General features: G+C 47.7%; 1 protein-coding gene and 1 long non-coding RNA gene across 2 annotated transcripts; both read left to right on the top strand.

Annotated features, from left to right (window-relative positions):
• Window positions 1-17,418: 17,418 nt before the first annotated feature.
• Window positions 17,419-19,701, top strand: LOC115309782. Its single transcript, XM_040219958.2, has one exon. It carries the CDS (start codon window positions 17,419-17,421, stop codon window positions 19,699-19,701), a length of 2,283 nt encoding a protein of 760 aa, XP_040075892.2.
• A 25,991-nt stretch (window positions 19,702-45,692) lies between these two features.
• Window positions 45,693-70,812, top strand: LOC121836832. Its single transcript, XR_006078022.1, has 3 exons — window positions 45,693-45,878; window positions 49,890-49,981; window positions 70,386-70,812. It is a non-coding gene; the product is annotated as an uncharacterized LOC121836832 (long non-coding RNA).
• Window positions 70,813-72,089: the final 1,277 nt, after the last annotated feature.

Genomic DNA, 72,089 nt, shown 5'->3' with positions numbered 1-72,089 from the left:
GTCGGAGCAGAATGTAACTATATACTTTCTTGTTTGCACTACTTTGTTCTGTTCATCTCTCCCAATATTGCCCTAAAATTGTAATTTTTCAGCACAAGTATGTTTTTAATGAAATGCGCTAGGGCAATGAAATTAGCTACGAGAGTACTTATAATTGCATGGTAATATGAAGAGAAAGATCTAACGCTGTGTAATTTTTTTTCGTTTAGATATTTTATATCAAACAGCAATTTTTTTTTTGTGCCTCGAGTCACGGTGCTTCAAATGCCGCTGAGGAAATAGTTAAGCTATGATAAAATATTTTATAACATTTAGAATTACAATGGTTGACCAAGAAGTGGACACGATGGCTTTTTTTTTTTTTATTTTCGAAGTCATAACGCTCCAGAAACCCTCCAAACGTACCAGTTTTTGACGCATTTCTTTTATGGACATCAAACAGATTTATTGGCATCTGATAATATTTATTGTATGGAATCGATATACATTGCGATGTATTAGATTTTCAAAATGATTTTGCTTTGGTTTCTTGATAGGTGTAGAGCTTAGCTAATTTTAAGAACAATAAAAACTTTTTGGGTGTTTTGTTGCACTACCTGCCGGATGGCAGACAAAACTCCTGATTTATAATGTTCAGAAAATCGTCGAGGGGGGCGTTGGCGTCTGTATCATCATCAATGTCCGTGTCTTTTTACCTGCACATTTGGAAAATATATTGCACGATTTACTATCGATAAATGAATGGTTTAAATACTGGGACAGGTTAACAAATCTAAGATCAATAAGTACACAAGCGTAGTGTGATATAATGTGTTCGTTATGCGATATGATTGAAATCAATAAACAATAAAGACTAAAATGAAAAAAATACACACGAGTTCACTTCATGCAGCCTCTAAATGAGCTGCGCTTAGAGTTTCGGCATTCCGTTTCCTGACATTGTGTGGGCGCCACTATTTTGGGTCTTGTGCAGAGCACACGCAACTGCCGATCGTCATGATTCAAAAGTGCGACTTCCTCAGCATTAGATCCGGTGTTAGGAAGCTGATGCAATATTGCTTTGCTCTCTAGCGGACTGTTTAAACATTTGTGGAGGACGGAAAAGCGTTTCCTGTGATTTCAGATAAAGCTTCAGATAAGTGGCAACCATGATTTTAGGCCCCAATATGGCCAAGTGTCGTTACTCTGAAGCGTAGCTTATTTAATGACACTACTCATGCCCTTGCTTAAGGAGCTTGTAATACCTGGAGGGGCCATGACGTAAGCCCCGTGCGTTCCACAAGCCACTGCCTTTTGACGCCTGCCTCTTCCTCATTGTTCTCGCTAGTGCCACTAAATTAGCTGCGCTTCAGAGTAACGACGCTTGGCCATATTGCGGCTTAAAAGCATGGTTGCCAGTTATCTGAAGCTTTATCTGAAATCACAGGAAACGCCTTTCCGTCCTCCACAAATGTTTAAACAGTTCGCGACAAAGCGAAGTAAAATTACATGAGCTTCCTAACACTAAATCTAACCCTGAGGAAGTCACACTTTTGAATCATAGCAATCGGCCGTTGCGTCTGCTCTGTACGGGCACCAACATGGCGGCGCCCACAACAATGTCGGGGAACGGAGTGCCGATACTCTAAGCGCAGCTCATTTAGTGGCTCTAGTTCCCGCGAAGCTCCTTTCCCCTGACTGAAAATAACTATAAATATTACACCATTATTATAGCTTAATTAATTATAACCAACTACACATAATGAGAGGAGGAAGCGGCCGGGTAGGAGAAACGCGGGTTTTATGCGCGACCGTTCTAACCTAACCGTCTCAGAAGAGAGAACGCCCGAGCTTGAGCTGGTTTCAAAAAGACAATCTAAAGAAAAGAGGCGGCACGTCGTGTTCTTTGTGATTTTGTGTCTGATTTATATAATAATAATAATAATAATCTTTATTTGCACAAGCAGGTGTTTTCCTGGGGGCGTGCGAGGCGAAACAGAAGGCGGAAGCCCGTACGCTGGTGCGCCTGTTGGCCCAACCCCCAGGAAACGAAAACAAAGCTAAACGTTACAAAACAAGAAGCACGTAATTTACAAAAAAGGCTACGCAATCTGTGGCGTTCGCGAGGCCCTAGCACGGCCCGAGTGTCCCCAAAGGGCGTCCAAACCGAAATCACGAAGCGCGCGCGAATCCCACCGCCGCGACGGGAGGCTCCGCCAGCAGGGAGAGACCGAGGAATGCCCAGCATCCTGGGAGGGCGAGTCAGGTGCTTTACAAGTCAGGTCCCGAACCCGATCCCTCCCCCGCGACAGAGCCCCCCATCACCGCAAAAGTCGAGGGCCACGCGCGCACCGCAATCCCGACCCGAACGCAACTCCCCCACACAATTAATTCCGCGCTCGCGAAAACGCCCGGCACAGAAGCGCGGATCCCGCCCGGTCTTCTGGGATGGGGAAGCGCACGTCCAGGGGCGCTGAGGGGAAGGCCTCGATCGCAGCTGGGAGAAACGTGCGGCAATGCAAACTGTGCGAGCCCGTAGCCGCTCGGGTTGTCCGGACCGCTTACTGATACGGAGGACCGAGTTGAGATAAGTGTTCTCTAGCGAACCGCCCAGGAGGCGGCACAACAGTCTTACACGTGCAACGGCCCGTCGATGGTCTAATGTCTGCCAGCTGAGGCGCCTCAGTCGATCCTCATAGATCTGGGAGGTGACCAGTGTACAGTCCGTCCGCGACAGGAGAGTTCGTGTTGCGCGACGCTGGGTCCCCTCCAGACGCTGAGAGAGGTGGGCTTGGTGGGGGCTCCAGATGGAAGCGCAGTATTCTAAGCGCGGGAGCACCAGAGCGGTGTACAGGCCGCGAAAGGCCTCCGGACCGCAGGAACGCAACACCCTAGTAACAAACCCGAGGGTTCGACGTGCCTTTGCCACGATGCTGGAAATATGTAGGGCAAAATCCAAGGTAGGTGCAAAGGTCACCTCCAGAATCTGAAGGTGTGTGGCGACCGACACGGGAGTGCCAGAAAAAGAATAGCAAGGGGGGTCCACACTCTTTTGCTTACCGAAGCGCATAGCAGCACTTTTGGTGAGGAATTAGTCGTTGGTGTTTGGCAGCAGACCAGTCTGCAATCAGGGAGAGGTGGTCTTGAAGGCGGGAGCCAGAAGAATGCTGGTTCAAACGGGTCAAAATGGTTGTGTCGTCAGCGTATTGGATAAGCAGGGTGTTCTCTGTCTTCGGCATGTCATTAAAATACACTGAAAAGAGAGTGGGTCCCAGCACGGAGCCTTGCGGCACACCCGAGGAAATGGTGAAGTCCTCAGACGAAGACCCATGGAACACCACCTTATGAGAGCGACCAATAAGGAAGCGAGCTATCCAACGTAGCAGGGAGCCGTGTACACCAACACCTACGAGCTTCTGGAGAAGAAGGTGATGGTCCAGCGTATCAAACGCATTGCTGTAGTCTAGTTGGATGAGGTCCGTGGAAGTGTGGTCGTCCAGCGCATCGCTTATGTAGTGCGTGATGGTGGCCAGGGCAGTTTCACAACTTCTTCCTGGCCTAAACCCGTGCTGCGACGAGGAGAGTATGTTGTTGACGGACAGGTAATCTAGAAGGGTCCGATTTAGCATCCGCTCGAAAGTTCGGCACAGGATCGACGTGACTGAGACTGGCCGATACGATGAGACGTCATTCACAGGCTTGCCTTTCCCCTTGTGGATGGGCGTCACCAGGGCCCGTTTCCAGAGGTCTGGAACAGCAGCAGTGTCCAGGAAAGACTGGAATATTGATAATAAAGATGGGGATACCTGCGGACAGAGCAGCCTGAGGAATGCCGGTGGGAAGTTGTCAGGGCCTGGTGAGAGCGAGGGCTTAATTTGTCGAAAAACTTCGTGGAGGTGCTCGAGTGACGGAGTTATGTCAGGCATCAGGAGGCTAGGGCAGGGCGTGTTCTCCTCAATGTTTTGCACGAGGTGGTCAATGTCTGGTGTAAGCGTACCAACGTTGAAAACACTGGCGAAGTGCGGGGTTAAAGACTGTGCAATATCGCGTGGGGATGTGAGAGGGACGTTGTTGTTCACGAAGGTTAGCTTGTTGCTACTGGTCTGTAGCTTGCTCATGTACGACCAGAACAGCTTCGGATCCTCCCTGGCCTTGAGTGCAACGTTACGGGCATAGCTGATGTGAGAAGTGTGGATGGCAGCTTTCAACGTTCTCTGAAGGTCCTTTGCTGCCCGGAGAGTCTCCGCACACTGCAGCCGCGCTGTCTTCTTGAAATGCGCTCTTTTCTGATTGGCCGCTTTTATAATCTCGCACGTAATCCAGGGGGCCCTCTTCCGCCGGGTAGAACGAAGTGAATGAGGAATGGACTCGCGCTGGATGGCACTCGCAAAATCGCACCCTAAGTCAAAGTTTGAGAGACAGTCCCTTCCTGCGGTAGTCATGCACCAAGGCGCAAGATGAGCTAGATTAGCGAGGTGAGAGTGGTCGGTTTCATAAAATCTCCAAGTAGTACGAGCAAAGTGGCCCTTTCTGGGCAAGGAGGTTGCAAAAGACACCTCCACGGCCATATGGTCGCTACCACTGAGGCCGGGATAAACATCGCAGGAGAGGACCTTTGTGATGTCCGTAGTGAAGACCAAGTTGAGGAAACTGCTCCGAGGCAGGTAAGTGGGGCTGTGGCAGACTTGCAGAAGCCCAGCTGAAGAAGTTGAGTCCAGGAGAAAATCGTCAAGAGCATCACCAGGAAACGGTTCGTCGTGACTCCACCAGTCGATATGCGAGTTAAAATCACCAATGATCAGGACGTCACGGTACGGTTTCAGCAATGCACAGGTGAGGGAGGCGTCGAGTAGCTTATAGGCGGCGTCCCGCGTGCAGGGGGGGGGGGGGGGGGGGGGCAGTACACGCACCCGAGGAGGACAATACCTTGTGGCGTGTAAAGATCGAGGAAGATCGCCTCCAGGTCGGGGTGCTCAAGGTCGTGCCTCCGGTCGGCTGTGATGCCGTTAGGGACGGCAACGAGTACTCCTCCCCATCTGCCACCTCTGTCTCGGCGGTATATGGCGTGTGAAGTGCCCAAAAGCTCGCCGCCGTGCACACTGGCGTCGAGCCAGGTCTCCGTGAGCATGAAGATCGTGTTGCTGGTAGTGAGCTTACAATAGTCTGAAAATCCTGGACCTTATTCTTCATGCTACGACAGTTCGTGTACCACAGGTTGAGAGACTTGCGCAGCGTGCCACCGGCGCTAGGCCGGCTGCCGACGCGTCCAACTCTGCGCGCGCGCACCGCTGACGCCGCCGCCCGCCAGAGAATTGTATATTTGAAGATCGACGATGGATGTCGATCGTCTTGAGGTAATGTAACGTAATAACGTATAAATAATAACCATAATGGAGGACTGAACGACTCAATTTTGCAATTTTTGGATTGTAACATGGCGGTAGCCTATTGTACTTAAAGTTGATGAAGAGCAATATGAGATGACGAGGTGATGATTAGATGATAAGGCTCTATATAAGGACGACGACATGAGTGGGCGTCGATCCACAACTTACAGTGCCGGACTTGTTTCAAGTATCGTGTACCCAAATACTTCACCCGCAACAGAATATGGTAAAATCAATAAGGATGCTGCTTTACAACTGTACGTAGAACAGCAAAACTGCGCTGTGCAAAAGTGCAGTTTATTCGTTAATATGATGCACGGATTTCTAGCAGCATCCCCTGATGGATTGCTTGGAACAAATGGCCTCGTTGAGGTAAAGTGTCGACTGAAACCGCAAAAAAGTATGAGGTAAAGCTAAGAAAAAGGAGCCTGGTGTGAATGGTCTAAGTCACCACCATAGCTTTTACTACCAAATACAAGGACATTTACACAATACGCAAAAAGAGTTTTGTGATTTCTGTTTACTTACACTGAAGGGCATTGATATCCAACGCATTCAAAGGGATGACACCTTCTGGTCAACCAACATGGAGCCTTTTCTACTCGAGTTTTACTTGGAAGGCCGGACTTCCGCTGAAATTCCTCCCGTAGACGAGTTGTCCGATCGAATAAACTGCCATTACTCCGCATCTTTGAATCTCCCGATCGTCGTTCGTAGGCCATAGTGTCATAAGATCGAGGGGTGTGACCTTTCGTCCGCCAAACATTGCTTCGGCGGGTGTTCTCCGCGTGGAAGATGAGACCGTCGCATGCTGCCGGAACAAGAACCTGGCGATCCTTCACGGAACTGCTTCTTCCGTAATCTTCAAGAGGGCTTTCTTCATTTCGCACACCATCTGTTCTGCTTGCCCGTTAGATGCAGGATAGTATGGCGCACTCATGTGGTGCCTGATGCTGTTTTTTTTGTTTTTTTTTCAAAAGACTTTTTTTATTTTGCTTGAAACAAGATTCAGCGCGTTCTCAGAGAAAAGTATTTTCGGTAAGGCCGAAGTAACGAAAACAGAGCGTAGAACTTCATTGACATGTTTGGACGTCGTGGCATGCATCTTGTAAACTTCCAACCACTTAGAGTACGCATCGACCTTGACTCCGCAGATGCGGATACGTTTCGCGCCACCTACCGGCTGAATAGTGGATCGTTTTCAGCACTGTTTTCAGCTACTATTCATGATGGCGCTGGACTCGAGGAAGACTTTGAGTCTTTCCGCAAAGTTAGCCGAGGTGCCAACACTTTTGTCGAAAGCGGTAAGTGTTCGAAACGTCGACAACGTCGGTAGCGATGTGCTGTGCTTGACACTGGACGCTTACCATTCGCTGAATAGAAACTTGCTTGTTCGTCTGCCACGAGTCGTCCGATATCAGGTCATCACCGCACCTCCATCTCCCGACAAAACAGGCCTTCATTGTCCGCATGTCCACAGTTAGCAATCATGTGAACGCTCATCGCTTGCCGTCGCTTGCCCGAACACTCATCGCTTGCCGTCGCTAAACGCCGCCCATTCATAGCGTCTTTATTGCAAATAAACGTCTTCCTATTTATTCTGATGCTTTTCATCATATTCCTTCTAAGCTGTACTTACAACATTATATCTGTCGGTACTTCCGAAAATATTGCGACGTCCATTCGTTTTCTGGGAACCTATAACGTAACAACCTTTACAACATCTTCCGGATCCCGTAAAACACAACATTTCGTGACGTCACTTTGCAGTCGTCATTATAATGGTGAGGTAAGTACCGTAAATCGCGAAGCATTTTACTAGACGTCCGCTTCCACAAGAAGAAGAGATCACCGAGAGTAATCGTCTTTCTGATTGCTCTCCCATTTGTCACTAGAATTCACCCTAGTTAAAGCCCAAATACACCCAGCAAGCAGTCCGAAGCGTAAGTTCAAATCACAAAATCGGTCCTCGATCAAGACGGGACCACTGTGCACCGTCTTCAATAGCCTCGGTTCCCGGATAGGGTTCCCCATTCCTTCCTTTCTACATTCTTTGTGGTGAGCTAAACATCTCGCGACGCCCGACGAGCGAGACCATTGACGAATAACCCCAACCCAGGTGGTATTTTTAGCCTCGCCAACTAACAAGATGTCGCCATTCCAACGCTTCGTAGTGGGGCTCGCAGTAATTTCAGCTATTCACTCCCGTTTCCTCGGTGCTGTCGCTTCACGTAAGCAAAGTGCGAGCACACGCGCCGGCTCCCTTGCACATTTCAACGAAGATATTATTTGGATCTGCGCTCTTCTGTGCCGGACCTCCACTGGACCAATGTCGACTGGTGTGCCGGCGAAGCTCTGTGCCCAGATACATCATGAACGCCGTCTCCCGACTATCTCATTACTCTCCTGCCGCAGTACCCGGAATCTTGCCATCTGGTGTCTTGTCCTCTCTGGTGATATCGCGTCCAACCCTGGTCCCAGGCGCACCTGCTGCCGATGTGAAAGAATGGTATCTGCCAACGTGGCGGCTCTTCAATGTGACGGCTGTGGACGATGGGCACACCGGAAATGCGAGCTCATGCCCCTTCCTGTGTACCGACGACTGTCAGCCTCAACAGAGTCCTGGTTTTGTGGTTCGTGCCAACTGCCCCCTTTTCACGACTCGTTTTTTGAGCTATCAGAATGCACGAGCCCCTCTAGCATCGACACGAGTGCCACAACCGGTGTGCCCGATGCATCTGTGCACTCAAAGCCAACGGGCATTAACAGATCTTCCACTTTCTGGTATAATAACTGCCGCAGTGTAAAAAACAAGATTTTAGACCTTCAGTCACTTGCTTCCTCCCTCCCACCGTATTCGACCATCTTGCTAACCGAGACGTGGCTTGACGCAAGTGTCGCTGACAGTGAGTTACTTCCTCTCGACTCATACACCGTGTTTCGCAAGGACAGAGGTGGCAGAGGTGGAGGTGTGCTGATGGCGATTCCATCAAAAATCCATGTTAATCGCCGCTGTGACCTCGAAAACAAGGAGCTCGAAGCGCTTTTCGTTGAGTTTCTTTTTTTTCCTCGTGGAACCATCCTTGTGGGCTGCATTTACTGCCCGCCCGCTTCACGAGAGGAAGCCTATAGACTACTAGAAGCACCCCTGGAATCTGCCGCCTCTAAACCTTATGCAAACATACTTCTTTTCGGCGACTTCAACGCGCACATTGACTGGCTTTCTTACGGGGACCCAGTCCCTCGCGACCGTTCCGACGACGTCCTTCTTGAGACTATGAGCGCCACTGGCCTGGCCCAAGCATGCCAACAGCCAACGTATACGACCCACGACAGTACACCAAACTTTCTTGACTTGGTGCTCGTTTCCAACCAGACGAGCATCGAAGCTGTTGACGTATCGTAAGGCCTCCACGGCAGTGACCACAAAGCCGTGGAACTTCGCTACGCAGTCTCCCTGCCACTCACACGGCATTACGCTCGTATGTTGTGGGGGTTCCGGCAACTTGACTTTGATCACATGGTACAATAGGCCCACCTGGCACCGTAGTGTATGACCTCTGCAGGATCAGACTGGTTATCCAACTATGACCTGTGGTGTGACTTCATGGTCGCCATTCAGAAGGAATGTGTTCCTTGCTCCGTCCGCTCATCAAAGCGAAAACACTCGCCGTGGATCACAGCCGACATCATCAAGGCCGCGCGAATCAAGCGATCACTGTTTCGGCGGGCACGCCGATCCCAGTGTCCTGCCACTCTACAACTGGCAAAACATCACCAACGGACACTTAAGGCTACGATCTACATCTCCCACCAAAACTACGTTAGCGATATTGCTGAAAGGGCTAAGAAAGATCCGAAAGTCTTCTGGATCTACACTAGATCCCTACGCCATTCATCCCAGCGACCATGTTTCGTCGTCCACGGCAAGATGGCTGACTCCCCACAAGAGATCGCTAATCTTTTCGCCGACCACTTTTCCTCTATAAACAACAATGGCCCACCCCCGAATTGCCCTGGACTGATTTTGCTCAACGAACATTACGCTGATGCCCCCGACATCCCCGAAGCGCGACCCTCGACAACAAGGGCGGGAAGCCTCGCCCAGTCGAAACTTGACACTGTGTCCTTCACCACCGAGTCATTACAGGAGGAGCTCTCCAAAATCAAGCCCTTTCACAGCTGCGGTCCAGACGGTATAGCGCCGACGTGGTTCCAAAGGCTCTGTCCGCTAATGCTGCCGACCACCTGCCAGATTCTGCAAGGGCTGTTTGACAGCGGTACTGTGCTAGGAACGTGGCAACGAGCTTTGGTCACTCCGCTACACAAGGGAAAAGGGAAGCCGACGAATGAACCAAAACATTACCGTCCTGTCTCAATCACATCGATTGTCTGTCGAACATTTGAAAGGATAGTTAGCGGCCAGCTTCTCAACCATTTTGAAGAATCCGGCTATCCCTCTGACAGTCAGCACGGCTTTCGAAGAAGTCGCAGCTGCGAATCAGCACTGGCAACTATTACCCATTTTATCAGTGATCACATGGATAATCGAACCATGACAGATCTAACCCAACTTGACCTAAGCAATGCGTTTGATACGCTCGACATTAATCTCCTGCTTGAGAAGCTCACACACGCAGGCCATACACGGTTTCCTATTCACCTGGATATCAAGGTTTCTGCGGAATCGCAGGCAACAAGTTGTGTACTGTGGGGCACGCTCTACAGAAAGGGTCATCTCATCAGGAGTGCCACAGGGCTCTGTCCTCGCTCCGACGCTCTTTCTCATGTACGTGAACGACATGCCACGCAACGACAAGTGTATTCTAGTGGAATACGCAGACGATACATCGATCACGACGACAATTTCGTCCCAGTCTGACGCACGTCACTTGCAAAGCTATCTAGAAGATATAGAGAGATTGATCTCGAGACAACGCCTAAGCCTGAGCGCATCAAAGAGTTCCGTGATACGTTTCTCAAACTGCAAAAAACGACAAGCCCTGTATATACTGTAGAAGGCGCTCCATTACCCGCATCAGACCACCTGTCCATCTTGGGTGTCACGTTTTCCCAAAACTTCGATTTTTCCGCACATATTGCGGGCGTTATCGCGAAGTCCCGCACGACGCTTGGCTTCATCACCCGCGTCGCAAATCCAGGTGGGCCGGCGGTCCTGCAGGCACTATATACATCCTTATTCCTGCCTTCATTAGAATACTGCTCTGCAGTTTGGTCTCCCCCTCAACGACACATAATCGAGAGACTGGAGAGTGTGCAGCGCCGCGCAACCCGCAAAATCTGCGCCTCGTCCCCTGGCACGACCGACATGCCGCACCACACACGGCTCGGAACCCTTGGCTGGCGGCCCCTCGATCAGAGACGGCGGATTTCTCGAGTTCGCGTGCTGTGCCGATTGCTCGACGGATCTCTTTCGGGGACTCGCCTATCGGCAGCCGTACGTCTCGGTAGAAGATCAGGTCAGCCCGAACTTCTTCGAGGCAGGACTGTTCGTCACAGCGAATCCCTGCTGCCTGCCGCCATTAGAGACTTTTTGACCATACCATTAGCTTCTCGTAGCCCTCTGCCCACATCACACGATGAATCCCGGGAACTTTGCAAGGTATTTGCTCGACGAATGCCTTCGCGTCTGCTGCCATCATGATCTTCACTCGCTCACTCCCTCTTCCTCTTGAATCATAATCATCATCATCGCCATCGTCATCAGCAACATCATCGTCATCACCACCACCTCCATCATCACTTCCATCATAATTTTAACGCTTCTAAAGCTGGGTAGTACTATAACTCCCAACGCACGCGGCGGCAGGCTGGCAGACGCACACGCGTAAGGGTTTTTGCCTATCTGCTTTGCCTGGCACGCCGCCGTGTGCGCACCAATTTAAGTGCAAATAAATCACTTACTCACCCACTTACTTACTTACTTGTCTTGGAAGATGGAGTCTACTGAGCGTGCATTCCTGCAGAATAATTTTTCATTGACAGAATATTGACAAGTCAATTAACAATTGATTCCTTCTTGGTAAGATTTATTGCGAAAGCCCGTGGCAACCGCCGAACCGCATGTCCCTATATCGGAGAACAATTATTACCCAGCCTGACATTCTCGCATCAGAGGTCGGCATTTTAGGTCGCCCTCACTCACCCTCACCCTCACAGTCACACTCACCTAAGCCCCTCACTCACCCTCACCCTCACAGCTACACTCACCTTCAGCCCCTCACTCACCCTCACCCTCACAGTCACACTCACCTACAGCCCTTCACTCACCCTCACTGAACCTCACGGCTTTCACGCACTCACCGCCCTCACGGCCCTCACGCCCCTCACGGCCCTCACGGCCCTCACCGCCCTCACGGCCCTCACGCCCCTCACTCACTCATGGCCCTCACGCCACTCCCCGCCCTTGCGGCCCTCACCGCCCTCACGGCCCTCACCGCCCTCACCGCCCTCACCGCCCTCACGGCCCTCACGCCACTCACCGCCCTCACCGCCCTCACGGCCCTCACCGCCCTCACGGCCCTCACGGCCCTCACGCCACTCACCGCCTTCACGCCACTCACCGCCCTCACGCCACTCACCACCCTTGCGGCCCTCACACCCCTCACGCCCCGCACGCACTGATGGCCCTCACGCCACTCAGGCCAGCTTCAGATGGGGTAATTTCGCCCAGAAACTTTACGTCGCAACACCAGCAACACGGGCCGCCCGCGATCACACGCAGCAACCCATTGCTGCAATTTGCCATCGTCATCATAAAGTTTTATTTTTCCTGCTCTATTTAGACACAATTACGCGTTATAAACGTGTTTTTGTGCATTTAAATCTCGTTAAGAATACTAATGCACATTTCTGAAACAGTTTATTTCCAAAAAAACGATCGATTTCAAACCAGAACCAGGTCTTTCGGTGTCATCATCCCCGGCACGAGGTATCACGTGAAAATTTTGCGTCCCTGATTCAATGCAGCCGCTTCAAACGCATTTGGATTGCTCCGAGTTGCTTGCTTATTTCGAGCCGGACCCGATCTCAGCAATTCGTGTCGATCTAGGGAAAGCTAGAAAACAACCCGCCATTACCACCAAAATTGCTGAGAAAGATGCTCGATCTGAAGGGGGCCTCACGCACTCACCGCCCTCACGCACTCATGGCCCTCACACCACCTCATGTACTCACCGCCCTCACGGCCCTCACGGCCCTCACGCCTCTCATGCCACTCACTGCCCTCACGCACTCATGGCCCTCACACCCCATCACGCACTCACCGCCCTCACACCACTCACGCACTCATGGCCATCACGCCACTCACCGCCCTCACGCCCCTCACGGCCCTCATACCCCTCACCGCCCTCATGGCCCTCACGGCCCTCACGGCCCTCACCGCCCTCACAGCCCTCACGGCCCTCACTCACCCTCACACTCATGAATTTTCCTGGTTCAGAAACTCACTCACCCTCACCTCACCTGTGAAGATGAGGGGAGTGAGGGTGAGTGAGGGCCCTCATGAGTGAGGTTTGCCGAGGTATGTCTCGCATACATGAGTTTGCTGGGCCACGCTATAGACCTTTCCAATGTTTACAAATCCACAGCTCAGCGTGCGATCTCCACAGCTCAGCACGCGCGTGTGCGTCGCTTCGGAAAGCGAGCAAATCACGCGCGATACGCACGAACACTGAAAATGAAACCGGCCAGCAGCCCTTTTCTGGAAAGGTCTATTGAGCCAGCTAGTGCCACTAAATAAGCTACGCTTCAGAGTAACGACACTTGGCCATATTGTGGCTTAAAATCATGGTTGCCAGTTATCTGAAGCTTTATCTGAAATCACAGGAAATGCTTTTCCGCCCTCCACAAATGTTCAAACCGTTCGCGACAGGGCAAAGCAATATTACATTACCTTCCTAACGCCGAATCTAATGCTGAGGAAGTCGCACTTTTGAATCATGACGATCGGCCGTTGCGTCCGTTCTGCATACGAGCCAAAATGGCGGCGCCCACAACAATGTCGGGGAACGGAGTGCCGATACTCTAAGCGCAGCTTATTTAGCGGCTCTAGAGCCAGCTGGCAGCGGCGCGAGCAAGGCCACGATGGGTACGTGATGGCGCTCGAGCCATCCCACCAAGGACGTTTAAACAGACAGGACCCGGCATGACGTCAGCCTGAGTGAAGCCGGAAGATGCGTTTAATCCCAGACTGCCTTGCGCACCCGTTCCGAGGCCGTGGGGTAGCGCACCCCAGGCGAAAATTTCTAACTGGGACCAGTTGGCACCTCAACTGGTTTCAACTGGGACTAACTGGTCCCAACTGGGAATCAACTGGGACTAACTGGTCCCAACTGGGAATCAACTGGGACCAATAGGAGTCCAACTGGGGCCAGCTGAGGGGTCAACTGGTTTGAACCATTCCCAGTTGGGAGTCGACTGGTTTGAACCATTCCCAGTTGGGAGTCAACTGGTTTGACTCCCAGTTGGGAATGGAGTGCACTGGAACCAGTTAGGAAAGTAACTGGTTGGAGCGATTCCCAGTCGGACTTCAAATGCCTTTCCCGTTCCCAGTTCACACTGGGCAACAATTTGGACAAGTTGGGGGTGTATTGACCTTTGCTAATGAAGAAAACTAAAAACACTAACATTTTTAGATTTATACAAATAGGGAATTTTAATTACTGGGGTACATTTATATATTTATAAAAATAATATAAAAATTTTAATTAACTAAATAATTTTTAATTGGAAAATATAATTAATGACAAAATGTGTTCACCTACATTTACACTTTTAGTGCATTATTAAAATTATTAAAACATTTATTTAAATACCTACAGTATTTTTTTTTTCTTTTAATAAATAAATTTATCTTTTGACTAATCAGAGCTAGCCGGCCGCCGTGGCACGCGGGTGCGGATTAGTGGTACGTGCTGTCGACAGATGGCGCTGCCTATGCTGACGCCGGAGTCGGACGGACGCGGTAGAGAAGGGTTGCCATCGCCCAAGTTGGCGTCGTTATGAAAATGTCAAAACTACAGCTGCGCTTCTTTGGACCTAACTGTACACACACCACGGTGGCGGCGGTGAACTTCGAGGATGGAAAGATGCAGTTCAGCGATCGGAGGGCACCCAGGAAAGACCGGACGCACATAGACCGGACGGAAGAGAACACGCCGCGGAGAGCGCAATGGCGAAAATGGCGGGAGGTCTACCTCGAAAATGTTCGACTGTTGTGACAGAGATTGCAAGGTGGGAGCGCTACCGCATCTAATCAGGACTTCACCTGCGCAACGCAGGATCACGGGTGAGCACCTTTCTTCACGAGATGGGAAGAGAAGCTGAGGACGTCTTCACTAACAGACGCCAGCGGCTGATCTTCCTTCATCTCATGAATACCACCTCTGAAAAAGCGATTCAACCGTCGGAAGCAAGTGACTAAACCCGGAGCGTATACGTCACCGAACCTATTTAGTTTCATTCTCCAAGTTTTTGACAATAAAGTACTGTCAACCTTCCATTTTGTGCCGTGTTTCATTGTTGCTGGAGTTGGTACCAACTGCAACTGGGACCAGTTGTAACTGGGACCAATTCCAGCTGGGACCAACTCCAACTGGGACCAGTTGCAACTGGGAATTGTACCATAAACCAGTTGCAACTGGGATTAACTGGTCCCAGATGGACGACTCCAACTGGGACCAGTTGCAACTGGGAATTGTTCCATAAACCAGTTGCAACTGGGACCAGTTGCAACTGGTTTATGGAACAATTCCCAGTTGCAACTGGTCCCAGTTGGAGTCGTTCAACTGGGACCAGTTGGTCCCAGTCGCAACTGGTTTATGGAACAATTCCCAGTTGGAGTTGGTCCCAGCTGGAATTGGTCCCAGTTACAACTGGTCCCAGTTGGAGTTGGTACCAACTCCAGCAACAATGAAACACGGCACAAAATGGAAGGTTGACAATACTGGAGAATGAAACTAAATAGGTTTGGTGACGTACACGCTCCGGGTTTAGCCACTTGCTTGCGACGGTTGAATCGCTTTTTCAGAGGTGGTATTCATGAGATGAAGGAAGATCGGCCGCTGGCGTCTGTTAGTGAAGACGTCCTCAGCTTCTCTTCCCATCGCGTGAAGAAAGGTGCTCACCCGTGATCCTGCGTTGCGCAGGTGAAATCCAGATAAGATGCGGTAGCGCTCCCACCTTGCAATCTCTGTCACAACAGTCGAACATTTTCGAGGTAGACCTCCCGCCATTTTCGCCATTGTGCTCTCCGCGGCGTGTTCTCTTCCGTCCGGTCTATGTGCGTCCGGTCTTTCCTGGGTGCCCTCCGATCGCTGAACTGCATCTTTCCATCCTCAAAGTTCACCGCCGCCACCGTGGTGTGTACAGTTAGGTCCAAAGAAGCGCAGCTGTAGTTTTGACATTTTCATAACGACGCCAACTTGGGCGATGGCGACCCTTCTCGACCGCGTCCGTCCGACTCCGGCGTCAGCATAGGCAGCGCCATCTGTCGACAGCGCGTACCACTAATCCGCACCCGCGTGCCACGGCGGCCGGCTAGCTCAGATTAGTCAAAAGATAAATTTATTTATTAAAAGAAAAAAAAATACTGTAGGTATTTAAATAAATGTTTTAATATATTTTAATAATGCACTAAATGTTCATTTAGGTGAACACATTTTGTCACTAATTATATTTTCCAATTAAAAAATTATTTAGTTAATTAAAATTTTTATATTATTTTTATAAATATATAAATGTACCCCAGTAATTAAAATTCCCTATTTGTATAAATCTAAAAATTTAAGTGTTTTTAGTTTTCTTCATTAGCATAGGTCAATACACCCCCAATTTGTCCAAATTGTTGCCCAGTGTGAACTGGGAACGGGAAAGGCATTTGGAGTCCGACTGGGAATCGCTCCAACCAGTTACTTTCCTAACTGGTTCCAGTGCACTCCATTCCCAACTGGGAGTCAAACCAGTTGACTCCCAACTGGGAATGGTTCAAACCAGTCGACTCCCAACTGGGAATGGTTCAAACCAGTTGACCCCTCAGCTGGCCCTAGTTGGGCTCCTATTGGTCCCAGTTGATTTCCAGTTGGGACCAGTTAGTCCCAGTTGATTCCCAGTTGGGACCAGTTAGTCCCAGTTGAAACCAGTTGAGGTGCCAACTGGTCCCAGTTAGAAATTTTCGCCTGGGCTGGGACCGGCGGTTCGTCTGCTTTCTAATCTGTTCCGGCGTGTGCTTCACGAGGCTAGCTTTCGATGCGGTCGGCGCCCGCCGTGGGCGTCCACGATGCAAATGCTTTGCAGCGTGAGTGTTTATACTTAGTTCCACATTATGTGCGAGCGAAGTCAGAACTGGAAGCGCGAGCCCGTTCTGTGCGCTCCTGGCTTGCATGCGCGCTCGTGCGAACTGCTGCTGCTGTTGATTAAAAAATGCGTTGCGCACCGCCAAGTCCTTCACGGTGCGTCGTCTAGAGCGTCTCAATTCTAGTCACTTACTTTCTGCTGGGCAACCAGGCGTTCGTTTATAATAATCTCTACCGGTTTAAAAGTCTCCCGTTAAGCGCTGTTTCAAATAACAGTGGGTGCCGCCATTAATTTTGGTGCACACAGTCGCGTTGCCACGGAAATGTCATGGCAACGCGGTTGTTTGCACCGAAATTAATGGCGGCGCCCACTCACTAGGCTTCCCATTGGTCAAGAAATGCTCGTTGCGGCTCGTGGCCACGCCTACTTCCGTTACACTTCGCTCCATGCATTGGAGATAGGGACGCCACCTCCTGCCCATTATAACCTCCTTGCATCCCACCGTGAACCCATATTTCAGCCATCCCATGGGCGCGTGTCGCCATCTATTGGTTTAACTAACGAAAAAATTGTAAGGGTGCAGGCGAGGTGGTGGAAGTTAACCATAGTTTTGTTTAACCCGAGACTGGGGTTTTCGTATGGACCCACGTTTTCCCCACCACCGACTACGCTACTGGTACAAGCGTACACGATTTTGGACATTTTGGGACGCCGCCTTGCCGTCCTACAGGCAGACATGGCGTTCTTTGGGATCTCTCTGAGAAAGCGTCACGTGGACCCTGGGCTCTTCGGGCATCTTTCGGCGACCCGGATTCGCTGGAGCTGCAAAAAGAAGATCATCAAGGCGTACAGGGATGCCACAAGTGCCAGGGTGCTTGAGCTGAACAGGGCATCGGTTCGGCTTTGGACGATTCTACTCGGAGAGGGCTACAGGAACCACCAGAGGTTTCGACTGTGGGACACAGGAAGAAGACAGCATTTTGAACGAAACTGGTATGTGCGACGAAGATTAGTGTTGGACGCTGTAAAAAGGTCGAATGTTGGGTTTGGAAATAGTTGTAGTTTTGTGAATGGTGACCAATCCGCTGGGGCTCGGAGGTGCGGTATTGTGAATCCTTGTAAAGTCGCATTTACAGAGAGGACGGAGGAATTGTTGAGAGGAGGACCGAAGTTTTGTGTAAATGTAAAACCGTCGAGAGTAGATGTTTTTTCCGCGATCCAGACAATTGCTAGAAAGGTAGGGTTAGACGAAAGGGTTGCTTTTGTGGACTACGCGGTCAGTAGAATGGAAAGAGTTCTGGATGATTCGTATAAAAAAGACAGGAGGAATTTTCAGGCTATCACGGAAGTAAGAAAGGACTTTAAATCTAGATCACTGGAATTGTTACAGACCGATAAGAGCGGTATGTTTGCCGCCCTTCCATTGGCGGTTTTTGAAAAAAAGTCAACAGAGGCATTGGACTCGGTATTCATGGCATGGCAAGGCAAGTTGGGAAAATTAAGGAAGGACATCTCAGCTACACTTAAAGACGAGGGTTTAGAGACCTTAGCCAGGAAAGTCCTGAATCAGCCGAGAAGCACTTTAAGTTTAAAATTCTCCTTAAAGGACCACAAGCCGGAAATGCCGTTCCGCACGGTTATTAATGAGAACGGAACGTGGCAAAGCATGGTTTCGAAGTTTCTTCAAAAAGGTTTAGACTTCGCTAAATTGGAAAACAGTCTTTCGTTAAGGAACTCAGACGATTTTGTTCAGATTTTAGATGCTCACCATGGGAGGCAATGCTCGTTGATCTCGATGGACATTAAAGATCTGTACTATTCTCTTGAAAAACAGCTGTTGATGAGTAGGGTTAGAGAGGCTTTGGAGCGTAATTTGGTAAAATTTCAATCAGGTACGGGGATTCCGGTAGATAGTTTTTTAGCGATCCTGGATCTTTATCTTAAAGCCACGGTAGTGGAGTTCAAGGAACGCATGTGGATTCAAAAGAAGGGTGTGTGTATTGGGTCTGCGGTGGCACCTATTTTGGCAGAAATTTATTTAAACTCTTTGGATAACGCGATCTCGGAAAGGCTGGCAGTTTGGGGGTCGGGTGAAGTTTTAGTGAGAAGGTATGTTGATGACATTGTGGTCATGAGCTTTCATGGGAAGGATACGGGAGCAATAGAGAGTCTGGTGAGAGCCTCAGCACCGGAACTTACCTTTACTGTTGAAGGGCCAGACAGAGGAGTTTTACAGTTTTTAGATTTACGTATTCACGTGCAAGAAGGAGTGTGCTGGGAGTACGGAAAAGAATCGGCAAAGCCAGTTTTAAGTAGAAGACGCTGCCATTCAAAGACTGTGAAGCCTTGGGTGGTCAAATCAATAATCGGAAACGCTCTAAAGAAGTCATGTCTTCATCATGTAGGCCAAGCCCTCAAAAGGCAGTGGGTGAGGTTAGAGGATGCGGGTTATGATAAAGTTTTCATCACGAGGCAGCTCTCCCCAAGTTTCGGCGAGAGAAATGGAACAACGAGAGAAAGAAGTAAAAAGATTGCCGTAGTCCCGTACTACCACAGTGTTTCGCATAACCTTAAAGCGAGTGCTCACAGATTTGGAGTTGACGTAGTGTTTTCATCAGATTACAAATTAAACAGGATGACTCCGTTCTTTGCACCTCCAAAGGAATGCAGAAGGCAACATCAGGACAGGTCAGTGGCTTGCAAAGGAGGTGTAGTCTATGAGATACCCTTAGCATGTGGTTTTAGATATGTGGGGCAAACTTCGCGGTGCGTGAATGACAGACTGACCGAGCATAAAAGAAATGTAAAAAACGGGGCACCGAACTCGGAGATCGCCAAGCACGTGTCTGAGTGCAACAATTGTAAGGTGTTTTGGTCGGAAACGGAGGTAATACATCGAGAGGAAAATGAGATAAAAAGGGTAGTGAAAGAAACAGTCCGAATTAAGTCGATGGGAAATTGTATTAGCCAGCCATCAATGCATCTAGGAGAAAGGTCAAGAAAATTCCTCAAGATGTAAACCCCCCGGTTCCTTTTTTTTTTTTTTTTTTTGTAAGCTATTTAGCACTTTGTGCGCTGCCTACAAAGATGCAGTACAGGTGCAGGACATATTGTTTGTTCTGGTATTCCTTGTTACTTCTTTCAAGTGTGTAGTTGAGGTTGGAACTTTTGCATTCTCCCCTTTGTGTATTTTGGTTCATGGTTACCCTCTTCCGCTTTCCTTCAATGTGTAGTGCGGGTTAGAATGATCGGTTGCCGTTTTTTCCTTTTTTTTTTTTTTTTGCTTTATGGTGATTAAGTACCGGTGTCCCTTTGGTTCCGTGTGTTTGCGGGTTTGAAAAAACCTTTTAACGGTTCTTTGTTGACTTTGTGTAGTCGGAGGCTTATCTTGTCCTTTTGTCTGGCTGAAAGATTTTTCTTTTTGTAATGTTTTGGGCCTATGTTTGGCTTAGTGTATTCCGGGTGTTATGTTGTCATTGGTCGACTTGGTTGGTGGTGTGTGGACGTGGTGTGTATAAAAGTGCATACGATGGAATAAAATCCTTAGCTGTGTTTGAGACGTCGCCTCCTTGTGGCCTCTTTTCTTCTCGTCCCTTTTCCGAAATACCCCAGTCTCGGGTTAAACAAAACTATGGTTAACTAACGCCTTGTTCAAGATGGCTGCGATGTTTTTTTCTGCCCAAATAAAATAGAATCAACACAGTTGGCAAAAGTTAGTAGAATAATTAGTATGTACAGTAGGCTCGCGACAATTCAAACTGAAATATTTCTTACTTTGAATTATTCATGTTCAAACACATTTAAAAAAAATTTGGTTGTCCCGCTATGTATTAAAAAAAAAGTTGCTTAAAGGGCTTCTGACACGCCAATTTTTTTTTTTTTTCATGCTAGGTGGTGAAATGGCATATTAGGACATTACAAAAAAATTATTTCACTATAGAGTTGCGTAGTTTCTTTTATAAAAAATAGAAATACGAGGCCCATTTCAAAATTCCCGCCAGAGCACTGTGATGTAACAGTGTACCGCAAGGTGTCGGGGCGGTCAGAAGGGAGGCATCGCCGGAAGTCACGTGAGTTGTATCCCTCCTCGTGCTTACCGCGAGCGTGTGTAATATTTTTTTAATATTTTTGTTATTCTCCGCACGTCCACGAGCGATCCAACCAGACAAGGTTTCTTTTATTTGCTTTTCATCGCTTAAAGGGGCCCTGCAATCATATTTAAGCGTCTACCTTTTTTGCGGTTTCCACGTCTCTTGGGGTTGGGGCAAGCCAGCGGGCACGGACAGAGTAACTAAATATCAGTGCGTCATATTTTAACCGGACGACGCGGAAACCTCCTCCACCGACGAGGGCGACCCGCGGTACCGAAAGCGCGCAAAATGTGACGTCTTTGGTCCTGGGCTTGCCACTGGTCAAAGCCGCTAAGAGCTTTTTTTTAGTCGAGATACAAAATATAAGTGTCGTGAACCGTTTCAATTATGTATGAAAGTAGTTTTTGTTCACTATTTTAGGTCAGAAAAGAAACAAATCCAGTTTAGAAAGTACGGAAACGAGAAATGACCCGTCGACATACCCGCCACCAAGCAGCGGAAAAAAACGGCGCATACTAGAAAAGGCTAGTGGGATGAGGCTACGACAAACGAGGAGCGTAGAAAGGTCCCGGATGTACGCGGCGGCGCTGTGGTCGTATACCGGCTCAAGAATCCGACCGGTTCCGAGCGTTCCGAAGGCCTTCGGCGCGGGCCCTGCTGGCGATTCGGCCATTTGGCGGTCCGTCAGCGCGAAGTGGCTCTTGTTCTGAACTGATCTTTACCCCGTGTTTGCTGTCGTTTGTGGCCAATGAAATGTTAGGCCGAACTAGTGTTTAGTCGCGCTGCAAATGCAATACGAGCTGCCCTGGCCGTCCGCTTCATACAGCCTATCCAACACGTGCTTTAGTGGCGCCCTCTCGAGCCGTCGACACGGAGTGCGGCAGCCGTGTGCGCTCGATGAGCTCACTACTCCTCCTCTAGTTCAAGGCTACTCAAGGCAGGACCTACGACGTCATGAAGGAGGTTATTTTTTGCTTGTTTTTGTAATTCTAATTTGCCTATAACTTTTAAAATAAAGCGAAATTTGAGAAAAGAAAAGTTGGATTAAATTACTACGTTCAGTACGCTCATGTTCAGTGCAAATTAAAAACCAGTCAAAAAGTCATTGCAGGGCCCCTTTAATGTTTCTGTAAAGGTAGAAGAGGAGTCAGTGAATTGACGTGATCAACTACAATGCCTAGAAGGTGCTGCGTGAGGTACTGTCCCGGTAGTTCAGAAACTGAACAAGAGATTACACTGCATACATTTCCGAGAGACATACAAGAGATGGACCGGTGGCTGACTGCGATTCCCGCAGGACAGCTATAAGAATCCGTGGGTAGGCGATCGATATGCTCGATGCACTTTAGTGATGAAGATTACAACCCTAGGCGAAGTTTACTGAAACTCACAGGTCTCGATGTGAGACCTCAACTGCAGGTCTGTAAGTTTCCTGCTCATCTCCTTGCAGCAGCGGCACTCAAGAGGCTTGAATTCAGGCATCACGACGCATCGGCTGCATGTGCACCTAGCAAACAAGTTCTACTCATGTTCTAGGCAAAACACGTACTTTATGCTTGACGTTTACTTGTACTTGGTACACTCACCAGTTCGTATTCTTTAAACGGCAGGCATCTTCAGCCTGGAGAGTATCCGATGATTCAACGACCTCGGTGTCTGAACCTTCAGCAATGCGATCGGGCGTGTCGTATGCTAGCAATCCTAATTTCTGCAAAAGTTCTAAATTTTTTTCCCTCAAAACTTGATAGCTTGTTTTGGGCTGACCGCATACACTCGTACACTGGCTTGTACTCGCAACGCTTTCATCATTGACCTCCATCACGTCGATCCACTGACTCTTCGTCCTAAACTTTTACAGCACGCAAACTAATCAACGGTGCAGCAATAAAGAGCTAATGGAAATTAAACTTCGTTTTCTACGATCGCTCGTACGAAGAGCAGAATAAAAAAAAAAGTCTTAGGTACGGTCGCGGAGAGCACGAGGAGTGAAACTCACGAGACTTCCGGCGAACCCACTTTTAGCATGGAGCCTGGAGCGCGTCTTCGACTGGTGTGTTTAGCGTCCTATCCCGCCCATACATCAAAAGTGGTCCCGATGCGGCAACAAATGACGCGAGTGTCATGCTGTTGCCTGTCGCGATCCTGGCGGTTGGCCGTAGAAATGCTGACAAAAAGCACGAGCGAACGCGAGTGTCATGCTGTTGCCTGTCGCGATCCTGGCGGTTGGCCGTAGAAATGCTGACAAAAAGCACGAGCGAACGCGAGTGTCGCTGTCGTCACGGCGTCCCTTTAGGCGTCCCAACTTCCGGCTGCACTAGATTCCGTGAACTGTCACAGTGGAAAGCGACCTGCAGCAGAACAGGCATCTGCTACATACACCATAACTGTTGAGACGCCACCAGGGTCGCGACCGGCGACAGCATGACACTTCTATGACGTCATCAGGCGGAAATCGAGGGACCACTTTTTTGGCCGCGGTAAACACACCAGTCAAAGACGCGATCCAGGCACCATACTTTTAGTGACGTAGGTCGATGCCTCCCTTCTGACCGCCCCGACACCTTGCGGTACACTGTTACGTCATGGTGTACTGGCGCTAACTTTGAATTGGGCCTCGTATTTCTATTTTTTATAAAAAGAGAACTACGCAACTCTATAGTGAAACAATTTTTTTCTAATGCCCTGATAAGCCATTTCAACGCCTAGCATGAAAAAAAAAATTGGCGTGTCAGAGGCCCTTTAATTTAAACGGCGTTTTCCTGAAGTTTCCAGGAAGAAAAGCTGTTTCGTTCATTTTGGGTCGGGGTGACAGGGTTCAAAGACAAGAGGCGAGGAAGATGTCGCGAAAGACGTCATTGTCCAGCTAACTGTTTAAAATGTACATTTGTGGAAAGAGGTTTTTTGGCGGTTTTCCTCTTCCCCCTTTTCATTGTTTCTTTTTTTCCTATTTAATTAGGTTTCGGGAAATAAAATTTCAGCTCTTTTTGAGACTGCATTCTCGGGGTTTTAGAATCATGTTTAGTGTACACCAGCTCGTGTATGTCCTTACATTTATTTCACGCGGCCCCGTTGAACGCGCTTCTTTCTGAGCACATGGTGCACTGCGGAGAAGCAACACTCGCGGAGCTCGTTTCCTCGGGTGTTGTTTCCCGTCTATTTGGGGTTTTTCTTTCCGTTTACTAGATTCCTATTACCGAGAAATAAAACAATGCCTCGACCGTACGTGGTAACTTGTTTTCTAACAAAAATCATACGTTGTCATACGTTCTCAGCGCAGGCTTGGTGTTTTACATGAACCAAACAAGGTAGGTTTATCGCAACCACATCCTGATAGGCTCAAAAGTCGCCGGCGGCAAATCCGAGTTTGCACACAAATATGAACACGTTCGCGAGCGCTTATCTTGATCGGCTGATGTGGCGAAGCGGGCGAGTTGGTTTATGACATATAAAATTAAATGCGCTGACAAAAATAAGGACAAACAAAAAAAAAAGGAATGCGAACAGGACCAGCGCTTAATTACTCTCAACTGAACATTTATTTGAAAACAGCTAAAGCAAACAACTTCCGATAAAAAAAATACACAGAATCACCCAGTGACGTCACTCATCACCCCTTGACAATAAAATCACTCTCTTTTTGATGCAGAAAAATAGACTACTTCCATAAATCCCTGCGAGCGACACTGCGCGCGTTCCACTCTGGGAACTAGCTGGCCCTGGAGGAGAGCGGCATTGTTTCGGTTTCAATCGACACGCCGAGAAGAGGTCATACACATAATGTGGATTATAAGCAGCCGTTTTCTCCTGTTTCCTGGTCCCGAGCGCATCGTTTTGGTTCACTAAACTAACCTAAATGGCCAGACCTTGAAGCTTCAGCACAAGCCCGAACCATACACTGTAAAAATGGACTGTAAAATTTACGGTCAAATACCAGGCAGCTGATGCTGCCAAACTTGTACAGTAAAAATAACGGTGCGTTGTAAATCTGGTTTACGATAAATTTAAACGGGGACCGTAGAAATCTACGGTCGGCCTTCAGATTTACGGTAAAAAGATTTACAGCGCGCCGTTATTTTTACGGTGCAATTTAAACGGCGACCGTAGATTTCTACGGTCACCGTTTAAATTTATCGTAAACCAGATTTACAGTGCACCGTTATTTTTACTGCACAATTTTGGCAGCATCAGCTGCCTGGTATTTGACCGTAAATTTTACAGTCCATTTTTATGCGACCGTAAAGTGTTGAAAACTATGGTACTGGACCACACCATTATAGTCATTTGAACAAAGTAAAACATACAACGTAAAAAAAAAGGTCGGCCGAGTATTTTGGGGCTGTTGTGTTGCACTGTTCAACTGTCTTTAATCGCGCATATTTAAAGTGAATAAGCAGTTATGCGCAGAAAATTTTGTCTGCGGCGAGGTCGGCTGCTCTTGCAGCACCCGATGCATTAATATTCGTGACCGTGCTGTCAAAGAAAAGTAAAAAGATGTATCTATTTGCATTTCCATTTATATTCCGACATGTCAATTAACTCAAGAACCTTTTTGTTTATGTATGTTTCTAGTTTTTTATTCGGGTCCCGTTCCTCGATCAGGGTTGATCCCAACGACATCTGTAAGAACAGATATACGAAGTAGTTTTTTTTTTACAATCTCAGCTTATAATACGCGTTAAAAAGTAATGAGACAATAAATACCTAAATTGGCCAGTGTCTAAAGCTTTTGAAACACTGATCTTTTGAATATGCCTAAGTAGCCTGGCACTTCATCTTGCAAGTTAATAAAACTCACCCATATGAACTTCTAAATTCACATAGACACTTTTTTACCAAACTCATACCAGGCTAAGGACTGAACAGCCATTCACCGAATTACATATTTTGTTGACTTGTAAAATGCAAATAAAGAACGAAAGGTAATATCTGCCAGTTCTCAACTATAGTCGTTTATAAAGCAACACATTATAACATGTTACAATTGTAACGAGGGTTGCTATATAGGGAACCGCATTCAAAACTGTATAATAGATCATTGCTTTTTTTTTTTTTTTTTGCTCGTTCTGCGCTAGAAATTACTCTCAAATTAGTTGTCTTTATGTTAAGCAACTTGCTTATCTTGGAATGTACACACTGGTATTATTATGTAACAACAATATTCAATCGAGCCACTTTTAACAAGACATTTACATATTCGGGATATTGAAAATGTTTAAGTTCAGAATATCTCTACTGGATTCAAAGCTGCAACAGCAGCCCTTGGAACTGGTTTATACTTTTGTTCTGTAAAAATTAAAAGTGGAAATAAAAGCCTTGTTATTTTGAATAAACATTTTAAGTCTTTTTGAATGAAGACTAGTCGCCAGTGGCGTCGTGAGGCAGGTACAGTCATTTCTTAGAGTATATAGCTCATCCTATAGGTTATAACGGAGACAATGCTATGAAGAGAAAATTATATTTGAATTTTTTAAACGAAAAGTACCACTCATTAAAATATAGTTTGGTAGCATGTATTCGCACACTACAAAATATATTTCAGTAAGCGAAGGACAGGGAACACAAAATAAAATAATCAGACTTGCTTTTTATTCTACAATATCTCACCATAGCATGCCTCTAGCATTGATAACAACTCTCGCTGCACAAGTTTTCATGCAAGCAATGGACATTCTAAAACAAGGAGCTCAGTCTGGAGCCATTGCTGAAATATATGTTAGATCAGATGAAGTATACAAAGGAATAAACAAAAAAAAAACACCGAATGATGCCAAGAAGCACAAATGAGCTCAATACCTTTTAATAAACTCCAAGGTGATGCAAATCTCTTCTGTGTACGCAATGTTGAAAACGTAGTACGCGCTGAATAGTACAGCCAGTGCGTGGTCGAACATGTGAATTTCGTCCATCACAGTTATTCCATCAATTGAGATCGAGTACATGCTGGCTGAGTAGATGCTTTTCCCTAGAAAAGAAAGGATAAAACAAAAGGCGTGAAGGCAGATATAAAATGTAGGAAATTGCAGAACTATAATTGTAATTTAAAATCATTATAAAATTATAGGCAATATCGATTACTTGGGGTTCGGAAAGTGATCAGTGAATGCTCACCATGCACTAGACTGCATGAGGAGATGGGTGGTGCACCTTGAATCATGTCAGTTACACACTGGCCTTACTGACAGGCACCATCACAAAATTCCTCCAAAACACCGGGTAAGTGGGACTTGCTGCGAGGCTCGGTAAATACGTGGCCCATATATTTCTTTTCTAGGGGTAATTTAGTGCGTCTTTAACGGGGACATGCGGAGCAAACCGGTCCTTTTGACCACAACGACGTCCTATGTACATACTCACTGTTTCCACACAAGGGAAGTGCTTTCTCAAATATGCAGATTTCATATGTTCTGGAAGAAAGGTGGTAGATTTCAGGTTCGTAACATCATTGTATAATGATGTTATGAACTCAATGATGTTATGAACCTCGACTGAACCAAGCACGTTTTAAAGGCTTTCAGCAAGTTAGCCGAACATTTATTGTTTGTACAAGAAATGCCGACGTTGAAATTCATAAATGGTTTTTTGAACTGTTGATACAGGCATAAGAAGCTTTCCGTTAAACTTCAGGCACAAAAAAAAAAAACAAGATCGCATTTTACGGCCGTTCTTTATTCTTCTGCAGACAGAGACATTAACACGTCGTAGTTATCATCAGGGGATTGCATCACGTTAACAGAACCGTCTTCATTAGAATCCACACTAGTCGACTGAGTCGAAGAGTCCTCAACCTGAAGCGGGCCTGCAGGCGATGCGCCGTCGCCCAAGAAACCCGTCACTCGTAAATGCGCCCAGTTCAAATGTGCCGTGAACTATGATTTCACACCTTTTGACAGTAGGAGCACGAACACGAAACCAAAATACCGTCGGAGATGTGGCCTTTTAGATGTTTTAGCAAAGCCTCCCTTGTGTGGCACTCCTCTAAGCATGCTGGCAAAGTGCACTGAAAGCTTTCCAAACTCCTCGAAGCAAACCGTACTTACCCTTAGGCGTTCAAATGCCCATGCCTTCTCAAAATATGACACCTGAGAGCATAATACGTAACAAACTAGCGACAGCATCCTTCGTCCACACACGGAAGAATTCAAGAGCTGAAAACGTATGAAAACGGTGTCGCACTCGAAAATGAAGACCGAGAACAGCAGGCATTGCTGGTTCCTGGTTTTTGCAATTTCCTAGAGTTCGAACATACGAATTCAAAAAGGCTCGGTCGCCCTCCGTAAGGAGGCAACGTGAATTACTCGCGGTCGCAACAATGGAGAAAACCTTGACAAAGATTTCGACAAGTAGAGTTGCGGGTAAGTGTCAGCACGGATGACCTACTTGCAGAAACAAAGTTTTATTTTGACAAACAAGATGCTAGAGAGACTGGAATGGAAGTTCCTTACCGCAGGAGCAGCAGAAAATTGGTATTGAAAGACACCACTGCTCGTGGGCACGCATTTCTTTACCTGGCAGAAATCTTGAAGTCTGTTGTTGCCCTTAGCTGTCACTGCAAAAAATCTAACACTTTGCACGTTCTCTCCTTTGGCTCTTTTTTGATTGATTCGGCATTGTGCAAGCGCTATATCAAATTTGATGAGTACAGTTCCGATTGGGCAAGCGAGTGCAAGATTGGGCAAGCGAGTAGAATTACTCGCTTGATGCAAGCGAGTAATTCACGCTGCCCACTCAGGGAGAGCGACTAAACCTTTGCGAGGTTATGTGTGTTACGATTCTCTGGATCGGAGTCCGCAATGCCTGTTGTCCTCGGTTTCCTTTTTCAAGTGCATCCTAGGTCCTCATACCGCAGCCGACTGCCACAAGTGACACCGTTTTTGTGAACGGTGTCACCTCAACCAAAAAAAAGTTTGCCGAGTAACATAGAGCTCTTGCGGCTGTGCAGGCGCTGCCATTTGCTATCACAGGCACATAATTGGCGAAGTACTCAGAGTGCACCGTCTGGTAGCCATGTGTGGATACGTCCTATACATAGCTTGCAACTGTCAACATTCCTGTGTACTGCCGGCTATTTCTACATACTGATTCCTTCATACTTTGCCTGTTCTGGTTCCGCCCCTGCCTCCACATCACAATACTAGAAGTGTTTGTTCTAGTGCTTGCTAATAAACATGCTGTCTCTGAAATGAGAATGACTTACAAATGGCCAGTGTACTGTTTTTGAAAACTTGCCGAAACGAAAGAACAACCCTCACGACAGTATTTCTTCGCAGTAAAATCGACCCCAACTTTGAAATGAAAGCCACACCAATAATGTAAGTAGTTTTTTTTTTAATTTTTTGGAGGGGGAGAGCTTTAGAAGTTCAAATCTCTCGTGACAACTTTACAAATTTAACTTGACATGCTTTTGTTTTTCTTCTTTTTTGTTGATTAGAGCATCGTTGGCTCATTCACGCCGGCGATGTAAGTAGTCACGCGATGCGACTAGATCGTATCGCAAAAAAATTAGATTAGATGGCGTGCGCGATGAGCGAGTCCAACGCCTTCGTTGGCGAGTCACTTCTCGAAAACTCTCGCTCCGAACGCCGTTGACTGGCTGAGCCGCTCTGGTGCGACTAGATCGCGTCGCAAAAAGTCGGGTCAGCAAGCGACTGCTCAAATCGCGTCGCTTTTTGCTCGCGATGAAAGTTATCGCGCGACTAGATCGCATCGCCGGTGTGACGAGGAAAGGTTCTCACCTTGGGTTGACGATCTGGAGGACCAGCGTTGAAACCGACCGAGGGCTGACGGCCGTGGACGCGAGTAGCTAAACAGTGTAGGGACATAGTCCGGGTGTGCCTTCTCTAACGCCGGCTTCCCTGCAATCGAAGAGATGTGATCATCGCCGCACTTCGCAAAGCTCTATCGCTTGCAAAAATGACAAGTCAACTTACCTGTAATAAAATGGGCGCTACATAGTCTGGACAGCTGACTCGGCTTCCAGTTCTTCGAGGGGTCGGACTTGTCAACTCTCCTGACTGCACGAATCCAGGCTGCCCGCTTAACGGGTAAAGCTTACCACACGGAAAGCGAAAGAAGCTAGTTCCACAACCCGGGCGATAATAGTTTCGACAGCCGAAGGCTACACAGTTCACCGGCATGATTGCGGTGCACGTCGTTATCTAGAACGGGCGTCGTCAGTACGATCACTCGTGTTCACCTTGTTCGCAACATCAAAACTTGAGTCTCGATGGTCTCCAAGGCGCGCAAAGGCGAGAAAAGCAAGATGGCGGATTGTTTAGAACTAGATACTCTCGAACCCAGGCGCATCAAATACTCCGCGCATGCGCACCGCGTATTTCAACAAAAGGTCCAAGTAAACATCTTTTAGGGTCACTGGCGGATCCACGGGGGGGGGGGGGGGGGGGGGGGGGGGGGGGGGGGCCCTGAGGGCCCGGGCCCCCCCCCCCCCCCCCCCCGAGAGATATCATCAACACCCCGCCCGCGATGCTGCGCGGACTGCGTAGGCCAGAACCTGGCTCGAAACTTTGACGGATTCGGAACGTTTGTATCCGAGTACCGGCAATTCGAAATGTCGTTTCCTGTGACTTGCCAGTTAATTAAGGTGATAAGCAGAGGCCCCAAGCGTCAAAGCGCACCGGCGCACCTACACCCTTGTGACAACGCGGAGTAGAAAAAAAGAAAAGCAACGAGCCTGTTTCCATTTGACAATGGGCTTTTGAGAGTAGCGACCTTCTGTCTCGAATTTCAGTATTTTTTTTTTTGTTCCTTTATTTTGGTTGTGTCTCTGTTCAGCGCGCGTTTTTCTTTCTCACTAAAACCCCCATATGGAACTCTTTGGAATCCATCCCTGTCGATTCCCGCTTCCATTTATCGGATTATCTTTGGAGGCGCCCGCGTCTCTGCCGCTAGGACAAGGCCGCCGGGCAGCTCATTGCCTCCTTCCTGAAAGGGAGAAATTGTAGACATCCGTTTCTGTCAAGGCCAGTTGCCGGGAGATTTTATTTTTATATTTTGCTCCGGTAGCTTGGTACGAGTAGGAAATAATTTCCCCCGACCTCGAGCTCGGAGACCCTGGTAGGTGGCGGGAGAAGGGCGGGCCCCCGGAAGGCCGGTCAGGTTGGCTGGTCGCTCCTCCCGTCGTCTGTTCCCGTGAGTTGTACGCAGTGGCGTAGCCAGGATTTTATTTCGGGAGGGGTTTAACAGCATCTGCCCCCCGTCAATGACGGAGGGCGAGTTCACCGACACGGACGCTCAGGCAAAGATTAGGGAGACACTGTTAAGATAAAACGGGTAACGCTGCATTGTCATTTTTAAAAACGGAGCAGGATTCATTTACAGGAATACGGGCGGGGTGGCTCACTGTTCTACTGTCGTCGTAATTGCGGCCCACGAACTTTAAGCGCTTTCTCACAACACAAAAGTTCCTTCGCGTTTCGAAGTAGCACCGCAATGCCAACGCGTGAAGGCCAGAAAAAACACAAAAATAGCTATACTTTCACACGCACACACACACACAAAAAATATTGAACAGCAAAAAAAAGAATCTTTTTTTGACACTGAAAACTTGGAGCAACCGGCCACGCACAAACACGAGGGGCCCATATTTAGGGCGAAGGTAATTCTGAACAATCACACTACCAAAATCATCTATCTATTAAAGGTTTAACAAATTCGTGCTACAGAATCGGATGCCGAAGGAAAGAGAGTGTTATCTTTGCTAGGCCGTTTTATCTTGTAGCGTGATCCAAAGGCAGCAGCAGCATATCCTCGGGGTAAGGACAAGTCATCAGTCGGAACTCGTCGTTCCGTCACTCGGAGAACTGACATGACGCACCACAAAGAAACTACGCGCCGAATGTGGAAAGGAACTTGACTAGCCTTGCGCCTGCGCGTAGTGAGAATATGAAGGCTTGTCTCTTCAAGTTTCTGATGTTCCGTGCAGCGAGGAGATTAATCTAATAGTAATAAGGAATTGCATCGCATGTCACCTTGACATACAAAGCAGAAAGCAAGACCATAGCCTCCTCTATACGGAGAAAGCCTGGCGCGTCGCGTGAAAAGACGGCCGCCGTAAATGGGAAAGGAGGGGCGGAGAAACGGGAGCGGAGAGAACCTTGTTCGCTAGCGCCACGAAAGAGCGAGCGGCCAAACGCAGAAACAATCTTTTTTTTTTTTTTTTTTTTCTTTTCTTGTCGTTATCGTGGAGAGGAGAAACTCAACGTCCACCCTTTCCCGTTTCTCCCTGCGCCCTTTCGAATCGCCGCGCCCGTTTCTCCCGGAGTACAAAAACGACGGTGACGAAAACACAAAAACAAGCGTGGTTCGGGGAGCGGCCGCTCACGACCCAAGCGCTCGCTGTCTAGGTCTGCCCTTTCTGCTCTGCGCTACCATATTGGTCACCGTTCGGCGCGCTCCTCCTCTCCTTTTTCCTGCGGCCGCGCGCTCTATGGCTCCGTCGTCGATGTGCCAGGCTTTCTCCGTATAGAGGAGGCTATGGCAAGACGGACTTCATCACATCCGTGAGCGACGGTTTTCGCGAAGTGAGGGAAACTACGGCCAAAAATAGGGAAATTCTAAGCGTTCAATGCAAGAGAGAGAAACGTGAAGCGCCCGTCCTATCTGCAGTATACAGGTGGTCGCCCTCTGTCCGAAAGCACTATTTCAGAACGTCCATCGTCTCAAGATTCTAGTTGCTCTGCCCTTAACAACGGCGGAAGCTGAGCGCTCGTTCTCTTCACTACGACGGTTGAAAACAAACCTAAGAGCGTCCACTTCGAGTGAGCGACTGCTCGGTCTATGCTTCGTTTCAGCTTAATTCCAGACGCAGCCGATGCTACAGGCGCGAACATGTGGCCCTGAACAGTGCTTGCACTGCACGAGCGCGCGTGCTTGGCAGGGATGCTGAAAGGCCGGAGCTCGCTCTTGAAGCATCGGCTACGTCTGAACCTGAGCTGAAACTACAGTGTAGTAGAATACTTGACTGAAACGAGGTATAGCGTTTTTGAATGTTCACCGCGACATTAAAGTTCAAGCGGAGGACGTCCGGGATATTTTTTTTTTTTCGTGAATGCAGGTGGCTTCATTTTAAAGTGTAGGCGCTTGGCATAAATGAAATGATAAAGAGAACCTGTAAATTGCATTCTAATATCACTAGTCACAGTTACCTATTTATTCGTGGTAATTTCTAGTCGAAAGCACGTCATTCTGATCACAAAAGGTGTGCGTGAGCGCAGCGCCACCCGTTGCTTACAGTGCGATTGTTTTTTTTGTTTTTTTTTACAATTTATTTATTATTCCTTACATTACTGACATTGTTTCATATTATCGCCGTGCGTTCGTTTTATTATGTTCACATTGGTTTGATTGAACTGTGTATTTCAGTGAGGATAGTTTGTCATATTTTGCGTTGAAATCGCCATCCTTCAGTATTGCATATGTTATTAATTTGAGCATTTTCTACCCCACAAACAATTTTTCCCAAAGCCTGTAAGTTGGAGATGGTCCGTGCTCCCCCGTTGCTCCGTGCCTCGTGCAAAACCGACTGCGTGAGCAGGGCAGCGAGCGGGCCCCGTTGGGGAGGGAAGGGGGGGGGGGGGGGGGGTAGCTTTGGCATTTCGGGAGGGGTCTCAACCCCCCAAACCCCCCCTCTGCCTACGCCACTGGTTGTACGGGCTTCGGTTTTTCCCTTTTCGGGGAGTGAGTGTGTGTGCGGGGCTGCGTTGCGTCGACTGCCGAGCACCCAGTCCACCACGCCGGAAAAGTCAAGCCTTCGTCGTCCGTCGGACCCAAGACGTCGGTGAGTCTTCGGACTTCGTTTGAACCACGGTTGAACTTTCCCCTGGACTTTGGGTTAACCAGTGGAGCTTTTCCTTCCTCTTTTCTATGCATAGGTAAACGTTGTTCCCGGCTGCATTTGTGCCGCGAGCGGCGAGTTGTTTCGCGTTGTGTCGGGAATTGAATGCTGTTTTGTTCTTCGGGGCCCCGCCGCCCGAAGTTTCATCAGTGTGTTGTGGGTGTTACGCGTGTTGCGTTTGGTTGAGTTTTTCGTGCGCAGCCGTGCGCGGCTTTTTATCGCTTCTTATTAAATTTCTTGTTCTTTTATCCCTGCGTGCAGTGTTGCCAGATGGTCCCAACAAAAAACCGCCAAACGGCTGGGAGGTATAGCCCAAATATAGCCAAAGCCACAAAATAAATATAGCCCAAAATAGCCAAGACTAAAAACGACGATTTTTAAGCCTTTTATTGACAATTTTTCATACGCGCAAAAAACAACACGTTAAATTCTCATTTTCAACCTTCAGATGCGCCACTTTTTGTGTACATTAGGTCCCCTGATATATATACATAAAAAAAGCTTCAGAAGGATGAAAATTTGTGAAACAATTACCCATCCTTCGTAGGTTTTCAGAAATAGAAAACATACATGGACAGCTGTATTGTGAAGCCCGGGAGATATAATCATACAGTAAAAGAACAGAATGTAGAAGCAGAACAGTCAGAACTGGGAGTTTTAAACTAGCACCCCCTATATCTCCCGTGTAACACTATTCCGTTATCCCTTGCTTCGAATATTTTTTTTTTTTTTTTTTTTTTTTTCGTTTTTGAGTGTATTCTTTATTTTCTTTTTATTATTAAGTGTATTGATTGTTTTCTAGTATTCTCATATGTTGTTCAATGTGCACTAGTTCCTATTGGAACGATTTATGTACCCCCCCTATGTAATACCCTCTCACGAGGGCCTTTAGGGGTAATATGAATAAATAAATAAATAAATATCTAAGGTTCTTACCAATAAACCACCCGTCTATTTTTCTTTGAATAGAATATGAGCGTCCCCCGTTCCGGTTCAAGCTATTTTTTATTGTGTTTCTTTTCTTAAAGTTGGCGATGCCTAAGAATTTTCGCAATGGGTACCAAAGCTGCGTTGGGAGAGTCCAGTCTACGTCCGGGTAGAAGACGCGCTACCGGACCTGTAAAAACAGTGCAATTTGTTTGTTTGATTTGCTTCACTGCGCTGTGGGGAGACCGCTTGAACTCTGCTAGCACTGCTTCTCTGCGCATTGTGAAAACCCCGAAGTTTGTAGAAGTTTGAAGCCATTCTCCTTTTTCTCTCTCTTCTCAACTAGCCAAAAGAGAAACAATTTTTTTTACGAAACTGACCAGAAGTTCGAAAATTAATTAGTCGAACCTCAAAGTTCGACGTCGAACCTGAGGTTCGACAAGAGTTCGCCGCACCCTTAGAAATAGCCCAAAAATAGCCACATAGCCAAAGGCGAAATTTTGACGCCAACTAGAAAAAAATGTAGCCCAATTTGGCTATATATAGCCCAATCTGGCAACACTGCCTGCGTGTCGTCGCCTTTCTCTACTTTACACCGGACGTGGACCTATCGCTTGCCACCGGTCAGAGCCGGACGGAGATGGCCGGACCCGGATGAGACCTTTCCTCCTTTCACCATATTCGCGATACGCCAGCACATGGACACGCGCTCGCTGATGGCTCTAGGGAGACAGCTTCAGCGGAACTCGGCGCGACCCCCCTTGACGTCACAGCGCACGTGACTCGGGACGTAGTTGACGTAGTTGAGAGGTGCCGAAAGCCTCAATCTTTGTCTATTTTTAAAATAAAATCTAGGACATGCAGGCAAACGCGGTTTTTTGATCTTTACTTCCGAAAGGTCGAGACACCAACTCCAAACTTATCTAAGCAAAGCACTGAAATTGTTGCACAGCTCCTTTAAATCAAGATTCCGTTATCCCTTGCTTCGAAACGGGAGATATTGCAATCGTGTTTTGAATTGCGACACTTTGTGTCGCTGAAAAGGAAAGGCCTCTCTCTACTTTTTATACGTGTGTTTAGACAAAGATCCAACACACAATGTGGTGTGCAGCAAGTGTTCCCTCCCCCCCCCCCCCCCTCCCCCCTCTTTCTTTTTATGCTGGGGCCCCCCCTTGGGGGATCCTCTGGATCCGCCCCTGTTTAGGGCGTTGTATTTATGCCACCGTTACACTATCCTTGCCAAACAAGCAGCAGATTGATAATGAAATCCCTGTCTCGAGTATCCAGTTGCCTTCCGCTCCAAATTTTCAGGTGCACAAAAATCCGGGAATGCCACGAACGAACGAGGACAAAATGGCACGGAGACGGGCGGGAAGGCGGGAAAGTGAACTGAACGTTCGTTGTCCCAACCAACGTTGCTTTATTTTTTCGACGCTTCTAGCTCGTCGCATTGTTGCTCAACTGTTTGCTCTTTTTTTTTTTTTTCAGTTAAGGCAGTTACGTTCTGCGTTGGCACGGACAAAGAAAGGAGGTGAAGGGGCGAGAGGAGGATCTCTGAGTTCCCGCAGCTTCCGAAGGTCAAGCGTGGTGACCAATTAGCGATGCGCGTCTTTTCTTTCTGTTTTCTTTCTCCACGAAGTTTTGCGTTTTCCTCTCGCTCTTTTTCGCTCGTTTGCGGAGCATTTCAGGTATTCCTCTTCACGGCGTTCTTGCAGTTTTTATTAGCTTATAGCGCTGTAAATTGGACGGTTATTTTTTACAGTGTACGTAAAGCTTGTTTACTTTTCTACTCGAGCCTTCCTGTTAGCGTTTCGAGGTACAGTACGTGGACGAGCCAGTGCTGGGAATCTCGACGCTGCGAAGCTCGGGGATCTTGCTTGTGTACGAGTCAACACGCTATTGGGCAGGAGATCGAACTATAGGGGGCGCTCTGACCCGTTTGTTTTCCCCACGCTCGTTGTTTACTCAACACAAGGCCTGTGCACATTCCGACAGGCCTTATAGGCATGTCCGTGTCATCTTCTACAATAGAGCGCGGGGCACAGTTTAATGTAAAAAATACTAACAATCGACGAAGCGGCGTTAAGTGCCGGATCTGTCCTCGGAGAATGCGTGCCTGACCCAGTTCGGCTTTTGTGCTGAGCTAGGACCGTGCATGCTGCATTGTTCATGCAAGCTGTAGTAGAAACAAAACAACCCCTCCTCCCCCTCACAAAAGAACACGAACTCCAGCCGAACGCTGACGCCGCGTTCGGTTATGTCGACCGAGCGCTGAGTCATTGTATTTGTTGTCCCCATCCGTGTAGTTGTTAAGTTAACCGCTTGGGGCGTCACGGTCTGTCCTCCTCCCCAATAACAACCAATAAGTTCGCGTACACCGAGCTCGCAACTTTACATTAGTGTTGCAAGTAATTGTTACTTGTTTTATGCATCCATTGACGAAATTACCTTTTTTCAATTACTGTTTCTTCTCAATACGCCCGAGTACACAAGGTAAAACTGGGAGACGCCGCTGGAAAGCTGAACTCGAACACTTCTTATCCCTTCATAGCTCTGACTCGCCGCACGGCACGAAGTGAAGTCCCTACACGCTTGGATTCGACTAATTGAATATCGCATTAAGTTATCCTGCCCAGTCATATGTTCACATTCACACATACAAACCGTTTTGAAGAAAGCAACAGTCGTGTCGCACAGTTCGGCGGACAGCACGTATACGCCGTAAACCAGAGTTGGGCAGTACCGCGATACAAATGTATCGCGTTACATTTTTTTACCAGTATCTGTATACCCGTATCGAAATACATATGGAATGTTTATTTGTATCGCGATACAATCAGGATGAAATGTATTTCGTTACATTTCTTGAGGAATACGCCCCCCCCCCCCCCCCCCCCCTCTCCGAAAAAAACAAACAGACAAAAAACAAATACCCAAACGCATTTTTTTTTACTTCTGAGGGCACCAGGGTCAAAGAGATGCTGTGGCATTGTTACTATACCTGACAAAGGTCCCTTCTGAATCTCCAAACTATTTTTTTATGCGTCCTCTTCTCTCTTCTAAGAAGTGTTGCGTAGTCGGGGACTCGAACCAGGTGGCGTGCCAGGGGTGGAGTCAGGGCATCCTCTGGCGCAGGTCCTTAGGTAGGGATTTCTTGAGTCGTTGTTTGCTGGCATTTAATGCCCACTGCTAACCGTCTATCTTGCCTTAGCATACACAGTACGCCAGCCGGCAATGCTGAGTCACAGTCCGTTGCAGCCCGAGCCTGGTGGTGGTTGACTTGAAATAGTAGCATGACTCACGCAGTGAAGTTCAGCACATATTCGAATGCGTCTGCTGCTGCGCCCTTAATATTGCACGGCTCATGGGCACGTGATTAGCCGACGTGAACGTGACCGGCTGCTCTGGTGATCCGAAACCCGGGAAGGAGGCTAGACGTGGCCTCGCTGTGCCGGCCCAGAGTTCGTACACCTGCGACTCGTCTCGAGCGCGCTGTTTCTCGGGGAGCTCGCACCTGTGCCGGCAATAGAGAGTTTTAGCAGATCGTTTTTTCGCCCCGATAACGACATTGCCTTTCCCCTCTGGCGGCCTTGGGCATGCATCGTATCGTTATCGGGGCGAAAAAACGATCTGCTAGAACTATCTAATATCAGGTCGCAATCCACGATGTCACTGTTTAGATGATGATAGGCGAAACTTGAGGACTGCAATTCATGCGTCGCTGGCGGAGGGTCGGCAAGAAGGACCTTTGCAACGAGGATGCCGCCGTATCGTTTTCTTTTTCAACTGTAAAACAGAATATAAGACATGTGTTCCAGGATGCTTCTGGTGGTCCACTATTCTCAAAAATTCCAAATGACACTGCCTTCACGATCTTTAACGAGGTAACCTACTGCAGCAAAAATACGTACTGTCCTTTCGTACAGCAGCGTGGTAAAGTTCCATGTTCAAGGCCGCACCTACACATAAAGAATACCAGTTCATTCCACCGTGACGTCATGTGATCATTGATGACAGGGGCGTCCTTATTGAACAGGAGCGTGGTGACGTTTTGATGGGTACGTTTAGGGTGACACAGAATTTATTTAGAGCTCGAAGTCTTTTCGTGTCCCTCGTCAGACAGACAAGATGTCAGGGAAGGGACCGTGGTCAGTCCTTGAGGAACCGTTTTTTTTTAGCTCATTGAAGACTCCTCGTCGTCTGAAACCACTACCTTCAAGGCAAAGTGCCAAGCCTACGGGAAAGTAATCTGGGGATCAAAAACTTCCACTTCGAACTTCAAACTTTATCTCAGTTGGCGTCTCAAACATATTTGAAAAAATGTATCGCAGTATCTGTATTTCTGTATTTGTATTTCTGTCCTCCCTAAAATTTATTCCTGTATTTGCATTTCCAGATACTTTTTGCCTCTATTTAAAATGTATTTCCGATACGTATCGCGATACAATTTTACAGATATATTTTAGTATCAGTATTTTAGCTACTATTTCAATGTGTCCCAGTATTTGTATTTCCAAATACACTTTTGAGTATTCCTGCCCAACCCTGTCGTGAACCACTATGCGGTGCGCCAAATGAACTAAAGAGTGCTAAGCGCACTTGACGTTTGATAAATGCCGTAAGCTTTGTTATATGTTTCCTTTCTTCTTTACTGAGTATGCCGAGATAATTTCAGAATCACCATTCAGACACAGATCTTGGGCGTCGGTAAAGGCTAATCCAAAAAGGCTTCGCGAGGAGCTCGCCGATTTCGGCGTTTGGAGACTATGAAAACGTAATCTCCAATCGGCATAAAATTTTGGTGGGAGATTTGCGATGACACGAGGAGGACTTCATAGTAACTTTTGTGCAGTACTGAGTGCGAATTTATTGCGTTTTCATGAGCCAACGTTAGGCTCAACTGTGAGTAACCTGTGAGGATGCAGCTTGTTTTTGCTCAATGAAGTAACACGAAGCGGACGTTTGGCAAGCAAAGTACGTGTAGGGCTCAAAGTGACAAAAATTTTATTGTGGTTCACTGGTACTAGACATGATTATTGATAGTGAGTGCAGGAGCCCGCAACAATGGCCGCAGCACGGAGCTCGGGTCACGAGCTCCGTGACGCGGGTCACGCGCAAATTAAAAACGTGCGGGCAGTCGGAGCCCGAGCACCAATCGATTCGGTCGTGTTCTTTTCCCCATAAATGGTGACCCGGAATCTGAAGGCTCCCCGTCGCCTTCTCTAGCAGCCTCAACCAACATGGATCAAGGCAACGCTCACACTGGCGACGGCGCGCCGCTTCAGTCCTCTGACGCCAACCTCGCAACTGTCAACTTGCGCCTTCCCCCTTTTTGGCCGAAGAACCCGCGAGTTTGGTTCACCCAAGTCGAGGCGCAGTTTCATCTTCGGCGCATCACTACCCAGCTCTCACGATTCTACCACGTCGTTGCCTCTCTGCCGCCAAACGTGGCCGACGAAATCGACGACGTGCTGACGGAGCCACCGCGTGAGGACGCATATGATCACTTGAAAAGCATTCTGCTCGAACGAACAACGGCATCGGAGCGGTCACGAATCCAGTAACTTCTGACAGCCCAGGAGCTAGGAGATCGCCGCCCATCACAACTTCTCCACCAAATGCGACAGTTGTTGGGTCCCCAAGCCACCGATTCCCAAGACCGTATACTGCGGGAGCTATTTCTTCAAAAACTTCCGCAAGGAATGCGCATGGTTCTTGCAGCTGCTGACGACATGCCGCTAGATCGCCTTGCCATGCTGGCGGATCGGACTGCTGAATATTCAGCCCCTTCTATTGCTGCTGTGGCATCTCACGAGCCTCACGAGCCCCAGCCCTGGCAAGCAACAGTCGCCGAGATCAAGGCAAGCATAGCAGAGCTTTCCTGCGCTGTTGCCGCCATGAAAGCGTCAGACGAAAGACCTCGACAATCCAGGCGCGGCTCCCCTCACGCCCGTTCATCCTCGCGACGAGCCTCGCGGTCAAGCAGCAGAGCCCTGTGCTGGTACCACCGGCGTTACGCGGAACGGGCCACACACTGCCATCAACCATGCTCCTGGTCGGAAAACACCGAGGCCCGGCACTAGCAGCGGCGAGTGACGATGGCCAACACACAAGCCGCCTTTTCTACGTTGTTGACCAAATCTCTGGTCACCGCTTCTTAGTGGACACCGGGGCCGAGGTGAGCGTCTTGCCTGCGTCACTACTTGAATGTCAGCAAGTGCAACATACTGCGCCCCTACGAGCTGTCAACAGCTCGGCAATTGCCACTTTTGGCCAGAGATCCCTAACCATCGACATAGGACTAAGGCGACTTTTCCGGTGGGTCTTCATTGTCGCGGATCTCCGTCAAGCCATACTGGGAGCGGACTTCCTGGCAAACTTTGGCCTTGCCGTCAACATCCGTGGCAGAAGCCTCACTGATGCCACCACATCCTTGACCATCCAGGGTATCCTGTCGTCATTCAACGCTTCCCCGATGCGTCCCCTGGCGACGACGTCGAGGTATGAAGCCCTCCTCACAGATTACCCGGCCATAACCCGGCCCTGCAATGCGGAGGTACCAACCAAGCACGGTGTGACTCATCACATCATCACCAGTGGCCCGCCCATCTCCGCGCGTCCTCGCCGCCTATTTGGCGAGCGACTAAACATCGCGCGTCGAGAGTTCGAACATATGCTGGAGCTCGGATTCGTCCGCCCGTCTTCCAGCAACTGGGCGTCGCCACTACATATGGTCCCGAAAAAGGACCCGAATGACTGGAGACCATGCGGAGATTATCGAGCTTTGAATGCACGCACGGTACCTGATCGGTACCCTTTGCCGAACATTCACGATTTCTCCGCTGGGCTTGCTGGTACCAACATCTACAGCAAGGTAGACCTGATAAAGGCCTACCACCAGATTCCCGTAGAGCCAGCGGACGTGGCCAAGACTGCCATCACTACTCCGTTCGGACTTTTCGAATACGTAAGAATGCCCTTTGGCCTGCGAAACTCCGCTCAGACGTTCCAACGCCTTATCAACGAAGTGACAAGAGGACTTCACTTCATTTTCGCGTACGTTGACGATATCCTCGTGGCCAGCACCTCTCCGGAAGAACACGAGCAACACCTGCGACTGTTGTTCGACCGGCTGCAGGAGTATGGTCTCGTCATCAACGCGAAGAAGTGCGTTTTCGGCGTTGATGCGCTGGACTTTCTGGGCCACCGCGTTACGTCAAGGGGCATCTTACCACTCGCAGACAAAGTCCGGGCAATCCGCGAGTTTCCCCAACCCACGTCACTTCGCAAGCTTCGCGAGTTTCTGGGCTTGATCAATTTCCATCGAAGATTCATTCCGCATTGTGCTGAAATGATTCAGCCCATGACGGATCTTCTTAGAACCAAGAAAGGGCCATCATCAGCAGTTCCATGGAACGCAGAAGCTGCGTCTGCTCTTTCCAACGTTAAAGAAGCCTTGGCCAATGCAGCCCTGCTTTTCTATCCGCAACCTGGAGCCCCCACCCGTCTCATGACTGACGCCTCCAGCACTGCTGCCGGTGCTGTCCTGCAACAGATGCTTCACGGCGAGTGGCGAACACTTGTATTTTTTTCCCAGAAACTGAAGCCCGCCGAAACACGTTACAGCACGTTCGGACGTGAACTTCTTGCGGTGTACCTGGCTGTCAAACATTTCAGGTATATCCTTGAGGGTTACGAGTTTCACATCCTGACGGACCATAAGCCTCTAACGTATGCTTTCCATGGCAACCACACCGCCTACTGTTCCCGAGAGATACGACAACTTGCTTTCATTTCCGAGTTCACGCGGTTGACCTCCGCCACGTAAAAGGCAAAGACAACTCAGCGGCGGACGCGCTCTCCCGTGTCGATGCTGTCTCGGCAAGTCGTGGAGCTGTCGATTTTGAGAGCATTGCTGCCGCACAACGAGATGATCCGGAGTTGCTTGCCCATCCTGACATGCTGAAGTCCTTGGTACTCAGGGAAGTTCCTCTCCCTCATTCTAAAGGCCCGTTCACACTCTTGCGACTGCTTGCGACCTCTTACTTTTTAAACCAGAGAACACACTGGCGCATCTATTGGGAAGCAGTGTAAACTCGGCGGTCCGGCATATTTTTTTTTTTTATTTCTCGCGCAATATCCTTTCTTTTTTGGCTCGAAAAACTTTTGTCAATGTTATAAACGAGCCTTTCTATGGGTATTACGCACATTTGACCTCGGAAATCCCGCAAAACCTTCGCTTTTGTGAAATGCAGTTCTAGGGTCACCGCATAGATGGCGCCACAATGTCAGTGTGTTCCCTCATTCTAGAAACATTTAAGAAGTTGTAAGAGATCTCGTCTCTCTCAGTCGTACTCGGTCGCAAGAGTGTGAACGGGCCTTTACGGTAACATCCTCTGCGACATGTCTACCAGCAGTCCTCGACCTCTTGTTCCGCTAGCTCTTCGTCGGAAGGTTTTCGACCACCTCCACAACATCAGTCACCCAGGCATCCGAGCGGGCAGTCGGAGCCCGAGCACCAATCGATTCGGTCGTGTTCTTTTCCCCATAGTGAGCTCAAAGATACAATCGTGGGGCGTGGGCGCAGGCTAGGGTGACCACCTTCCTGCTAGCAAAATGCGGGACACGAGGGGTGGGGGTGGGTAGAGGAAATTTATTAACACACACAGCACAAACCGAGGCTTTTTTAATACATTTAACATCATGTGCTGTTTATACACCTGCTAATTTTTACTAAAGGTAATATATATCTTATGTCAAATGTGTTAGTAAATGTTTCGAAGTTGAAAACATAAAAATCGACTGTAGCAGAACTCAATGCATCAGATAAAAATAAGAAACATTAAATCTCTTTCGGGTTATTGTTTCCTGTCAACGCTTACTTTCATCAACATAGTCATACAGAAAGTTTTAACATTATGTTCTTTTTCGACCGTTGAGAGTTGCAGGCTTTTTGCCTTGTGTGGCTGTGTTCCCAAAAACAAAGATCCACAGGAACCCTTTTGCATTGACAGAGCGCTTTGAAAATAATTATAATATTTTATATTGAAACTTTTGGCAAGCAACCTTTCTTAAGGCCCGTTCACACGATGCATTTTTCTCGCGCATCTAGTGTCGCGAAACGTAGTTTCGCGAAATGGTTGCGCCGTCCGAACGAGTCCGAAAAGGACGCGCGCATCTAAAAAAGGTTGCGCGCATACCTCGCTTCTGGAGCGAGCTTTTGCTGAAACTTTGCCGAGACCTGTCAATCACTCTGAGGGCGCCGCCAATGGCCGCTCAGAAACGCTCTCACGTGGCCTTTGAGGGGGGAGCGAGCTGTTAGAGAAGACCACTTCACGGCCGGTGTTGTAGCCGAGCCAAATTCGAAAAAAAAACGAAACCACGAACGATGGATACTGCCGGCGCTTCCGCAAGCACGTCAAGCACCACTGAAGGAAAAGTGAGTAGCATATCGGAAAAAAATCCAGAGATGGACGAAGACGTAATCGGTGATGATGATAATTCGAGTCTATTTTTAGTCATAATTAAGAAATAAAACCTTGAGACAAGGAAACAAAAAGGGACGTACACAGTACCGTCTCAAACCAGCACAGCGTACAGCTCTCATTTACTTCCACAAGTTTTCTTCTTTGTCAACCTCCATCCAAATTATACATATTCAACAGTAAATAAAGTAAATGGCAGTAAATGACAATTCAACAACTGGTAAATGACAATTTAAGAATAAATTAAGTAAATTGAAGTAAATGACACGACGCTGAATGGCTGATTGTGATGATGATGATGTTGGCTTTCAACTGAAGCGCCACTTTATGGTCAACACCCAAACTATTTTCGCGAGTCAAAACGTCATCGTTGTTGCACGTGAAGCGGTACGTGTGAACGAGCACATTTCGCGAAACTTGAGTGTCGCGAAACTGTTGCACGCCTAAAAGATGCATCGTGTGAACAGACCTTTAGAATATTTTGCCTCCAAGGGGAGAGGCACAACGGAGCATGCGCGTCGGTTCTCCTTCAAGAACAACGGTCGCTTCCCGCAATGCTTGGATAGAAAATGGTGTACCATTGCGATTCACACGATTACCAGCGGCCTCCGGGCTTCCCCGTGCCCCATTGTTCGGCGGCGCCATAAGTGGCAGAGTGAATTTTACTACGGTATGAAATGCGGTACATTTTGAAGATTTGGGAATTTCTTGCGGGACGCGGGACACAAGCCCTCAATGCGGGACAGTCCCGCGAGTCGCGGGACGGGTGGTCACTCTAACGCAGGCACAATATCCGGCATGTCGGTAACCAAGAAACGTGTCCCGGTCTTCCTTCTATATCGCTCGAGAATGCTAAGAATATTGTGCATTCGTGATAAGTCGGACAATCGAAAACGCAAGCAGCGCATTCGGTCACGGCGTGATAGCACAAATTGAAGCTCCTCAATCGAAACCGAAACTGAGTAGCCAACTAGCTCCCAGAGTGCACTGCGTAGCATTTCGCCGCGATGGGGCGCTTCAAGTTTTGGAAGAAGTCTGTTGACGGCACGCCCTCTCCGCCAGCAAAATAGCTGTTTTGGTAACGAAGCGAGACTGTCCATGTCGGCCCGGCCATTGGTCATGCCCTACGGTTTGAACAGCGCATTACGGCAAAACCGCCGCAGAGAAGACTAGAACATGCGCTGTTCGTACCAAACTCCCTAGATGTTTTGGCCCAGCTACAGTAATTCAAATATTTTCATCCTTTCCGGTTTCGGTTTCTGTTTGAGCGGGGGTGGTGCACTTCCTTCTCCTTTTCATAGTAAATCGTCAGTTGCGAGTCAGCGCTTGCCTGTTCTGTCTTCCTTTTCTGTCCCTCTCCTTGTGCGCTGTTTAATTATGTACACTGGTACGAGTAAATGGTACTTACTCTGACTGTGCTTCAGAGACCAGCTCGACTACAGTGTAGTACAGTACGTGTCTGTAGTACAGCACACTTCTCCTGCTGTAACGGACGGAGGTGCGCTCAGTGGCAATCTCAAGCCCACATAAATATGAGTAGAAGTGTCGGCATTCACCGCTAGGTGTGGCAAAACACCGCCCAATAAAATATTACGTTATCAATCCACGCCAAGCACGCATCGAGCCAATATCGAGCCAATAGAAAATCCACGTGGTCGTCAGCAAAACAAGACGCGAGCCCGCGGGTCGCAGGTCGTCACGGGCCGCATGGACTTGTTTGAAGCGGCGGCGGTTATTCCGTGCGTGTTCCTTCGTGTGGTGCACTGCTTTGGTGGCTCACTGGTGAATGTTCTGCAGCCTGCAGCAGTCGTCAGAAACGGTGACGGTTGCCGCGCTGTTGATGGTATGTCTTGGCTCGCGGCCTTCTTTGTTTTTCGTTTTGGGAAATTGTCTCGGACACTTTCGACTGCGGTTTGACCACCTACATTTTGCATTCCGTGCACACTGCCCTGTATTTAGAGCGGGAGCTCTTATTCTCTGTTCAGCATCATGTGGGTGAGAATAAGATTTCGTGGAGACAAAAGAACCTCGTCCGATCGGGAGTTGAAACGCGCATGACAACCTGACAGTACCGTTCATCAGACGGGTCCATATCGCAAGAGCGAATGACATTTTAGCGAACGGCGACATTTGAGCGAATGGTCGTTTTAGCGAATAACGGGGGCGCGCGTTAACCCATCCGTCGCGCTGCGCTTTACGCCGCTTCGCGGCGACAGTCTGCGGCAACTCGTTACAAAAATATGAACTCATTTGGCCCACCCGAAAACGCCGCTTCGCGGCGTCCGACTATTCGCTAAAGTGTCGTTCGATGAAACGTGGGCGTTCGCTAAAACGTCATTCGATCAAGTGAGTGCCTCCCTCATCAGACAAAGCGTCCTCTCCTGCCTGTGGCCAGAGCTAATCTCGGAAGGTTTTCCGTCCCAACAACCAACATACTAGGGTTGACCTCGTGTGCACTAAGCCCCTGAACTTGTAGCGCTCGCTTTCAGTTGTGCACCACGTTGGATAGACGAGAGCAACCCATTTGATTGTGTTTCTAATGTTTCTGCAAAGACTTTCTTGCTGACAAGTTTATTTCACTGAAATAGCTGCTACAGGCACCCACATTGTAATTTCTTGTTCTGACAAAATTAGGCTTACGTGGACGTCGGCTCATAGAGAAATTTGTTTTTCTTAATTGACCTTTTTCAGAGAACTCCGAGAGAGAGGAGGAAAGGGAAAGGCGCCATTTTTGGTGGCGCCTTTGAGTCGTTCAGGCAGTCCTGGTTCCGCTTCACTTTCTACGCTATAGACCGACACGCTGTTTACAAACAAGCCCGCGTTTGCCCACACCAGGTGTGGGCACTGCGCGTGCGCAGAAACCGAATTCGCGTCAGGGGAATCTACTACGCATGCGCTGTGGCGACAACAGCGCCACCGCAGAGGCTTGACGTCAGAGCCGCGTGTTGGCCTATACATGCCTTGCAAGTGACGTCACCCTAGGGAACATCTAGGGAAGGACGGGGCCCCGCACCATACTGGTGGTTGACTTCACACCGCACGGATGCGCTTACCAAGGCGTAGGATGCTGCTAACGGCCCGGACATGCGTTAACATGCACCATATTTTCAACAAAGGTACCGTGAATTTAGAAAAACGTGTTGAGCTTACGATGATGACGTTTATCCAGCACGTGCGGAATTCTTCGGCATTGGGTGCAATTGCGCTTCGAGCAGAAAGTTTCGAAATGCCGCCGGCGAAGTTTTGACGCAAAGGGATATGCCGTTTCGTCGTTTACCCTGAGACTGGGGGGTTTTTTGAAGAACAGAAGTATGAGACCTGTCTGTTTTTTCTGATACTTCTGCTCTTCAAAAAAAGAACCCAGTCTCAGGGTAAACGACGAAATGGTTGACTTCCACCAGCTAGCCTGTACTTTGACTCTTTTCTGGATATGCCGTGTCGCCAAAAAACGAAAAAAGCTTAATTGCGCGCTTCATAATTTGACGAGCGGCTCTAGGAGTCGCTTGTAGAAAAATTGTTACGATTTTGCCAAATACTGGTAAACAACGCCATGTTACCGTCATAATCTTAACCCTGAGACAGGGATAAATCAAATAACGGTCAAGAAACTCTCATTGTCTCAGGGTTTATATTATTATGTTTCCTAACCGGCTCGCCTGCATACTTTCGCTCCTTGCAAAGGTTATCGTATCGCGGACGGCACAAACCGATGACCCGGCGGCTCGGCTCGGCGGGCCAGGCTCGCGGCTCAATTCTCGCCCGGATTCGGCCGGGAGCCCTGAAGTTGCGCTCGAAGCGTGAAAACGGCGTTATGCAACGAAGGTCAAAGGCTATATACACCACGAACGAGCAAAAGCCGATGCAAAGGCGTGCGCGAACGTAAACAACGGTAGAAAAGTGTCGCTGTTTGCCGCTATGAAGCGCGTCCCGCAAACTCGATAATCCGCGGCCGCATCTTTTTCCTGCCGCTCGTAGTTTCTCTAACTTGACGTCTACTCTGCCTCGTGGGGCATGCCGACGAAACGATCGGACGATCGTCGGGATACGGGTTAATTGCTACAGCTGAGCGCGGCGCAGTTTACCATTGCTCTCGCTGCGAAGGGCCGTCGAGTCAACCACCAGCATGGTAGATACCGGTGTTCGACGTCATGATATGACGTAGGTGCAAGGCATGTATTCTCGCGGCTTGGCTTCATAGTCGTCATGCCTCACCACTGCACAGCTGTTCAGTGGCACAAATAGCAGCAACAGTGGTTGAAATGTAACATTTTTTTAGAGGTCCAGCAGCCTTTTGCGGGTGGTGCACGAAAGCACCCGACGTCAAATACCGTGCCCTTTCTGTCTCTTTGTCTTTCAAAAGACAAAGCCTTTCGAAAGCCTTTTTTCAAGAAGCCTATGACGCGAATCCTCCGTGTCAGGTGGCCAGGTCCTCAACGTGACGGCGGGACATTCTGCTTTTAGTTAAAATACAGTAAGTGTTCACGATAGGTTGTACAACGTAATTATAATGTACCCGATACTCGAGTGAATAAATGAATAAAGCTTTCCGTTCTTTCAAGCATGCGCTATACACATTCGCGTCATGCCAAGTTAAAATTGAAAAAAAAAAAAAAAGAAATCGGTTATTGGCGAAACATTTAAAGCGTGCGAAATGGATTCAAGCCCCAAGGAGACCGAACCCTGACGGAACGCCTTGGAAACCAACAGTGAGCTCCGCTGTTTGCAGGGCCCACTTTGTTGGAGGTTTGTAAACATGCTGAATTCAAAGCGAGATTGTTTTTACCATACCGTTCCTTACATTTTGACGGTGCAGGTGAGCATTCGTGATATCAAGACCGCCTGGATTTCACACTGTGCGAGTTTATTTACACGATCCCGGGTACGGCGATGCCCCGTGCGCTCGCGCGCGCGCTACAAAGGACAGCGAAGTGACGGACGCAGTAAGCTTGCATAACCTAATTAAGCGATCTAGCAGAGCAAAATCAGCTGTTTATAGTGGCCGGGCCTCATAAACGGAGCTCTCAAGATCCTCACAAGGTGGATAATTGAGTCGGCATCGAAACTCGTCATCATCACTTTCTTTACAAAAACACTCTGCTTTGAAGGCCGACCCCTACTTCAGTTGCTTGCACGACGCCACACCGAAGTGACGATTAAGTGACTCCGAGTCGACAGTAGGAACCGATGCGGTGTCGGCGGTCTATCCATCTTTGAAGGTAGAAAAAACGAACAAGGTCGTCTGTATTGTAGACAGTAGCTTTCGTTAATCCTCGAGGGTCGTCCTCTGCCATTTCGAAGTAAAGATGCACGCAAAGCGACGACTGGCCTGGCGCTGGCGCGGACCACGGAGCGACGGTACCGGAGCCTTCAATACTGCTTCGAGCGATTCCTGCGAAGGCGTGCCACGATCGTGACCAAACTCTGAAAAAGGTCAATTATCTTTTGATCCAAAAAACGTCATGTCCTCAAACTTCACCATCCTTTCCCAACCAGTAGCATCACATTCTCTCGGAGTTTTGAGTTTTTTGCGATGCATAGAATTTTTATTCGTGCCGGAAAACATGGTCTTCTTTTCTTGGGAACGCATTGTATTTATTTACCCCTAGGATGACCTTTGGCCATGTACTTCTCACGCAATCTGTTCTAGCTGAGCTTCGGAGATTGCTAGTTCTTGCTTCAGGAATTGTGCCTCAATTTAGCAGGATCTGGACATCTTTCTTTATAAATGAACTTAGACAGTGCTGATTTGCACATGTGCATTCTGAAATGTGCCTAGATGTGGGTCGTGGCCATTTTTGGATCTGTGCAGCTGATGTCACTTTGCCTCCTACATTTCTTGCTCATTTATTTGCAGCTTCAGCTTCATCACAGTTTCATCTGACTCCTTTGAGACCTTCAAGCTTCGCTTCACTGTCCTGACTCCGACGCATGTGCGACACGTCAGTAGTGAGTACGACGCTCCAAGTTTTCAGCCCCGTCTTGGGGTGGCAGACACTATTGGGTTCACGCTGATGTGAGGAGACAAGACATATAAGGGTATAACAAGGTTGCTAACATGATATTGTTGCTGATGCTGCTTGTTCACCACACACCCAGTATTTCTGGAGGGAGTTGTTTTGGACGATCGATAGGCCCGTTCGGCTGGGTCAGGGTACAGCAATCACAGTGATGTGATTGCTGTGTCAATTGCGCCAAACTTCGCCGAGTGGCTAAGCCTACTACATCCTGCTACATTTTGCCAAAATATGGGTAATCTGCGCCAAGCCTGCGCCAAAAAGCCAATTTTGGTCGCCTTTCAAAATCGAAACTAAACTGAGTACCGTAATTGAGCATGCGTGTGTTATGTGGCGCAAGCAGCTGCCCGACAGGAAGTACCCTGCATCAATCGTCCATCCGGTCTTGCATGGTTTTCCCGCCGTCTCGCGTTTCACACTCGTCATCTCGTGGGTCACGTATCGCGTCTTTTTCAAAAATATTTTCAACCATAGACGCGGGTGTGTGTGGACGCTCCAACGCAAGCATGCCTGTACCAGCCATGCCGTCATGCTGTGAAATGAAACCAGGTTTTTGCGTGGCGGCAGTTATTTTATGAGCTCAGGCACTCGCTCCTGAAAGCAATGGCTGTGGGAAAACTATATTTGTTCCCTGTCTTCCAGTCACCGTAGTCGCGCAACGTCGGGTGTTGCCGTCGCCATGTCGCTGCAGATATGGCGCTTTCTAGAATGAAACTAAGTACCGCCGCATGTTCACCAACATTCCTGTTGTTGTTTAAATCATACCTTATTACAAAAATTCCTCTTTAGCTCAAAGACTGCTGTGTTGAAGTATTGATTTCCTAAGTTTCTCTCGGTGGGCTTTCTTTCGAAAAGGACCTCGGTACATGAAAAATTTGCTGCGAAAGAAAGTTGGTGTAGAGAAAGAAGTGAGCTAAAGCAAAGAAGGCAATGTCTGCACGCTGAACCCGCCCAGCGCGCTCGTTTGTCTCGAGTTCAGTCGTTGCACAATGCGCTCCAAGAACTTTTTGACCCTGGCTCGTGATGTCTTGCGTCAGTGCGCTCAGGTTCTTTTTTTTTTTTATGTATGTTTAGCTTTTACTTTGTTTGCCGGCCTGGCAAACACGCCGCTGGACGTTTTTTTTTTTTCTTTTTTGTCGTATGCTCACAGTTACATTTTGCATCCAATTTTGGGAATCATTTGGCGACGGAGCAGATTGGCATGGTTTCGATTTCAATCAAACGGCCGTTGTCTCCGCTCGCGCAACGAAGCACACGCAACTGCAACCCTGCCGAAGTTGCCCTCATGTGCATGCGAACATGATTGCACGACAGAGGAACCAGCCGAGGCGCGTGCAATCCATTGTTTTACGTTTGCTTACTTTTGACGAAAATCTGCCACGTCGGTGACCAGTAAAACGGTGGCAAGTGGTTTTTCGGAATTGCTCGGCAACGCCTACAGCACTGTACACTTTTGGATGTCTCAGGAGTAAAAACACAAGCAGCGAGTTCTGTCACAACACGTCACATCAGAACTCAACACAAAGTGCCCTTTGTTTGTACAGCATTTAAGACTAATACTTTTATTTTTCTAAAAATATCTGCTCCAAAAGCCACTTTTGCTGCTCCAAAACACTTCTTGGCTGCTCCAAGAGCCAGTTTTGCTGCTCCAAAACACTGTTTTGGCTGCTCCGAAAGGTGCTCCAAAATGGCTTAGGCCGATCACATCACTGGGAACACTGGAGCGATATTAGCGCCGCTGCGCCGCGGCTGAAGGTGGCCCTTATACGGCATTGTCTTGTCTTGTCGTGCTGGCAGTTGCAGTGGCAAGCAGCACGTTGCAATGGTATTGCAGCTCCTGTCCTGTTCAAAGATAATTTTTATGTAGGCAAAACTTCACAAAGAAAGGTTGCTTGTGTGCCAGCAATGAGCTAATTTAGGGAGAATATTTGACTGCAAAGTGCATCTTGCAAGGGCAAGACAGCGTCGGCTATGACATTCGCTTCAAGATAAATGCTGTTTTTTACCCCGACAGACCTCGGAGGTTCTTCATATGAACCGCCTGGACATTTATCACCCGTCCCTGCCTATTGCTTCTCTCCATCACTAATTTCCCAACTGTAATTTCTTTTTCTCCAACGCCCCGCAGGGGAGGGGGGGATCATTGTGATTGGTTTTTTGTCGTTGTCACACATTATCATCATTCTCTCTGATGGCTCGTGTGGCCCGATTAGGAATGATCGAGTCTCTCTTCCTCACAATGCCTGAAACCTCCGCACAGGAAAAGAGTTTCACTAATTAAAGGGCACTTCCTCTTCATCTTTCATGTTGGGAAAAGTGCGTAGAGGACCACGTGACCTTTCGGACCACGTTTTTCGATGTGACTTGGACATGACTGACGACGCAAGACCAATGTTGTTTGTTGCAACCAAAGTATCGGTTTCGGTATCTGCTGATGTTTAAACTAAGATTACACAAATAATATTCCACATTTCGTGAATCCGAAGATATAAGGTTGTTTAGTAGTGCTTTGGGAAATGTAATGACATGTAAGCCTAAAATTTGGGGAATTGAACGGTGGTGCCCTTTAATTCTCTCCCTCCGTGAGAAGTATGGTGCACTCAGAGTCTCTCATATAAATTTTCAGTTATTCACCTTGGTGAATCAGGTAGTCTCTAAATAGTTGTCAATGCATGCAAGTCGGTGTGCAGTATCAGCTATGATTCTCTGCCTAATTTTACCGCTGCTTTTCCCGCTTAGACGCCGCCTTTTGTAAGCATTCGGGAACAATGTTGGTGGGTAGGCTAAGTGTGCTTGGTTCTCGTTTTAATAGGGTTACTGAATATTCCAGTTTCTTTTGTTGGCAACCTCAAGGAACCATTGAATCTGCGAACATGGCAATTAAGTGTTTTTGCAATACCGATTTATGCGAAAAGACGAGGAGTCAAAAATTCACCCTATTCTCCGCACAGCCAATTTATGCTTCTCGGCATACTTGCTGAAATTATCTCTTATGAAACTATTCAAACTTCATGGCAGACGCTTTCTTTCGTGTTTAAGACACTCATGGCAGTTGACCAGTCATGGGTAAGTTACTTTTAAAAAGTAATTCGTTACAGTTAGTTTCAGAAAAAAGTAGCGAAGTTACCATTACAGTTACCACAACAAAAGAATAACTCATTACAGTTACAGTTACTTTCAAAAAGTAATGACATTAGTTTTCAGTTACTTTTCTATAACACAAAAATTAAGGAAAAACTAGTGTTTGAGAGAAAAAAAATATAGACACGAATCAGTTGGGCTTCCACCATAGCGGTAAATTCAAACTTAATAATTGATCTGGAAAATTAGTCAATATTATGAAAAGAATAAAGACAAAAATTCAACTGGATGTGTTTTCTCAGATTTGAACACGAAGACTTGTTGCCGGAGTACTCCTTGTTGCAAAGTTTGCCTACTGCGGACAAATAGTTAGCAACCGCCTTCATCACAGAAAAATACTCTGTACGCCGGCCATGCTAGTTCTTTGTTCTCATCAACATCCCTATCCTTAGTAGCACTAGCACATTGCTGGCTCGTAGACGGTTGCGCTGGGATCATGGACTCCTTTGATATATTTCAGTTCGTACCTGGCAAACCGGAAACAAGCCCTGCGCAAACAGCAGTAAATTTTGCCTCAACCGTTGAAACCACGCCGGAGTAGTGGCATTAATCAAAATACGAAACATACGAAGTTCCCTCTGCGTGTATTGTTGTTTCACGGTTGATTCACCCGATTAAAAAACGTGCGCATAAAAAAGAAAAACCGCAACAGAGATAGTACTTCAATATACTAAGATGTAAGTGTTCAGTCACAGTACAAGCAAGTGCGTAAAGATAACTACATTATTTTTTTTTATTAAACCTTCACGTGGCTATATTCAGATAGTGACTCGCGAGAAAGAACGTATTCTCAAGTTTGTGCAAGGCCAGCTGACACTCGAAATGTCGGAACAGACAATTTGAAAAGTGCAAGGAATAGCTAAATTATACTCGTTCAATGATATATTATTCAAAAAGAACTGAAAAGTAACGACAAAAGTAACGTCGTTACTTTCATCGTAACCTCAGAAAAAGTAATAGAGCTACAGTTACAAGTTACATTCTTAAAAAGTAACTTGTTACAGTTACAAGTTACCGAAAAAGTAACGAAGTTCAGTAATGCGTTACTACCCAAGACTGCGGTTGACTATGCAACAATACTTGGTACCTTCTCTTTTGGCCTTCGGCACTCCATTTTCGAAAGCAAGAGGCTGACATGACGAGCCAGGCAGCCTCCCACCTTGTATGCTCAGTCAACTGTACGCTGAACCTATAGCCCAGGTAGTGGTTGGCACAGCGTGTGTTTTTCTATTCGCTCCAACCGCAAAATGAACGGCACCTTGCAGTAAAACGCTGAACTGAATTGAACATGTCCTTTCGCAATATCTGCTTCTCTCTTTTGGCTTTTGTCATTACATGTTGTCGGCGACTGGTGTGATGGAACAATCGTCCTGGTGACACTGTTATTGTCACATCAGCGTGTTTCCCAGGTCGCTCTGAACGCAACCTACGCTCTAAGAAAAAAAGGTAGTCATATGTGACTAGCTTTCGGGTGGTAAAAAGTTGTCCCAAATATAACGCCCCTAGGGTAAAAATGACGACCCCACACATAGTCAAAAAACAGGTAGTCAAATTTGACTACCCCTTAAAGCAACATGGCGGCCGGTTAGCGAGGCTTGAATTCCCCGGTAAAGCCTAGCGAAGAGCACGAATTTTCGGCTGAGTGAGAAAATAGGGCGCATGCGCCTATTCGGGGTCTTCCAAGCGCCATCAGACACTCTAAACATCCGTCCCCAGACACCGGTATTGTACCTATATCCTGTAAGGATGGCAGTGTGTGTGCCGGAATAGTCGCGATTGCCTCCGACCGCATCTCGCTAGATTTACTATTTTTAGCACCGGCGGAGTACGCTCAAAAAAGAAATTGTTATGTGAGGAATGGGCATGCTGACTTTATTGAACACAACGTATGCTTGTCGTATGCGGCGATGAATCGCTGGGCACCTTCATTGACACCGACAAGGCGTTCAACTCGCACAAACGGTAACGCTATTTTTTTTAAAAATTTCTATCTCTTTTTGTTTGGGCCTACCTCTACCGACATGGTTATCCATTCGTGCGCATGTGTCTGCACTTCGCAGCTCTTCGACACAGAACGAGCATTTAGGTGACTGAGTGGCACAATTATTGATTGTTATCAAACTGAGAGACAGGTACGTAAGGGAGGCCAGTGGATTGCAGGCCAGCTATTTTGGAATATACAAATAGCAGAAGCGCGTACTGCAATGTTTACTCGTCTATCATTTTTATATAGCCTATGTTCTTGTCATGAGCAACACTGGATCTCTCCGCTGCCACCATGTCGTAGTCGAGACAGGTTAACGACGACAACTGGTTTATTGCATACAATACGTTGTCTTGTGGGCTGTCGGGCTGGTGGCATGGATTACATGATGGGCCTTGTCTGCTAATTCTCTTTCGCATATTTTTGCTGGTGCTTGCCTCATGAGGTGCTGTGCTCGGGGGTGGGCTCCGGTGTTGCCCACAGCAGTTCTAAATCACTATAGAAAAAAAAACAACAGAAACAGGGTGACAAGCCTGTAACAATGTAGCAAAGAGATGTTTTAGGCTGGCTTGACACGAAAAATCTTTTTCAACATTTTGACATCGCAAGAAGCGCAATTATGGAACGTTCACGGTCTAAACCAACAAGCATGCCCCACCAAAGGATTGAGGATCCATTCCACCACCTGGCCATGGTCTGACGAGCAGATGAAATCTTGTTGCATTTCGAAGTCGCAATAGCTGCAATTCCAGTCTCTCGAGTTCACGAGCAGCAACTGCTGAAATAGCGACCTGCTATTTTTGCTATTATCACCATCAAAAATACAATTTGTTCATGCTGTATAGACCCAAACTTTTAGAGTGATAACATGCAACTATGCCTATGTCTTGCTGAAGCACCCGGAACCATAAGTTACAAAACCAGAAAAACGAAAACAATCAAATTTTGTTGTCAATTAACCTTCTGACCCTGCAGAGATAAGGAAATTGAACTACAAGCATACACAGATAAATAAATGGGTTTAATATCTATCTTAAATGAATTGCTATATTTTTATTGTAAATGTCCCATTCTCACTAGCACATCAAACAGTCATTAAAATGTGACAGAGGCATCTTGGGACGTTTGGGATGCGAGCCACCTCACCACGGTGTTCTAAAAAAGCATGAGGTCGGCTTCCAATTTTCAGTACCCCCTTCTTTGTTTTCTCGTCGTACAAGTTATTTTTACGGTGGCTATCTGCACACATTCTCTAATATCTCTGAGCATTGGTTGGCCTACCCTATGAGGATTTTAAACCAGTTATTAACCCTTTGATGCCCAAACTACTTTCCCGATGAAACTTTCTGGGTTAATTCAAAACAAGTAAAAAAACGATTTGCAACAAAAATAAAAAAATTGGCTTTAATGGTTATGCTTTTGTGGAATGTTGCTCCTGAGCTACATTGGGCATTCGGGACCACTACTTAGTGTGAAATGTCATGAAGCAGTTTCTGCTGGGGATCAGGCAGAGATGCACGTTGCACTTGCTGCAGTAGAGGAAACTGAATCCTTTTGAGCAGGACCTAGAGCGTTGCCTTTTTTTCCCAATGACTGGCCAGTGCTGAACACCGTCGTACCGAACATTGTCCACCGGCTTCTGCATTCTTGGATGCTTAGCGTTTTGATTTGACGATGCTTCGTCCTCTGAACGAGACTGCCGTTTTTGTTTATTGGCATTTCTCAAGCCAAGCGCCTCAGCCACATGCATCCTGAAACTTAGCAGCGAAAGTGGCTTTCGGGTGTCTGTCGCCTTGCAATGACGCTTGTAGAGCAACCAGGCATTCACGATGGACACATCAATGATCCAGTAGAGGATCCTCATGTACCACTTTCGTGACTTGTGGTCGGTGCAATATAACTCGATGAGCATATCTGCGAGGGCGACACCTCCCATTGAGTCATTGTACTCTTTTACTGCAATTGGTCGAGTCACTTCTATCTGTTTTTTCTTTGTTGCTCCACCGAGTGCACTTGTCAGTAGGCTGAACGCTAGCGTAACTTGACATCAACTGTACAGTTGCATTGTCGAGCCACTAGATGACTTGAACCCCACTTTCAGCATCTAGTTTGTAGTCCACGGCACCCTTACCTTGACTTTTTAGCTCAGAGTCCAGAGCCAAGGGGCATTTTTCAGTTCGGTCTGACCTGACAGTTCCCACCGACAGGTAGCCCTCTTTTTTTAGATGGTCAACCAGATGCAAACTGGAAAACCAGTTGTCGAAGAAGACTTGGTGGTTTATCCCTTATGGCAGGTCCCTGACAAGATCAAGAACAATATCTCCAGAGATCCCTAATCCATGGTCCGTTGCAGTGCCTTTACCTTCATAAATGACAAAATCGTGCATTATGCCCAACGAGCTGGCCCTCGTGAACCTTGAAGCCCCATTTTTGTGGCTTCGCTTTGATGTACTGCTTCATCTGGCTGCGGCTCTTGAATGGTATGATTTGCTCATCGATGGTTTGGTTTTCTTCTGGTGGCACCAGTCTTAGGTTCTGTCGGAGCGCGTCTATAATGGGATGGACTTTGAAGAGCTTGTCATGTCCCTCGCTTCCTTTTGGTTTCTGCTCCATGTTGTTCATGTGTAAAAAGCAATTTATCTCCTCAAACCTGTTCTGGCTCATCAGGTCTGCAACAGGTGCATATCTTGTCCCACCCTGCCAGAACATTCTGAACTGCAGCATTTTTATAACACCATAGAGCACAAGGATAGACAAATACTTCCTCATCTCTTCGCCAGTAACACCCAAACTCTTGCCAGACTGTTGCACACTGTAGAGGTTTGTTTCAAATGTGAGTCTTTCGCACATCATTTCATCAAAGAACTTCGCAAAGTACTCGTATGAAGTGGGAAGTTCTTCAGGTGGGGGTGGCAATGATCCTTTCCACTCATGATCAGTGAACACAATGTCATCTCGTATCCATTTTGTAGAATCCTTTCTTTTTGATGCCATCCGGGCTTGTAGGGGAAACTGACGGCTTGGTTGATAGTGTCTCTGATGGCCTGTGTGGTATGCATGCTTCCTCTTGAGCGTTCATCGAGGTATCAATGTCCCTCACGACTTCCAAAGGGCAGAGATTAATAAACTGAAGGTCAGCCGCAGGGTCATAGTCAGGGTCATCGGGATCACTGTCAATCTCCATATCAGAAATATCCCCATGAGGCAAAAATATTAGCTCTTGAATTTCTTCTTCAGTAAGGTTTCCATTTCTTCTGGTACCACTCATCTGGACAGTAAAAAATATTACACTGATATATTTTATTAAACTATTTTTATCAATGAGAATGTAACTATTACAGTATTTAAATATTACACTGAATATCCATACTGTATATGGCGATATAACAACATACATCGAAGTAAGACTGAACCACGAAGATCTGAACCACTAGTAACACGAACGCCCAATGTAGCTTCAGAGCTACAAAAGTTTGTGTTCCATTTAGGGTTAGCCAAACCAGACAAAAACTAATATATTCGTTGATGAACGTTTTCCGTTATGAGTTGAGATTGCATTGAGACGCTTATTTGTCTCGAAGGACTATTGGGTAATATTATACTTACATTGGCGGAGCATTAAAAAAAACGTGGCTGTCGACGCAACCAAGTTGGGGTATAGAATAAAATCAGGGCGCGTGCTGCCATCTATGTTGTAGGTGGCGAAACACAAGGTGTTGCATGAGAGCTACAATGGGCATTCGCAGTTTCCGGCGTCTTTGGTATGTAGAAAAAAAATATGCTTTGGAGTGTTGCTCCTGAGCTACTGTGGGCATCAAAGGGTTAAAAAATCAATTTATGAAGTTTGGCAGTTAGAATGGAGTCAAGAAACAGACACTACCCTTAGCGAAAAATCGGGGTTCTTAAAGTATACTTTATTTGCACTTCCAAAAGTATGCTTGATGCTCTAAATTGGCCAATTTCTAGTATACTTCTGACCCACTTCAAAAGTAACATTTCGGCATCCTTTTAGGAATCTTCTGGCATTCTTGTAGGCGGCGTTTTAGTATATTTCTGACATACTTCAAAAGTAACATTTTGCCATCCTTTTAGGATTCTTCTGACGTACTTCAGAAGTAACATTTCCCCATCCTTTTAGGATTCTTCTATCATACTTGTAAGAGGCGTATGCTTTTAGGAATCCTTTCAAGGGCACTTCTGATCAGCATTTTAGTATGCTTTTAAGCAGGCCTTTAGTATTATAATGTGTACCCCAGATTAAACTTGGAAGCAGGCTTCCAAATATAATCGGGGGTACACTTAGTGGAGCTTTTAAAGTGTTTGACCTATCCCTGACGGATTCCAGATGAGGATATCTATAATATTACATTGATTTAGCAATTGCAGTGGTTTGCACTTATCGCAACTAAAATGCATTACGTTACAGGCTTTAATGTAGATGAAGAGTTCAAAGTGATGACAGATTAAAAAACTTTTTATTAAACATCTTTCAATAGAATGAACGCATATTGCTTACAACAAATACACTTACAATGGAACAAAAACATAATACTTGTACTGGCTTTCAAATATCACAGATGCACTTAAAGGGAAGCTAAAGAGGTTCTTAATAATAATAGTAATAATATAATAATAATAATTCTTTATTTTGTGTGCCCACAAACAACTTTTTAGCTTCCACTGTGGTGCTCTAAAATACTAAAATACAAATACTGCAAAAACTAAAATACTCAATACAAATACCACGAAAAAAAGGAAAAAAACTCCATTCTAGGCAAAAGACATCCATTCACGAACAGGCAAGGTAAATTTCGGAAGAGACGTGAAAATATTCAGGTGATGTCCCTTATTGAAGGCCAATTGAATCCGTGACAAAGGGGATACAAGGGACAAGCAAGATGGATAAAACGTTAATACATCCCGGCTGGCTCTTGATGGAATATGGAAGTCAATGGATAGGAGTAAATCCATTGACCTGACGTGACCATGAACAACTTTATGAAGAAAAACAAAATCTCTGTACTGCCTCCTCACGTCAAGTTTATATAATGCAAACCGGTGAAGTAGCTTTTCATAATGATAGAAAGACCTCCTTCCAATATAGCGGTCATACACAATTCTTATCAGCTGCTTATGTACATTTTCGATTTCCGTTGCCTGACCAGGAGATAATAAATTCCACATGTATGTATGTATGAAAAACTTTATTAAAGGTATATCATGAGGGAGGTAGTTTGAGGTGGCCCGGAGGGGGCCATTTCTCACAAGCACTAGGTGGACTCCTCAGTACAGGAGCCCATTGGCGACTGCCGCGGTTCGGGCTCGGTCAACCAGGGCCTTCTGGCCCTCCAGGTCGGAGCAGTCAAGCAGGGCTGCCTCCCAGTCCTCCCGGGTGGGGTTGGGTTTTGGGACGAGGTTCGGGGTTGATTGGCATGCCCACACCATGTGGAAGATGTCCGAAGACTTCTCCGCACAGTGCGGGCATTTTCCTGTATAAGCAGGATCAAAGTGTTTTAAAACTGCCGGGCACAGCAGGGTTTTGGTGTAGAGACGGAGGAGTGTGCGTTCCTCCGCCTTTGTAAGGCCCTTACAGGGCTTAGGATAAATTGCGTGGCCGAATTGGTATAATTGAGTAATTTCTCGAAAAGTGAGGGCTGGATTTGGTTCGGGATCCATTTCGGAAGGGTCTGAAGGCGTTGCCCGGAGAGTGAGCGCGCGGGCGGCGGCGTCTGCCGTTTCGTTGCCTTCGAGGCCCATGTGAGCAGGAGCCCAGGCGATCGTTCGAGACGCGGGGGCCCCGAGGTAGTCGCTATCTTTAAGGATGCGATACGCAAAGAGAGGAATGTACCCCTGTTCAATATTTCTGCAGGCCCCTCGCGAGTCGGTGATGATGACTCTCGAGTCCTGGTCTGCGGCGGCTAGAGCGATGGCGATCTCCTCCGCATGTGTTATGTCTTTAGCTCTGAACGTAAGGCCGTTCACCAGGACGTTTTGGTGGACGACTGCAGCCGTGTACCTCCCCCCATGGTGAGGGCCGGAGGCGTCCACATAGAAGATTCCGGGTTTGGACCCATAGTGGCGGGCCAGTGCCTCCACCCGCGCAAGGCGCCTGCCACTGTGGTCGTCACGTGTCATGTTGGCTGGAAGAGGGCGCATGTGCAGGGCGCATCTCCAGACTTCGGGTATGCGTACGCGCTCTTCTGTCAGTGTTAGGTGATGGATGTGTAGTCGGGCTAATAGGTGGCGTCCCGACGACGTCTTTGAAAGTCTTGTATATTGATTGGTCAAGTGTGCCTCCTGGAGCTCCGCGAAAGTGTTTACCATCCCCAGGCCCATGAGGCGCTGGTTGGACGTGTTCATCGGGAGATCGAGGGCACGCTTGTACATCTTTCTAAGAAGCACCTCAAGGGCGGTCTCGTCAAACTTGCGCAGGTGGAGGTAAGGAGTCGAGTAGAGGACTCGACTGGTCACAAACGCGTGCGCCAGCCGCAAGGCGTCTTGGCACCGTAACCCCCCGCGTTTGTTGGAAACACGGCGAACCATTCGGCCCACCTGGTCCCCCACCTTGCGCAGTTTAGCCAGTGTTGTATCAACCCGCCGATGTTTGTGGATAAAGAGACCAAGCACTGTAATCTCATCGTGTTCGGGTATCGGGCCGCTGGCCAGGGATAATTCCATTTTGGTGGTGCACTTAGGCGACGGGCGAATGTGCACAAATTCGGATTTGGACGTGGAACATTGAAGGCCGCAGCGGCGGGCGTAGGCGTCCACGATCTCCGCCGCTTGCTGCAGGTTGGCCTCAATGTCTCCCACCGACCCGTGTTTGGCCCAAATGGTTATGTCGTCGGCGTACAACGCATGCTGGACGCCTTCGACTTTCGCCAGTTGAGCCGGAAGTTTCATCATGGCCAGATTGAAAAGTAACGGCGAGAGGACCGCGCCCTGTGGTGTTCCTCTCGTTCCCAGTTGATAGGGGCCGTGTTCTTCGTCTTCTATTCGGATAAAAGATTGTCGATCCGAGAGAAATTGCTTGATATACTGAAAGGTGTTAGGTCCACAGTTGGTCTGGGAAAGATGGTGTAGGATAATTTCGTGTGTGACGTTGTCGAAAGCCCCCTGCAAGTCTAGGGCGAGTACTGCCTTATCGTTGAGGGGGCATTCGACAGGGTTGAGAATTTCTCGGTCGAGCTGAAGCAGAACATCCTGCGCGGACCGGTGCTGGCGGAAACCGAATATGGTGTCTGCGAATACATTTTGGTTTTCCAGAAACCCAGACAGCCTGTCCCGCACCATGGTCTCCATCAGCTTTCCCGCACAAGACGTCAGGGAGATGGGGCGGAGGTTGTCTGTGTTTATGGCTTTGCCGGCTTTTGGAATGAAGGTTACCAGGGCGGTCTTTCATTCGAGTGGGATGGGTGCCTCACCAAGCCAAATAGAGTTGATGAAAACGAGGAGGGTTGCATAGGCGGGGTCGGGAAGATTGGCAAGCAGTTTCACAGTTATCATGTCCCGGCCCGGTGCCGTTCCTCGTTTCATTTTAGCTAGGGCCGCCTTCAGGTCGTGCAGCTGGAACGGCTGATCCAGCTCCGCGTTCTCTGAACCCGCATACGAGTACGCAGGCCCTCGGGGGCCCTGTTGGGTGCAAAGGTATTGGTCGCGTAGTGTGCAAGCTAATTTTGAGATATCTCCATCGAAGCTATGAATAGCTCGTTGGAGATGTTTTTGTGTCTCGGCGCGGGTTTGAGTCGGGTCAATTAGGGCGCGGAAGAGGCGCCACGGGCTCCGGCTAGACATTTGTCTGGCCGCCGTGTTACAGCGGTCCACCCAGTTCGAGTCGGCGAGTTGGACCGCGTACTCTGCCGTTCGCTGGGTGAGCTCGGCGATACGAATTTTGAGCTTTCTATTATGTTTTTGGCGGCGCCATCTGCGGACGAGGCTGTGCCGCGCCTCCCAGAGGCGCAGAAGGTGGTTGTCCACCTCCGGCGTTGCCTCCGAGAGTTGAATATGGGTTTCCGTCGAACGGAGGTGTGTAACCAATCCTTGTGCCCACGCGTGGTATCCTTGTTCGTTGATGGAGGCCGAATTGATATAGCTTTGCCGGAACTTATTCCAGTCGGGGAGTCGAGCTTGTGCGTGGGGTCTTGCCAATGGTTTAGTCCTTATGGTGATATTGATAAGGCAGTGGTCACTACCAAGGGTTTCCTCGGTGTTGGCCCATTCTGCGTGTCTAATGTTTTTCGTAAAGGTAAGATCCGGACACGTATCCCGGGTCACAGAGTTACCCCCACTCGCGTTGGATACGCAGGGTCGGTGTGGAGAGTCAGGCCCAGGGTGGACGCAAGTTCCGCTAGCTTGCGTCCCCGCTTCTCCTCACGAACGTACCCCCAGAGCGTACTAGGGGCGTTGAAATCGCCCACAATCACGAGGGAGTCCCTGCCCGCAGCCTTTAGAGCGCGGCTAAAGAGTGCTGCGAACGTTACATTTTTGAGTCTGGGGGAACAGTAGATATTGAGTATGTGAAGGGGTGCATCTTGTTTCTTGAGCGGAAGGAGTGTCACCATCACATACGAATATTCAGTTTGAAGTTCCAAGTCGACTAGATTAGCCGTATAATTTTTATGCACACAGACGCAGGAAGAGGGGTCCTGCTGGAAGGTGATATAGTTTGTAAGAGTGGCGCCGCTCCCTGGCTCCTGGAGAGCAACCACCGCAGGAAGCGAGTCGAGAGTTGAAAGGAAAAGTCGGAGATTCGCCCGCTTTGCGCGGGAGCGGAAGCCCCGGCAATTCCACTGGACAATTTTGACGGGGGTGGCCGAATTGGTTCTTGGGGAGCGCCTGATCTTAGGGCTGCTCGCCATGGTGAGTTAGGCTAAGGAGGGATGGTAGTGACGCTGCTCCGGAGCCAGCACTCGCGGGGAGGGGGGCGTCCTCCAAACCGGAGAGCGAGCAGCTGTCGTCATCGTCTACATCTGGGGCGCGTCTAGGTTTGAGAGGGCGGCCGGATACGTCCCTGTAGGGACCGCCGGGCCTGCGCGAGGGGCGCAGGGAGTGCGCAATTCGTTGGGCAATCATCGCGGGGATTGTCTCTTGCAATTTGGAGATGGTGTTGACCATCATTGGGATTCGGTTTTCAAAGGCGGTGAATCGGGCGTCAATCGCCGCGAAGCGGGCCTCGAAACGGGCCTCAAATGCGGCCGCCGCACTTGACGCCGCGTTCGGCGCCACGAGCTCACTCTCCATTTCCTCAGCCGCGGGGGGGGAGGGGGGAGGAGGACGCTGGTTCATTTTGGATTCCAATTCGTTAATTTTCTTCAGCAGCTTCTCGTTTTGGGCCCTGAGGGCTGCTATTTGATCTTGCTCGGCGCTGCGCGCCCTTGGGGGGGGAGTGAGAAGTGGGGAGGAGGAGCCAGCCCTACCCGAACCGCTCACCTGATTCCCGTTTTTGACGGCGTCGACCCAGGACCCGGTCTTGCCACGCTTCTCCGCCGCTCGTTTCTCCAGGCCGCCGTGTGGTGGCGACTCCGTCGACGGTCGCTTTCCAGCACCTCCCGTAGGTGGCGCTGGCTTCGTGGTGTTAGAGGTTTCTCGGCGAGACTGGTCGCCGGGAGGCCCAAGATGGCGCCTTTTCTTCTTGGGCGCCATATTCTTTTTTCCTCCCGTCTGGGCGGCCATCTTAGGTGTGCGGAATTTCGCCGCACAGTCGCGAGAGTTGGTGGCATGGGCGCCACCGCACACAGAACACCAGGGAACACAGTTATGAGGGGCCCGCACCCCCTCCACTAGCGGAGCTTGGAGTCCGCAGAGTCCACACGTGTTCGGCTGCAGGTTTGGGCATGCATCCGCGCGATGCCCGACGGCCCCACACTGGCCGCAGGCCGGGATAGTTTTGTAATAGTTTTGCACAGAGACGACCATGTTGTCATAATGCACGTAACGGGGCTTCTCTTTACCCGCGAAGGTGATGCGTGCCCTGTTGGATGTGCCGAATTTTCGGATTTCCACAATGGTACCGGCGCGCCAGCACACTCGGTGTTGAAGGGTTTCCGTGGTGTCTGTGTTACGGACCACGATCACTCCGTGGCATGTGTTGCCGCCGTCCTGTCTCAAATAACCCTGAAGCGGGATTGAGTCCTTCTCAGTGTTGACTACAAAATCCCCGATGAGCCGGTCGGCCGCCTTGATGTCCGGGGTATGCACGATGATGATGTTTTGGTCTCGCGAGGGCAGAACGGAGATGGCGCGGGCCCGTTCCGGTCCGAGGTACGCCGAGATGGCGGTTCCGTAGCCGGTTTCCGTGAGCACCTCGTGAAGAGAAACACGTTCTCGGGGCTTGAGCACTATAACGTAGTCTTCGGGATCGGGTTTGGGCATTGGGCGCGGCTTCCACTTCGTGAACGCCTTGCCCTTGCTTCCCGTGGCGCGTGTCGCGGGAGCATTCACTTTTCCGACCGACAAGCCGGGGGCCGTGGTGTCGCCGGGCGTCGCCATCTCGGCTTTGTCCTGTGAGCGGCGTGCAGCCGCTTGAAGTAAAGCTTGACTCCGAATTTCCGGAAAAACCGTCGGGCTTGCGTCATCGGTGGTGGGGACCGAAGCCCACGCCATCGCCTCAGGGTCGTAGCCGTGTAATGGGAGCGCGGAAGTCGACATTTTTTCCTCGGAGGGCCGACTCTACCCGCCTCTCGGCGGGCGTCTTCCACATTACTGACCCAAATTTCAACCGTGATCTAACTAGCTACTTAAACAAATGCACCAAACAAGAAGGTGATGAGAACCGCCTACATAACCGAGAAATAATGCCTAACACTCTTAACACAGCATTAACAGTTATAGACACGTGTTCTTCAAAAAACAGTGAACTGTCAATACGGACTCCAAGATCCCTTACAAAAGATACCCGGGGTATCAAGGCGCCTTCAAGGTTGTAAGAAAAAGAAATGAATTCATGCTTTCTAGATAGTACAATATGTTTAGTTTTCTCGGGATTAAACAAAAGTGCTTTTGAAGCACCAATTTGAAACATGTCCTATGTCAGCTTGAAGACGAGTGCAATCCAATACTGACCTCATACTTAAAAATAGTTTGACATCATCAGCAAAGAGAATAATTTTTGCGTCACCAACACAGGAAAAGAAAAACGAGTTAGAGGTGAATTCTAGAGTAGTTTTATCCCGTGAATCTGAATATCAGGTTTGTTTTTCCCAAAGGTGTAACTAAACGTGAGAAAACACGAAAATTCTCCGACCAGTCGTTATGCATACAGAGGGCTTTCACAAGCGCCAGGCGCATTCATGTAGATAGCGTGTGCAATTGCAAGCTTGCCAGGTATATTTCCTCGCACCGACACCATGCAGTCACAACGTTTTTTTCCGACCTTTTTGAAAATACCAAGAGTTCGCGTACGTAGCTTTGGTAGGCGCTAAAGACGTGTGAGAGCGGAGATTCCGAAAACTGTATATGACGTCACACTCTGGAAAGGAGGGGCTTCAGCGGTACTTTAAAAACTATTTTCTGCAGCCTCCGTGCACCAAATTAAAAAATGATCTCAATATTCGTGATTCTGGAGGCTAAATTAAAATGATTTAAGTGTTTTTTCTCAAATACAGAACCGCTTCAGTTTTCCTTGAAAGCTTTAAACATGCTCTTTAGAAAAAAATAAAATAATTACAAACTAATATGCTGAAGAAAAACAAGTAAAAAAGGTATTGCACCTGTAAAAATAAAACCTACAATAATTACCATCTACCATGACTGAAGTAACATTCCCTTCATGATTGAAGTAAAATAAATGGAAAAAAAGGTATTTCACCTGTTAAAATAAAACCTACAGTAATTACCATCTACCATGACTGAAGTAACATTCCCTTCATGACTGAAGTAAAATAAATGAAAAAAAAAAGGTATTGCACCTGTTAAAATAATATCTAAAATATTAACAATCCATCAGATTAAAAGGGAAAAAAAAAGCCAATGCACAAAATGAATGAAAACGATAGCTAATTTTTTCATTCTGCAGATTTCTTCGCTGTGTTTGAGGCTTTCTTCTGAGTGTAGGAAGTGTTGCTACACTTCCTTTGCTAATATTCCTTGACCGACTTCCGAGTTTCCCCCGGGGAACTTAGCTGTAACAAAAGCTGAAACGAGAAGACAAGAGACAATTAAGAAACTTGCCCTTTATATCTGGTTAATACTAAATAATTATACTTAATGTACACATAATTTCAGCAAATTTCACAAAGAGGAACCAACAAATAGAAAGCTAATCATCTAAATATATTGAGCACGGGGACCAATGACCACGTTTATTGGCAACTGTGAAATATTGCTGCTGTGAAATAATCCAGAACAAGGCAATTCGTCTATTTGCAATGCATTAATTAAAGGGATCATGAAACAGTTTTACTGTTGAAAGAGTCTGGAGCTCGTTACTTGTATTTCTTTCACCTTATCACAAGTATGAGAAAACACACCACGATCCCGGAAAATGTTGCAAGCGCGCTGCATAATCAGAAAGGAAAAAAAGGGTCAATTTTCCTTCATGCAGCTTATGGTGGCAACATGAACTACTGGCATAACGCCAATAGTGGTCGAGTTTGCGAGTTGAGCAGGTATCTGCCCAATCTGAAGCTAATGTTTTCATTGTTGTCATTCACACAAAAATAAATACATCAAAAACCTTATTGGCTTTTGATGTTTTTTTGTTGTTTTTTTGTACACCAAGTTTTAGTGGTGCAATCTACCCGAAGTCAACAAGGGCATTCATTTTCTCCCCACTTCTGCCGACCAAGCGTGACCTTCAGCACAAAACCGGATGTCTCCAGCTTCCCCATCTGGCCCCCCCTTCATGTCACACGCATGTGACCTGGAAAGGACTTTAAAGGTTAAGGGGCCCCCCAAACTTGAGTCTATTTTAGTTTTCTAAATAATAACTAGTGCACCTTGGAAAAAATTGTTTTCTTGTCTTCACTGTACATGTGACGGAAAGCCAATGCCGCACTTATTTGGCCGAAGTCTTAAGATTTCATGACCCCTTTGAGAGCCTGCAAATATACATTTTTTGCAACAGGGACTTTCAAACTTTCTGATATCAGCGAACACAAATTTCTTGTTATTGTTAGCCAAGGAGCCCCTTCCACTTTTGGCATTGTTGCAATTGAGCAGTGCAGAAGTCTAGAGGCCTTGTAAACAATAACTTGCAAACTATGGAGTGTTTAACACTGGTGTAAAAAGAATTGAGGAAGCTCAGATGCTGAGAGAACCCTAGGGATACTGTAATAGGAACCCTGTTTGAGAACTTGTGCTTAAGGATATTTGGCTAGAAAATCAGAGATAGCATAGGCTAACAATAATTTTGACCGAATAGCTGACCACATTTTTTTATGATAATTCAGGGTTTACTGATGCAAAACCAACAATTAATGTACCAAACAATTAATTAAAAAAAAAACAACTAAACAAGCCGATGGATTTGAAATATTCAGCAGCCTAAAGCTTGCATAAAAAGTCAGCTGTCTTCAGAAAAGCATACACAAGAAAACAATCCTAAAGGTTCATTAAATTTGATCGCTGATATACATCAGCGACCAAAAGGTAATGTTGAAAAAATTGGCAGTTTGTATTTTTTATAAATTGTTTATCCAAGCAAAAGTGACGAAAAACACGTCACCTGGCCCCAAAAAACTGCTATTCCGCTTCGTAATCACTTAGAAAAAACCAATTATTTGCGACCTGCAGCCTTGCGGTTACGGGAACTACGGTGATAGCGCCTCTGGGAGACATGCGGAAGTCAACAAAAACCTGTCCCCCTCCGCTGCTATAGACCATTCATTAGGGTCATACCAGAGAGGGTAATAAAGAATAAAATGCCCTCCCCCACTCAGCCCGCATGTCGTCTGCTCCACCGAGTGGGCTGTACCTGGCATCCGGCTGGCGTGCAAACTCTGTTCAAAATCGCGTCATTTTGAAAATTTCAAGCGCAGATGCGCAGATTTTGGTATGCCAGTTATCGTGTAATACTATGCTAGATAAAAAAGACTAACAGGTAACAGCGATTGCGCTGTTACCTGCGTGGAAATAAAAAGATAGGGGAAACTGTGTCAGATTGGCCAGTCTCTCCGGGAAAAAGTAAATCTGGTTGCTGTATTTTTTTTTACTATACGAAGTTCGTACTGGTGTAGGCCTCTAGCGACCATGAGTGGAAATCTGAAATAGTAAATAAAAACGTGCTCTCCTGCCGCAATTTACGCAGTAGTTGAGGGTATAGTACTGCCGGCTGACTCAACTGCTGTTTAAGTAACGGAAAAAGATATGCTAGTTAATCATTTACCGAAATAGAACAAAAGAGAGCTATAGGCTGATTTTGGAGTAACCATAACTATTCTAAGAAAGCGATCCACTTCACAACGGCAGCCACGAGCGAAAGTTCGATGTTCCGTACAGCCCGCCGGTACAGCCCAAAGATGGAGAATGGCAACCTCCAGGTTTGTTGTCTGCTAGCGGAGTCGAGCGCGTGCTCTCTCTCTCGTTTTACCCCGCCGAACCCGCTGAATTTCCCGGCTGTACGGAGAGGGTGCTGCTGTTGAACGAAATAGTGCCACCCAGAAAGCGCTAAATGGAATGGTCTATACTCGCCGACAGCTCCGTGGCGAAACCACTTTTGTGTTCATCGCTCGCCACGACCTTCGACGATGCTAATCCTTTAAAAGTCGACAATCGCGGAAGAAGCGGCTGGGGTCTCCGAAGCGAGAACACAAACGGAAACTGCGTGATCCCCCAGAGTATGTCACTCGAATGGCAATGTGGAGAGTTAAGAAGCACTTTGACTGTCGATTTGTTACATCCTTTTAAATAAAAACTAGAGCTCGCAAGAAATTACGGTGTTCTGTTCGTTCCATAGGTGACACAGATTAGTTTCCGCAGTTAATCGCCCATAGTCTGAAAATCGTTGCACCGCCCCTTTAAGCCGATTCAACATAAGAGTGAATTTTAATCTCAGCAAAAATTAAAGTATGCTAAAGCTGGGGCACATTATTGGAAACTGGAAGTGTAACACAGACGTAATGATGTATGAAGAAGACAAATACCTGAACATTAGCCAAAAAAAAAACATCCATGAGCACCGAGACACAAATCAAATATGTGTCAAAAGTGTAGCCTTAGCAGTTGTTCCAGTTAAGCTTGATTGCAATAGTGCCTTGCCATTTCTTCTTTACAGAAATTTACTCACCTATCAAGTCCCTCACTCCCTCTTCGGGAAGCCTCCCCTTCGCTGCAGAACCAGTCAGGCAGCAGTTCGTAAGGGCCTCCGTCCCAAACACTGCGACCGCAAGGTCCTGTGTGAAGATTGACGGCTGCTTGCACTCTACAAGTTTCAGGTGTGCCTCGGGAACAACGATGTCTCCAAAGGATGTCTGAAACATTGGGCCAGTTGGTTCATTGTATTAAATGTTTAAAAGTGCCAAAAATAACAAGGACTAAGACAAAGGTAGACAACACAAGGCACACTCACAACAGTTGTTTATTTGGAAAGAACATTAACTACAGTCTAAGCTCCTTATAACAGACCTCAATTTTGACCAAGATTTTGGTCTGTTGTAAAAGGAGTAGGCTGTATGCAGATATGAAGTTGAGTCAATGGCGCATAGAGGAAAACCAACCAAACTTCACAAATCAGTATGTTATATCCAAATGTCTGTTGTAACCAGGTCTGTTATAATGAGCTTAGACTGCATATAAGCCCCATCGGCCAGCCAAGTCATCATCACTCCGAGCAAAGCATTTTTGCTTAGTAGGGTGATTGATGACTCACCTATACACACTCTTTTCCTTTTGCCAAATGTTTGTATGCCTCGGGCAGTTCTCTGCTTGCCCTGTCATTGTATCTAGCAAGAATGTTAACATCATGTAACACCGGGGAGCAGGAGCACCTACTGCAGTGAATGGCGAGGTGGCCAGCTAGGCTAGCTCGCGTTGCAGCAGCGTGCTCATGGGCACGGCCATTCACACGCCTGCCCATCTGGCCAATATATACTGCTCCTCGCAATAGTGGTATCTGATACACAATGCTCGAGGTACACTCAGCAAATTTATTCTTGTGTTTTATGCTCAGATGGCTGCTCGGGGATCTTGATTCTGTGGCAGAGCCAATCCATCTTACTAAGAGCCAAGAACACGGCAGGAATGCGGTAGCACTGACCAACTTTTTTTGTGTGGCGCTGAGTGTAAGTATTGTACCACAGCTGGTCTCACGAGCATGTTTGCTTATGCCTCTAAACTTTTTTAAGAGGCTTTTGGCAACCTGAATTAAGCGCCGTTCACACACTTGCAACCGAGTATGAATAAGAGACATGACCGGTTTTTAAGCCTCTTGCGTTGGCGTAGGACGAGATGGCACTGCTGTGGAGCAGGTTGTACGCCGTCGCAAGAGGCTTAAAAACCGGACTTGTCTCTCTCGGTCGTACTCGGGTGCAAGTGTGTGAACGGCGCTTTAGACACATCTGCGGCTAGCCTGCTTCTTTCAGTCGTGCAATCTGTAGCACAAAGCTATCTTGTACAGAATGGCCTCAAGATTTCTTCAGAGGTCTTTAAATACGTTAACACTGCCACTTTTCTTTTTCTTCTTTTAAGGGGCATTGCCAATGTTTTTGGAGGCCTCTTTCAAAGAATCTTGTGGCCATTCTGTACGGAATAGATCGCGCGACAGAAAGCCTACACGCAGATGTGTCTAATTCAGGTCGCCGAAAGCCTGTTAGAAAAGTTTAAAGGCATAAACAAACCCGCTCGTGAGATGTCCAAGGTAAGACCGGCTGCGATACCATACTGTCGAGATCAGTTGTTTTGAAGTCGGTTATAACGAAATAGCGGCTACAGCGAAGGAATCAGGATTTCCCCATTCCCTTTTGCACTTCGTTAACTGAAT

The sequence above is a fragment of the Ixodes scapularis genome, unplaced genomic scaffold (genome assembly GCF_016920785.2).
Source record: "Ixodes scapularis isolate PalLabHiFi unplaced genomic scaffold, ASM1692078v2 PGA_scaffold2__306_contigs__length_199485367, whole genome shotgun sequence".
Taxonomy (NCBI): Eukaryota; Metazoa; Arthropoda; class Arachnida; order Ixodida; family Ixodidae; genus Ixodes; species Ixodes scapularis.
The sequence above is the reverse complement of the archived record's forward strand: the minus strand, read 5'-3'. Positions and strand labels throughout refer to the sequence as shown.

Excerpts from the sequence above, each read along its gene's own strand:
- LOC115309782 (XM_040219958.2), top strand. The coding sequence starts at position 17,419 with ATGGCGTTCTTTGGGATCTCTCTGAGAAAGCGTCACGTGGACCCTGGG.